Below are 54,878 nucleotides of genomic sequence, written 5' to 3' on the forward strand. Positions count from 1 at the left end.
TCATCCTTCTTTCTTTCCCATAGTGACTTATGTTTTATGCCATGTACTTTGATATTTTTTGTAGTTTTTAAAGGTTTTTTCATTATTATTATTATTATTATTATTAAGGAATTTTCTTTTATAATTTTGGTTGTCTATATTTATATGTGTTTGTTTAAAGCAAAACAATAAAATTATATAATAATTTAAAGAAAGAAATATATTTTAAAAAATTGTCTAGTAGCACCTTAGAGACCAACTAAGTTAGTTCTTGGTGTGAGCTTTCGTGTGCAAGCACACAGTGCTAATATACATTTTTTTATATATTTTTATATATTTCTACTGCATCAGGCCAACACGGCTACCCACCTGAATTAGATATATAGATAATGATGTAAAATTCTGCTTCCTGAAGGCTCCTGATGGTAAATTAGAGAAGCAGATCCTAGGTTGACGGTCAGAGAAAGAACAGAGGGCGACCAGGGCAAAACTGAAGCAAAGCGGCAAAACGATGCCTGACCTTTATTAAAGAAAAGACCTAGTACAAAAAAATCTCCAGGCTTTTATAGTTTACATCAGGGGAGGCAACCTAAGGCCCGTGGGCCGGATGGGGCCCAATCGCCTTCTAAATCCAGCCTGCGGATGGTCCGGGAATCAGCGTGTTTTTACATGAGTAGAATGTGTCCTTTTATTTAAAATGTATACAGTGGTACCTCGCAAGACGAAATTAATTCGTTCTGCGAGTTTTTTCGTCTTGCGATTTTTTCGTCTTGCGAAGCACGGATTTTGGAAAAGCTTCAAAAATCACCAAAGTCTTCAAAAACCTCAAAAAAAGGCTACCACACCGCGTGCTATGAGTTGCTCCTCGAAGTCAAGTCGCAACTGCACCCCCTGAATGCACGGTTTTAAGACAAAGGAAACAAACTTGCAAGACGTTTTCGTCTTGCGAAGCAACTCAAAAAATGAAAATCTCTTTCGTCTTGCGAGTTTTTCGTCTTACGAGGCATTCGTCTTGCGAGGTACCACTGTATCTGGGTTACTTGTGGGGCCTGCCTGGTGTTTTTACATGAGTAGAATGTATCCTTTTATTTAAAATGCATCTCTTGGCTATTTGTGGGGCAAAGGAATTTGTTCATTTCCCCCCCCCCTTCAAAATATAGTCCTGCCCACCAGACCAGCCCATGGCTGAAAATGGTTGCTGACCCCTGGGGTTTACATCAAAAGCTTTTCCCTCTCCTTCACCCCCCCCCTTCATAATCCCTTCCGAGCCTTCACAAGTGACAGGTAAGATGGTGTTACAAGTGCGTTGTTTTGTCACCTCAATATGTGCGAGAAGACTTGAGTGGTTGTTTCTTACATCAGGAAGTGAATGCGTTAATGGTTATATTTATTTGACAGGAACAGAGGTTATCAAGGCTGCTGCCTGGGGGGGGGGGTTATGTGAAGCATCCAGTGTTTCCTGACTTAACGCTATGCATAGCTTTGTAAGACAGGACCTTTAATAAAAGTAACTTTTGCATTCATGTGGCCGTGTGTTGTGTCTTTCATTCTAGCGTGGTCAGTTGCCCTTGGGCATTGCCGGCATAAGATAACATGTCTGGGCATGTCTTGGTCTCAGGCATTTTCTGCCCGGCTCAAACCCTTATTTCTTAGTTGCACCTTGAAAGCGATGTTGAATAACTCCTGGGCATGTGATGGTTGTGAAGACACAGTAGATGGCAGTAGTAACCTCGTGAAAATGAAACATTAACCGACGACCACACGTAGTTACAACTTGTCTATCTCAGAGTAGAGTGTGGATTTCATGCTCTTTATTCAGCTCATAGTAGTGAGGAATGAATGTTCCCCCCAAATACCTGCTTTATATACATTATTTACACAATGGGCTGCACGTGATTGGCTAATTCCGGGATTCTCCCGTGGGCCAATCAGGTTGCGGATTCACTTCCACCTGGAGCTGGATTCGGTGGCTCCTGCGGACCAGTCATACTGCTGCATTGTTCTAGGACCAATCAGACTACTGCATTCCAAGTCCTATTGTTCTAGGACCAATCAGACTGCTGCCTTGTGGATCCTATTCAACTCAGTACATAATGTCCCTCTCCTCTAAGTTCCAGTTCTGCCCGGGAGGTTGCATTCATAGTCCTCAAGGTACGCCAGCTGCCTACGTATGCGTTGCGGCCTGGGGTGTTCCCTGATCAGGGGTTACATAACATGATCCTACACATTTTTTGATGGAAACAAAAGCTATACAGTGGTGCCCCGCAAGACGAATGCCTCGCAAGGCGAAAAACCCGCTAGACGAAAGGGTTTTCCGTTTTTTGAGGCGTTTCGCAAGACAAATTTCCCTATGGGCTTGCTTCGCAAGACGAAAACGTCTTGCGAGTCTTGCCATTCCCCCCCCTTCCCCCCCTTTTTCTAAGCCGCTAATAGCGCTAATCCGCTAATAGGGATGCTTCACAAGATGAAAAAACCGCTAGACGAAGAGACTCGCGGAACGGATTATTTTCGTCTTGCGAGGCACCACTGTAATAATAATAATGATTAGGATGAGGATGACCTAGGGGAGATGGGGCTTCCCAACCTGGGGAGGTAGCCCATCTAGGCAAAGAAAAACTCTTGATATTAAAATTCTGCTGCATTGTGGCATATCTTTGGGAGAAGAAAAGGCTAAGGAGTGAACCCTACCCAAACCTGAGTCCTGAAGATGGTCGGATGGCACCTTGTACGCCTCCTTCCAGCAACTCCTACGGCTAAGCTAGCGCCAAATGTCTTGCTCTGCTTTCCCAGGCTGGGGGAGGGGGCAGGGCGGGTCTAGTCATCTGGGCAACCCAGGACCTCCATGCACAATGTCTAGGCTTGTGCCCCAGGGACGTCACTTCACTCCTGCCAACTCAGTGGTCTTAACTTCACCTCCAGAGGCACACTCCATTGTCTCTCGAGACAGATGGATGCCAGCAATAATCGGGGGACGCGTTCAAGCACAAGAATAACGTTGATCCATCAGGATGACCATTCTTTTGAAATGATAGCAAAGACATGGCACCAAAGAATAATAAAATACTGCATTTTTTGCTCTATAAGACTCACTTTTTCCCTCCTAAAAAGTAAGGAGAAACGTGTGTGTGTCTTATGGAGCGAATGCAGGCTGCGCAGCCATCCCAGAAGCCAGAACAGCAAGAGGGATTGCTGTTTTCACTGCGCAGCGATCCCTCTTGCTGTTCTGGCTTCTGAGATTCAGAATATTTTTTTTCTTGTTTTCCTCCTCCCAAAACTAGGTGCCTCTTGTGGTCGGGTGCGTCTTATAGAGCAAAAAATACGGTAAGTAACTAGATGTGTCCGCCCCATAATTTTCCTTAAATGAGCATAAATTGTACATGTAAGTAAACAAGAAGAGTGTTGTGTTCCAGGTGCCAATGCAACTTGTCTGGCCCAGAGTTTCCTGTGGGGGCACATGGCACAGCCAAGGGCATCTTGGCACAGGCAAAATAGCCAACCTGTGTGGAAAAATAGAACTGGGAGTGCCCAAGAAAAACATTGCTCTCCCTACATAACCAGGTACAAGCGCACTATCGGAAATAAACGTTTCTCTAGACTAGAGGGCCCATAAATCAAAAGCGTGTGTGTATAATTCATCCCTGGCTCACACCCACAAAAAGGGCCCAAATGCAGGTGGAATACAAAGGGCTTAAAGAATTTATTCCTGCCCAAGTATTTTGGCTATAGAATGAGCGTATAAATGTTACACACCCACCCACACCAATGCATTATCTCAGGTTCACACACCTTAAATGATGTGCCCAGTTTTCTGCATGGACTGCTAGTTATAGAAGCATTTTCAATGATCCACACACTTCATACTGCAACGTATTCTATTAGAAACCATTGACAAAGCCGTGCACATTTTGATTGTATGTTTTCAAATCATTTAATGTGAAAAAGACAAAAAGCAGTTTTCATAACTGCTTTGGCTGTACATCATATCTGGTGTACACAAACCCCACTCCCACTTCAAAATGTACTGAAATAAATTCATAGATAACACAAACTGCGGAAGTGTAGAGTCTGTGTGTGTGTGTGTGTGTGTGTGTGTGTGTACACATCTATCTATATTACTTAAACTGAAATCACTCTTTGAGATCACTTATGTGAGCAGAATAATCCTCAAGATAAGACTAAGGGGCCGTGCAACAGGTAGGGAGATCTGTGTGTTGTTTTTGCTACCTGTTCTGTAATTTTCTATACTGTAAGGTCTGCAAGGAAGACTTGCTGGAAAAGGTTCTTCGGTTTCAAGCCTACTGATGTATGACATCAAATGCAATTTTGCAAATGCAAAGATAGTCTAGCTCTTACTCTTGAACACTGATTAGTAACCCCACAGACAAATAAATAATAATAATGCTAGTACAAGACATGATCACATCCAGATTGTGAAAAACACTCATTGCATTCCACTGGAAGTTCATGACAGCCATTCTTTTTTTTTTTTATTTCTACCCATCTTCTATAGCTTTCTGAGCTCACGGTAGTTTGCCTTTTCCAAAAGTACTTAAAACAAAAAGATCAAAGCTTTTATTTGAAATATATACCTCTATTGCCACTATGGCAAAATAAACAAAAGCTTCAGCACGCCCCACTGTCACAAGGTGTATCTTTTCTTCCCACCTCCCACCGCCTTAAGAAATATTTGTTGTTAAAATAAATTAATCAGCCAGGTGTCAAATCAAATATTATAAACTATAACAAAATAGAATAAACTATCATCTGTATATTTGGGGAGACACATTTGTGTAGCATTAATTACATTTTAAGACTATTTTCCAAATATTTATGGAAAAATGTATTTGGTACTCATGTGCCTTTAGAAATACAAAACCACAGAAACTGTATGTTATAATGTCAGAAAATATTGATGTAACCAAGGATCTCACTTTAGGGACACAGTTTGAAGCCTTTGTGAACCTGGTGATTTTTTAAAAAGCTCTAACGGTGTTGAATGTGGATTTGACTTCTCTAGTAAAGCATGGAGGGGATTAAGGGGAAGAGAAGATGATAAGCAACAGCATTACCCTTCAAGTGCTACACAGATGAGGAAGCAGAAAATGGGCCATGATGTATACGCAGCACACTGCCATTTCATACAGACTATGGCCAGTTGTTTCTCTGCCTCCTAGTATATTTTGTACAGGACTATTTAAATGTGGCTGTCTAAACTGTTTTGTTAATCACTCATTTCAGGCGAAATGGAGTATGTACACTAACATGCTTTACAGAACTGCCACACCAAGTGGTGGCGGCGGGCGGGCAGCTTTTGCGGTTTTAAAGTAAGAGGTCACAACCCAACACAGAACTGAACACATTTAAACCCCATGAATTGGGCTTAAGCATGCCAAGGTCCATGTTGAGTTATGACCAGCGTTTGTGAAACCTTCAAAAGCTGATGGGGGGTTTAATACGCAACCAAGTAGCGCCAGTGGTCAGACAATAACACTGATGGCATAATTCAGTATCCTAGGGATGTAAATAGTGTGTTTAAACCTGGATCAGCCCTATTCCATAAGAATGCGGCAGGTGCATGGGCTGAATTTTTGAGCAATCAAAGTGGTGTGGGCAAAGACTGCTAAACCCTCTTGCCACTGCAGGCTTACTTTATCAGTCTGTGGTTAGTACTGCAAGTGAGCTTGGCTCAGAGTAAAATACTTGGGGGTGAGGAGCTTGCAGGGAGAAAAGTAGTGGCCAGAGAGGGATGCCTTCCATCGTATATTCTTTTTGCTGCCAAAATAGGACCCATCCATTTCTTCCTATGTGATTGAAGCAGATCAAGGTGTAAAAATACATGGTTCTGTCACCAGGTGTTCACTCTGACCCTAGGGGGCAGTTGAAGAATGTGGCAGTTGACAAGTTTCAGCTAAAAGCCCCACACTTGTATTTTCAATTCAGATCAACATATGGGGCTAAACTGTTCATACGAAGAATGAATTACCAAGCTTATTAAATAAAACCAGTACGAAAAAGCAAACTAGCCCTGACAATCGCTGCCTGGAACAGAATTGGTGTTGTTTCTGCTTTACAAGGAAAGACATAATTATTTTTTTAGAAGAACATAAAACCTAACTTTGCAAGAGCTCAGCTTCTCCTCACTATGACTCTATTCCAAAGCAACATTTCAAATGTGCTATCAGCATCAGAAGGGGAAAAAGAAAAGCTGTGTTATTGAAATGAACGTCAGCAGGATGAACTGGATTAGGGGCCAAGATGAAACAAAACAAAAGGAAAAGGAAATCAGTTTTAGGATGGTATAAATTGGCAGCTTCTTCAAATCTCAACTGCCACCTCCTTTAATGGTCAGTGTCTGTGATCAGGTTTTATGATTGCAGTTCTGGTCTTCCTGCAGTGCTTAATAAGTGTGTTTTCTTCAAAAAGAACCATCATTTCCAGCAAGCTTCTAGTCCTACTTAGGTATAGATAGCTATGAAAATGCTACATACAAGGAAATTGCAAGTGTGATTTGCTACGGAGCTCCTTAGTACATCTCACAAATTTCCACTGTTTTGTTTCTGAATTAAGGCTTCACCAAGTATATAGTACCATTTAAAAAATGGTGCCACACTCCTTTCATGTGGTCCTGCTATGCTGTAAACGGTATGCCTGCATCAGTTATTTTTGTGGGCAAAATAGTATCGAACTGGTGGTCCCGGCAAGTCTTCTTCACCATCTGCTTCTGGAGCAAATGATACTGTAAGGTCCACATACCTCTTATTTGCTGCTGGTTTCACAAGTTTTTGCATCCTACAAGAGAAAAATCAAGTATCAGCAGGGCATCATAAATGAACCAAGCTCTCCTGAAGTACCACAAACAAATTCAAATTGCAACCCATATGAGAGAACTTGTTAAAGATGCAACGAATCTGAATCTGGCAAGTCCTGCATTCCAAGACACCACAGGTCTAGAAGGGAGATGGCTAAAGTTGATTTTATGAACTGTGCGGCTGGGGGGGGGGGGGGGAGAGAATGGGGTTAATTAAGTTTTCGTTGCTTGCTTTGTCCTGCTTTTGTTATGTGTTTGGGCAAGGGATCCAACTGGGAAGGGCAAGACACTGTGATTCAGTATGCACAGAGGAGGAGATATGGCAATGGGATGTGACTAGCAAGATGAATAGAAGGTGGCTTAAATAATATTGGGCTACCCTCCTCTCTAGCCCTTCTCTCATCATGCCATAACTGCCATGCCAGCAATGCTCTCAATCTTAAAATAATACTGTTCAAAATACCAGGGTGGTGAATTGGAAAACCTCTGCCATTCAGAATCTGATCCTCAATGAACAAGCTGACAGAGCATGCATCGAACAAAATCTGGGAAGAATCATGCTATCTGTGAGCTAATATACTGCACACCCCCTTCAGCTTTACTATTTAGTTAATACTTAAAGGTAAAGGGACCCCTGACCATTAGGTCCAGTCGCGGATGACTCTGGGGTTGCGGTGCTCATCTCGCTTTACTGGCCGAGGGAGCCAGTGTACAGCTTCCAGGTCATGTGGCCAGCATGACTAAGCCGCTTCTGGCGAAGCAGAGCAGTGCACGGAAACGCCGTTTACCTTCCCGCCGGAGCGGTACCTATTTATCTACTTGCACTTTGACGTGCTTTCAAACTGCTAGGTTCGCAGGAGCAGGGACCGAGCAACGGGAGCTCACCCCGTCACAGGGATTCGAACTGCCAAACTTCTGATCGGCAAGCCCTAGGCTCTGTGGTTTAACCCACAGCGCCACCCGCGTCCCTAGTTAATACTTACGTCAGCTTTAATCTTTTGACATGTCCAGGCATTACAGGAACATACAGCATTTTAACTCCCTGAACCACCATAGTTGGCTCAATTCCGTATTTCTCCTGTAACACACCAACACAACAATATTTGGAACTATACTGTGCAGAAAGTGAACTGGTTAGAAATTTATGAGATATTACAGTTTATTAAAAAAAAACCAGACTGCACTTGAGGAAAAAAAAAAACCACTCTGTTACGCCAAATAAAATCAGGGGACCAGAAGACCCCCCCCCCCAAAAAAAAAACCCTTAAGGGAGAAAGAGAGAAGGACTTGTGTGAAAGAAGAGAGACTGAAAATAGTCCCAAAACAGTCAAAACTCACCAATACAACAACAAGCAAATACAAACGGAAAGAAGACACACGGCAGTAAAAAAGCAAGGCTAGAAATGAGGGAAGAGAAACAGAACCATCTGGACAGGAGGCAGACAGGGGACTGGGAATCTGAATTTTCTGCCTGTGGATGCTAAGTGGCAGTTCTTAATGAAGAACCAAAAATTACAGTAAAAAAATGAAGTAGACCTGACATGTTTCCCCACTCCATATGCTACAGAACATGAATCTCCATAGACAGAATGGATTACAACTTTTGTAAAGTAGTAAATTATATGGGCTGTACACCACACTGCACCAGGATGAAAAACAGCAACACTGTCTCCTCCATCTGTTTCTACTGCTTATTTATCTCAAATAGCTTACTTTGACAGCGTTTATGAAGTCCAAGAGTGTGAAATCATCTTTCCCATAAATAGTCCATCGATCCCAGATTGTAAAAGATATTCCATTTCTGTCAGAGAGCAAGAACGTAAAACACTTTATCCAAGACACTGTGCTGCAGCACATTTTTCAGTCATTTAGTATCAGTAATAACTAAAAAGTTGAACACAAGCTTCCCACCACAAAGCATAGCAAAAGAGGAAACAGGTCACTTTCCTATAAATTTCCACACTTGTGGGTGTCAAATTGACGCTGCCTGTATAGCCAGGAGGAGTCATTATCCCAGATGCACCACCTGCCAAAATCTGCTACTTGAATACACCCCCTTGCTGAATCCTTCATATGTGCTATTTACCTTATTTCAGTTTTTCTCACTTCAGCTGTTTCTGTGAAGACAATTATTGGAATGGCCAAGTTGAAAAAGCAGTTTTTGTATGCCTGAAAGGGGTAGCCACCCACAATTTTGATCAATTCCAAAGCAACCTAGGGAAGAAATGTAAGAATTGGAAAAACTTTGCAGTAGCTAACAAACACAGAACTAAAGAAGATGTAGCTGTTCTGATCTGTACAATATGCAACATGAACCAAAGTAGTCTGGAATCAGTCTGGAAGATCAGGAAAAAATCTCTGACTTTAAACCCAGCAGTGTGCCCCAGGCTGCTCTTTAATCCATTAACAGTTAGGAAGGAATATGTGATAACCAGGAAAAACTGCAGCAAATGTTTCCATTTTCCCACCCCATAAATTGCTTATATCACCTCTTTCCTACAGCTGACATGCTGACTCCATCAAAGGAAAATTAAGGCCAAGAATTAAAATGAGACTACCTTCTATTCCCATGACAAACTAACATTGCGAACAGGAAGAGAAGAGCCTTCTGCCTTGCAACATTTGGCCAATCCAGCAGAGAAGCTAGCAATCACAAAAAATGCGCCCTCACTCACCAAGCCAGACACAGCCGCTGTGGAAGTTGCAATGGCAGGGATAATCTTTCCGGCAATCCGTTTTGTTTTGAGTCGATCTGCTGGTTCAATGTTATACATTTTGGCTCGCAGATTTGAAGCTGCTGTTATGAAGTCTATGTGCCCGTTACTGTCATCATCCTTTTCAAAAGCAAGTTCCTTCATTTGTAAATCATCTGTTCGGAAACAAATTAATTCATTTAGGAATCTGTGGTCTTTTAGTTCACAGAATCATAGAAATACATTGTTAGTTCAGTGTTCAATGAAAGCCTTCTCCAACTTGCGAGTAGATTATATTAGCCCATTTTAGTACTGGGTTCAGGGAGGCTCAGCTGGCGCCACCATTAGATATGTTTGGCCTAAGTAATAGTTTATTTCATTTTGCAGTCTGGGTTCCTTTTTCTTATATTCCTTGGTCTCTTGTATTCCCACCTACCCTGCTTATCTGTTCAGGGTGTTATGAGTTTAATGTGCTCATGTTGATATTCTCTGCCTTGAGTGATTCTATTTGAGCTAATAGTTCTATCTGAGCTAAAAGGATCTGATATAAATATATTGATTGGAAATGTATTGTATTGTAACTTTTGAATTATAAAATAAATAAATAAATATCTAATAATTAATACTCACTTTTTGTAGCTTCATTGGCCAATATGGCAGTCTCCAACTGAAGTACAGCATTCCTTTCATCCTCACTGCTTATTGGAATGGGATCTGGTTTCCTCACGGTTTCATCTGTTTGTACAACCTGAGAACATCAAAAGTAAATAGAATAAATGTTAGTGTATGGATCCATTAAGGGGACGCAGGTGGCGCTGTGGGTTAAAGCCTCAGCGCCTAGGGCTTGCCGATCGAAAGGTCGGCGGTTCGAATCCCTGCGGCGGGGTGCGCTCCCGCTGCTCGGTCCCAGCGCCTGCCAACCTAGCAGTTCGAAAGCACCTCCGGGTGCAAGTAGATAAATAGGGACCGCTTACCAGCGGGAAGGTAAACGGCGTTTCCGTGTGCGGCTCTGGCTCGCCAGAGCAGCGATGTCACGCTGGCCACGTGACCCGGAAGTGTCTCCGGACAGCGCTGGCCCCTGGCCTCTTAAGTGATGGGCGCACAACCCCAGAGTCTGTCAAGACTGGCCCGTACGGGCAGGGGTACCTTTACCTTTACCTTATGGATCCATTTCTGTACAATATCTTGATTTATTGAAGCAGATTGAGTTATTCATCAATAAATAATGTTTTAGTCAAATAGAGAAAACCTATATTTTTTAGTTGCAATGTTATGTAAAATGATAATCTGAAGAAGTGTACGTGCACACAAAAGCTCATACCAAGAACAAACTTAGTGGGTGCTACTGGACATTTATTTATTTTTTTAAATGTAAAATGAGGGAACATTTTCAGCCTGGTGGCCTGGATCCTGAGGTCCCCCACTCCAGTAGCCACTTTGACAGGTGGGGCCACTTACCTGTCATCACCATGACACCAGATGACCCATTTTTCCTTTGCAATGTGGCTTGAACTCAAGAGGCACTGCAAAGGAACATCTCCCCAGCCAATTCAAGTGGGGCTTGGCAACATTGCTGATAATTTCAAGCCCTACTTGGACCAGCTACACTCCAGAGTTTCCAGTCAAAAAATCCCAGGTGTAGCTGATCCAAGCAAGCTTTAAGTCAATGCCAATTGGCTGGCTGGCACCAACTTCAAGCCTAAATTTCATCAGGGATCAACCACACCCCAGAGCTATGCTTTGCAATTTACAAAGCCCCAACTTCAAGCCTTTAAGGCTCATGATTCTTCCTTTGCAGCTATGTCAAAGGCTCTAGTCATATATCTGAGATCATGTGCTGGCATGAGGGAGGGGGAAAAGAGGTGAGCATTGCTTGGAGGAAAATGGCCTCATGGGCCAAACTGGGACCCTTACTGGGCCCAATCAGGTCCACAAACCAGAAGTGGCCCACAAATGTTCTAAAACACCGCATTTTGGAGGGATACTAAAGCAGCTTATTAACTCTGTCTAAAAATCAACAGTACAAACATAGATGGAACCTATGAGCCTACAATTAGAAACTTAAGGCAGAACTGCATGTGCACTTAAACAGAGTCTAATACTTTCTGTAAATGTGGGGTTTGGCACAAACTCTACCTATCCAGCATGTGTCTCCAACAATTTTTGGAAACATGCTTCCTAAGACTATACCACTGAAGGAGGGGCTTTGCGCTAAGAAAACCAGGTCTACACTAAAGAAATATACTTTACCTTTGTTGTCGGAAAGTTAGTTTTACAAATTCTTGCATCAATTTTAGTAAGCATTTAAGCGAAAAGCTGAAAATATTTGCATGCTAAATATTAGTACGGAAACACTTGTAGAAGAGGGACGGGGAGCTTGTGGCTATCCAGATGTTGCCAGACTACTACTCCGCTCATCTCTGACAATTGGGCATGCTGGCTAGGGCTGATGGGAGTTGGAGTCCAACAACATCTAAAGGGGCACAGCTTCCTCCCTCCTGCTTTAGAGTATTCCAAGCCCTGGCACAAATTACATCAGGCATAGGCAACCTCGGCCCTCCAGATGTTTTGGGACTACAACTCCCATGATCCCTAGCTAGCAGGACCAGTGGTCAGGGATGATGGGAACTGTAGTCCCAAAACATCTGGAGGGCCGAGGTTGCCTATGCCTGAATTACATGGTCATAATGTTTACAGCTGCCCTATAAAGGCAAGCCAGAAGCCAAGAGAGAGCAGTGAGTTAATGGCAACTGCTACAATACTGGAGAACTGGGAAGCAGCCAACAGAATATCATGCGTAGGATGAATAAATAATGAATCATCAAGAAAAGGGGAGGAGTGAAGAGGAACACTATTTAAATGAGCTTACTTTGTTAGAAGGCCGAAACTCTTGAATCCTCAGTCCAGAAATGATCTTTAAAATGGTTTCTTCTGACATATCCTGTGTTTTGTTAAAACAGCACCAGTTAGCATGAATGGGTGTAACCACGTCTGCTCTACTCTTCAACTTTAAGCCAAAACTAATTAAGAATCCACTTATCCCAATAAACATCGAAGGAACCTATAACTTATCAAGCGTGTGGCTCATGAACATTTCCTAGCAAACTTTTCTACAAAAGCAGAAACTTGTATACCTTGCACACATTCTAAATAAAACTCATATTCTTAAAAAAAAATGCATGTTAACAAATAAATACTAATGGACTAACAGATATTGCTTTCACACCAGACACATAAATATACACAAAGGGAGGTCAATTTTGCATTTATTTTAAGTTAGTTTGCAAGTGCATTATTAAAAATAGAGATGGGCCAGGATACAAATTTCAATAGTCCAGGCAACAAGATTAGATTTCAATGCATCTGCCAAAATACGTTGCAAGAAAGAATTCTATCAAAGTGAAATATCAGGAAGAATAATTCATAGAGAAGGGATATAGATCTCATAACTTATTCAAAGCATCTTTGGACATACTGAAGATTCCTGAAGGTAATTCAGTCACTGCCAGTAGCAGGAGTAATGCTTTGTCTAAAACTTGGATTTTGGAGTATATTTTTGTAACAAAAATGCTTCACTTATCAAAGGATTCTGAAAAATTAACACAGAGAGCCAAACAGTGCAAATTCCACACCCTCCAACTGAAGGCTTACCTTTTCTGTAAAAGGGATACAGTAAATAACTGCAAATAATTTTGCTGTACTCAGTATGAAGCTGTAGTGCCTGGAGGAAAAAGGAGATTGGGGTGGGTTTTTACTCCATTTTCCTGCATTCAGATATACTTCAAACCTAGCTAACAATGGGGGGTGGGGGTGGGAAGGAGAAGAAATTCACTGAACAGGTGAAGCAGAGGGGCTGAAAGAACAGGGGGCAAGGTTCCCTTTGAGAAAATGCTTACCTGCTAAGCGTGTTTGCTTTTAAATGGCAAAGATTCAGAATACACCTACTTCAGAGAAATTTCACATAACAAATCCCTTCAGACTACAACCATGAACATACACGTAGGAATTACCTGTAGTTTGTAATGTATAGCATACAGAAGTGTGAGGTCTAATTATGATGAATTCTTTTTCAAAAGTGAAGAGAAAGAGCTGGGAAAAGATGGGAGGTGCAGAATGATATGACTTAACAGAGGAGAATGCTGTTCAAGCTATAAGGAAGAGTCTGGCAGAAGTCACAAAGCTGGGAGCAAGAGGGAGGAAGAACTAAAGGAAATTGCCTGCTAAATATGCACATGAAAGATAAAAGTGACAAACAGAGGGAGCAGAACTGCATAGTTCAAAATAAGAGTGGCAGAGAACCTTCTTTAGGAACTTGACATTGCCAGGAAGTGCTAATGTTCCAGACCCAAAATGTAGACTGCTTGCACTTCCTCCCTCCTTCTAAATGAAGCAAAAGGAGGGATTACGAGCTGTAGGCCCTGGCACTGCTTCTGAAGGACACTACAGTGGTACCTCGGGTTACATACGCTTCAGGTTACATACACTTCAGATTACAGACTCCGTTAACCCAGAAATAGTGCTTCAGGTTAAGAACTTTGCTTCAGGATGAGAACAGAAATTGTGCTCCGGCGGCGCAGCAGCAGCAGGAGGCCCCATTAGCTAAAGTGGTGCTTCAGGTTAAGAACAGTTTCAGGTTAAGTACAGACCTCCAGAAAGAATTAAGTACTTAACCCGAGGTACCACTGTACAGAGATCCTTCAGAGCTCACTGTGGATCATACAGAGACTGGAAGCACAGTGAAGGTTTGCCAGTTTTCATATGGAGATGTTGGTTGTCGGAAAACAGAGAGGAAAGGGGTAATGTAAGACTTGGAAGTAGAAATGTGCAGTCAATATCTATTTTGCTCAGGAATTGATAATGTTAAATTCGAACTGTCGTTCTTAGTAGATGCTTACAGCAAATCCCCAAAATGCTGCCTCAAGTTGAACTGGAGTTTTGTGTGGAAAGTGCCAACAATAAAACTGGGGGGGGGGGAGCGCATAAACAAACATGCAAATGAGGCAACTCTCATGAAGATATCCGAAGTTTGATGTATGGCAAATACTCAAAGAAAAAACTGCTGTCGAAAGGAAACAAGTCACAAAGTTATGCATTATTTGATGTGGGTGGGTTTCAGATTAGAGGAGTCAACAGATTATTCTAAAGGCCATATAGGTTTTTAGGACATCTTCTTTGAAGAGATCGTCTAATAACACACCTTTTATATGAGTATCAATATGCCCACAAACAGATCAAGTAAAGTTCTTTGCCCCTTACAATAACAAAGTAGAGATTTACTCACAAAGGATCGTTGATATCAAACTGTATCGGGAAAGGTGGTCTCTTTGGTGACTGCCAAAATAAACCTGGTGGTTTGAAAGAAAGCATTTTGAATCGTAAAAGGATTGGTTAAAAATACATCAATCGTATCAAAATTAATTTAAACTTTTACTGTACTTACTGCCATCTTTTAATCGTGTGTCTATGGGAAATGAATGAAGTAACTGGAGTGCCTAGATGGGAAGAAATACTCTCAATGAAGTGAGATAACACACATCAACACATGTTTACATTACCGAAACCTTGCAATTCATTCTGCTGCTCTAAAGCCAACCTTGTTTTTTAACAGAAAGGTAGAAAGCATTCTCATTAGCTATTAAAATATTCAGTTCGAAAACACTTTCTGGCAAATTCGTCCCTATGCAAAATTGTTTTGAGTTCCGTATCTAAGAACTGAAGGAATTAAAGTATGTCTACCAAATGTAGCTCTATCGGAATGCCTTACTTGCCATAGAAGGGTAATTAAAGGCACTTCAAAGATAGACTACTTTGGCAAGACTTGGCTTCCATTCTTTTCCTTTATAAATGAGACAGAATATACTTTTATTCCACCCACAACACAATAATCTCTGTGGAGAGGATACTTGAATTGACAATGCATAAATAAACGTGAAGACAGGAGTGCCTGGCATGCTCTGGTCCATGGGGTCACGAAGAGTCGGACACGACTAAACGACTAAACAACAACAACAACAACAACAACAACAACAACAACAACAAAATAAACGTATTGCTTGTGTACTGTCTACTGCATATGAAACGTAGTAAGAACGTACCACTGGACAAGTTACTGTAGTTTATGTTGTTCTTGTATTTACATGAAAATCAATAAGAGTTATTTGGATTTTAAAAGAAAAGTATGTCTACCAATACAACTGACATCATTTCAATATAAAAGATAATCCAATGCTAGTGAAACCACTGAGGTCTTCCCCTCATGTTAAAAAGGTTTAGACAACAGCTCAATGAGCATTAAATGCACATTGCAAATTGACAATTTAAAGAAATCATAGCATCAGCCACCAGATTAAAACAGATCTCAAATGCTCACCTTATGATTAAAATATTTCTCAAACTTTAATCTTGCTAATTCAACACACTGGGGCCAACTTCTTGGCCTTCTACTAAGGCATTTAATAACTTGGAAAGAGCCTTCCAAACTCTCGCCAGACTTTATTCTCTAGGAAAGGGAAAATAAAGGTGGAAATGGGAGAACACGCATAAGTCAGCAAACACATTATTATTCATGAAGTATCACCCACGTCACAATTCATTTCCTGCTTCCATTTAGATGGAAACCAGTAAACTGGACCAATGTACTACAGGGTCAGCGAACATGGCACCCTCCAGATTTTTTCAGACTACAATTCCCATCATCCCTGATGACTGGCAATTCTCGCTGGGGCTGATGGGAGGTGTAGTCAAAAACACCCAGAAGGGAACATTTTGTCTACCCTGATCAACTAATACAATTTGAAATGCATATAATTTTTACTAACTGCTTCTGACAAACAGTGAAACATGCAGAGACTAAAACCAGCAGCTGTAAAATGGAAGTTCCTCAAATACATCTGCTACTGCTATTTAGAACACCTGCACAAAGCCCTTGAAATTATTCACAATAAGCTTAAACCGCAAATTCCGCCTCATTCGCTTTCCTTTCTAGGTAGAATTAAGTTGCTACTCCAGTCCAAACCTTTGTATACCCCACGCCTGGAACAGCATGAAAACATAGGGGTCTTAGTTAGATTTCACCACTGTATTAAAATCAGTCCGTATTACCTGCTACCTGCAATGCTCAGCACAGCAAAGTTACAAGGACACCCAGAGTAGCTTTACGCACAATATTCAACATAAAGTTAGCTATTACCTGTAACACCTCTTCTGCTGATGGATACGTTTGCCAAAACTTGTTAAACAGGGAAGGCTTGTGTGAAAAAGCGCTTTCAAACTAAAAGAAAAGGAGTTATGAAAAAATAGCATTGGATTTCCTTCCCATCTCCAACTGTGCTTTTTGGGGGGTGGGGTATGTTGGTGCCCTTACTGAAATGTGTAATTCTCCTTCATTTCAGTGCAAGAGAACTTCCCACTGAATTGTGCCCATAATCACAGATTTGTAGAGTTGGAAGAGACTACGAGGGTCATCTAGTCCAACCCCTGCAATATATCATGCAATAACAATAACAAACAACAACAAACTTGCCTTGTCTCTTGCCCACTGTATTGTGTGCTCAGTGGCAGCTGGGAAAGACTTTAAAGTACAAAATGGTATTTCTTCTTCAGGTGGATCTCGCTACATGTAAAAGAAAAGAAAAGACAAAAGATCAAAATATATCATATACACATCCAGCTGTTTTACCTCTTGCATTATTTATTTCTAATATCAGATCAATTTTTTTCTGTACTCCGGGGGTAGGAAACCTATGGTCTTCCAGATGTTGCTGGACTACAACTCCCAACATCCCTGCCTATTGCCACTGCTGGCTGGTGTTGATGGGAGTTGGAATCTATCAAGATTTGAAGGGCTCTGGTTCCCCACCTCTGCTATACATATTTGCCAGGGAACAAGTCCCAATGAATTCAACTGAACTTCCTTCCAAGCACTCATGTACAGTGGATCCTCGGGTTACATTAGCTTTGGGTAACATAACTCCGGTTGCGAAAACGACAAACCCAGAATTGTATACTTCTGGGTTTCGCTGCACACGCATGCGCACAAGTGCTCTATCGCACCATGCACGCAGAAATGGCGCCTCTAGATGCGGACTTTTGGGGGTACGTATGGACCCTCGGAACGAATTAAGTTCGTATCTGGAGGGTCCACTATATAGGTTTGTGCTTTTGGTATCGATTACTAACAGGCTACTATTTTTTTCTTTACAAATGAATATTTATTTTGAGATATACATATATCCATACATCCAGTATGGGCTTGTTACAAGGCCAAGAAGGTTTCCAAAAATATTGACCTCACAGAAGCAGATTGCCATAAAAGCCCCAGTAAAAAATACCACTCTATACAATTAATTGAGCTCTTAATATAACTTTTTACCTCTTGGCATATATACACTTTATTGACTGGCATCCACAAAGCCATGCAGTCAGTTATGCATGCCCATGGACACTTTGGACTTGTGCCCCCCCCCCCCCCCGGCACATAGCAAACCACTTTTGAAACTGAGGGGCCTTTCAAAAGCAGTATGTGGTGCTGCATTGGGGTTTGGAATTCAAAGTTTAAAAAAGTGGGGGGGGGGGGAGAAAGAGAGAGATCACAATGGGCATGGCAAAGTTGCTGACTGCACTTAGAGCCAGCTCTGTGATTTGACAATGCATCTACAAGAATGTTCCAAAGGATCACACACTTTATGGAAGAGTAAGGAAGAGATATGGATTCATCAAGCTAAGTACCGTACTTTTCTGTCTGTAAGACGCCCCTATGTATAATGTATTTTGGGGGGTTCAATTTTAAGAAAATGGGGGGGGGAGAGATGGCACAGAGTTGTTGAGCTTTTCTTGGGGGGGGTGCCCACAGTTGTTGAGCAATTGGGGGGGGGGATTCTGAACCAAATATCACTCACCCAACTTGCAAATGCTAACAATCGCTAGATCCTGCTCGTGGATGCAACCAATCGCCCATCCCCCCGTTTGCACTACCCATGTATAAGGCGACACCCCCCCCTTTTCCCTTTATTTTGGAGTAAAGAACCCCTCATCTAATACACAGAAAAGTACGTACATTGTTTTTGTAGATGGAGCACTTACATGACTGTTGTACGATTCTGTTAGGTGAGGCACAATGACTTCTGTATGCCCTTTGGTCCCCATCGTTCCGGAATCTAAGAGAGGGCGCAAGCTTGCCAGACAGCGACTACATAGAAGAAGAAAATAAGTGAAGAAAATGAACACATCAGGGTAGATGCCAGAGTGCAGGGGGGAGACAAAAACCATGGTATGACTTCCTAGCTTTGGTTTAATTGGTTTAAAACAAGGGATTTCAGTTGTTGCAGGAATCAACTAGTGGCATATCATTTATCTGCTGGCTTTCCAATTAAAAATAATGCTTGGCAAGTTTAAAACCATTTATATCATCAACAATAAATTAAGAATTACTGATAAATCCAATATAGATTTGGTGAATCAGAAAAATATCTTCAACTTGGCAAGTCAACCCGGGTCAAAAAAGGAAGGTCTTCATAAGGCCAAAGAAAGGCAAGAATGTGGTTTGAGGAAGCATATCATTAATGGAATGCATTATCTCCACGTAATAGGCAAGTATATTAATACCTAAGGCACACAATTCCTGTACCTGAGCAAGATTTTGAAACGTATTTCAGATAGTGATCTAAAGCACCAAAACTCTAGATGGAGAAACAGCTCTATGGAACAGGGCCTAGCCATATCACACCCAGTGCCTACATTTTAACGCAACTGAGAACAGTACGGTAACTAAGAACTTCAAAATTCCGGAAATGCCCTGTGATCAGGATCTGCTTTGCTTCTTTTTTTCTCAATCTTTATGCCTCTGTGGTTTGCAGAAGATAAGCCTTCCTAGGAAGAATTCTACAGCTTAGAAACAGCCACAAGGAAGGCTCTCTATTGCCACACTTCCTCTAACAACATGGAGAAACACCTCTTCGGTAGGTCTTACTGAGCACATACACTCATATGGGAGGAAGCAGCCCTTTAAGTATCTTGAGCCTAAGCTGCTGAGTGTCAGTACCACTATACAGCAACATTAGAGAAAAGGGACAAAAGTTGCCAATGCAAATGTAACACAGTGTTTATCTGCCCATCTGCCCTTGGTTGCTTCATAGCACCAACGGAAGAGGCAGGGGGCCAATCTGGATCAGAGCACAAGGGAGAGCAAAGAAGTTAAAGGCTTGGACTCCAATCCAGATTGGGAGCTAGTGGAATTTATTTATTTTATTAAATTTATATACTGCTGTCAGGGAACTGCCAGCAGCTCAGAGGTGAGAGGTGGAAGGGCAGTTGTGTTATAGGGAACCTCCTGAAATCTTGCGAAGCATTTCCGCCTCTAGTGGCAAGGAGGAAAGCCCCGCCTCTAGGGGAGAGGAGGTGCAGCAACCAGGGGATGCTAGGGAGAGCCTCAAAACCAAGCCTGAGCAAACCGGAGAGGAGGGAAGTACCCCTTTGTCAGCGCCCATTCTGCGCAGTAGGTTTCAGCGCAGGGAGGGGTGGAGAAGGCTGGAGGTCACGCGACTGTTATGGTGGGGGAGGTACAAAGACCGACCACTCCCAGATTCTGCTAGCGATTGAACCAGACATGAACTTACGACGCTCTTCACTGTAAATAGTTTGCACTAAGAATAAAGCCTGGAAAAGACAGGTTGGAGTCTTGCCTGTTTGTTCTCGGGCAACCACACCAACACCTGACAACTGCCATTCATCCGAGGACCACAGGGCTGTTTACAGTATAGAAGTAGTCCCAAATTGTGCTGGCTATCTTCTCTATAAAAACAAGCCCCACCTATTCACGCAGTTGCTATGCGAATGGTGTTGCATCAAGTTTGGACCTCAGATTTATAAACTGCTAGACCATACACAGTCTGACCAAATAGTGTAGTGTAGGAGCAAGCCTTGGGCTTGCTACCAGATGTATACATTTTAATGTGTCACAAACCCAATGCATTGATAAGCATGCCCCTCCCATTCGAGTCCATAACACTTTAGATACATTTGCAACTACACATTGTTGGGTCATTAATCAAGTTAACATTCCCAATCAGAAATTCCAGTAAAACTAGTAGAACAATAACCCGTTGTAGTAGTAAAAGTTGCTTCAAATAGAGCTATTGAGGCATTTTCTCACAAAAAAGACATACTGTGCTCACCATTTCACAATGGTGGCAGATATATAAAATTAAATACTAAACTAATTTTTAAAAAAACCAGTAGGTTAAAAACATGGCTTGAAGTACCGTATTTTTCGCTCTATAAGATGCACCAGACCATAACACACACCTAGTTTTTGGAGGAGGAAAACAAGGAAAAAAATATATTCTGAATCTCAGAAGCCAGAACAACAAGAGGGATTGCTGTGCAGCGAAAGCAGCGATCCCTCTTGCTGTTCTGGCTTCTGGGATAGCTGTGCAGCCTGCATTTGCTCCATAAGACGCACACACATTTCCCCTTACTTTTTAGGAGGGAAAAAGTGAGTCTTATAGAGCAAAAAATATGGTAGATTTGATGCAACTGGTTTTGAATTATCCACAGCTGTGCCAAGAAAGCACAGGGAAAACTGCTGCGAAGGGTGGCAAGGACAGAAATGCTATGAAGGGTGGGAAAGGGTACAAACTGAACTCTCAGATCATGCACCTACCTGTCAATGTATCTCCTTGCTTCCACATTGTCTAGCGCAGTAACAACTACATCTTGCGCAGTGTAGAAATCATCACTGTACACGTTCTCAGTAGCCGGGCAAACTTTGTTCAGATATGGGTCTATCTTGATCTGAGGATTGATGTTACGTGTTGCTGTTGCTGCTGTACAACTTTTGGGCTTCTAACCAAAATTAAAATATTCATCAACTTTGGTTAATATTCTTGCTGGGAAAAGGCAATTGCGATGCACAACAAAAGCTTCCAAATCACTGATAACATACTCAAAAGAATCACCGCTTTAGTGAAATGAGGTATGAAATAATGAGCTGAATAGACACGTAACGCTGGCTCTTGAGCAAAGAAAATGAATAAAACATTCTGTTTTGCCACGTTGAACTCTTTAATTCTGGAAAGAACAACTGACAGCAAAAATTAATCAAAGTTCTCTATTGAGGCCGATACAAAACATTTCCTAAAATAAAATACGGTAGAACTTCGGAAGCCGAACGCCTGTAAACTCGAACATTTCGGCTCCCGAGCGACTGAAAACTGGAAGTGATTTTTCCAGTTTTTGAATGATTTTTGAAAGCATGAAAGTCTGGGGCAGCTTCCAACTGGCTGCAGCCAATCAGAAGCCGCGCCTTGGAAGTCGAACAGACTTCTAGAATGGATTCCGTTTGACTTCCAAGGTACGACTGTATTTTGTAACTGGAAAACTCAGAGACCATTTATAGAGCATGTGGATACATCTAGTCACCACACCTCCCACAGTTCTGCTCTCCTGCCTTCATCATAGCTCGTGATTATCACCCAACCCAGTTAACCCTTCCTTAACCCATGGAAATCTGGATTCTTGTGCATGCTGCTACTAATTTAATACTGCTGTTTCTATTTTGGTGTTCTTTCCCTATTTCTGTCTTTATTGTTATTCCACTGATGTGGTTGTTAGCTGCACTGAGAATTCTTTTTAGGAATGGAAAGATGAAACATGCTATTATTTATTAAACAGCAGCAGGATACTGGCAATCTGGACCAGCAATGCCTCTCTATAGTATCTCTATTTCCCAACCATTCTACCCAAAATTCTTTTAACTGGCGTTACCATGGTTAAACCTAAAACATTATTTTTAATAATAATAATAATAATAATAATAATAATAATAATTTTGAGCCTTATTTACAAAAGAAACTCAAGATGGTCAACAGATTAAATACTTTTATTATATGTTTAAGCTAACTTATTACAAAGAACACATATAACGTTTGCAATTTTTGGAACAACAAATTCAATGATAATAGCCAATCTTAAGCTCCTTTCAACCCACTGCAACATTATTTATGTTCTTTATTGCTTTATTTTGTTTATTAATAAAATAATAAACAATCATTAAAATAAATACAACATAAGCAAGTAAAAAAGTTAATCAGTCAAACTTCTACATGCAAGGTGTGTGCTCTGCCTTTTGAGCTATGCATACAGCCCTGATGTTAATCACATCTTCAGCAACAAAATCAATTTATTTAGTCCTAGGGAAATATATGAAGATTCACCTCCATAACTTTAAAACAGCTCTTAAAATAGAAAGTTGATTCCACAACCACACTTGACTTTTTCAAAAAATATGCACAAATTGCTTTTTCTCACCAACAGCTCCAACTTACCTGTATATGGTGTGGACGGAACAGAAATTGCCTATTTAAATTGGATTTTTCTATTAAGTCAGGATCTGTAATTGTAACCTATAGCAGGTCGGACAAATAGGTGAAATTACAAGTTATGGTTAATATAAATCTTTGATTGTTTCTAGTTTGAATCAGTCCTGAAAGCCCTCAATTTGGTTACCCCCCCCAATGATTATTAAGAGAGAATTTCCCCTCTACCCTAAAAAATGCATGTCATCTTATATTGAGTAGTCATTCCTGTCCAGAAACAGATTCAAAATCATAGCTCTTTCCAATTAACAGGAATACAAAATGGAATGAATTCAGGTTTAATTTTACAACTAATAAATTATCGCCTAAAAATGTCACATAGCGATTGACCAACTAACCTACAGATGTATCAAAATTGCACTCCCTAGAATTCTGATAAACACATATTCCAATACACTGTGATTTCTGGAAGTTCAAAAAGAAACCAAAACATGGAAATGTGAGATTACAGAACCCAAATGTGTAGTTGTAACAAAGCCATTACATGGAGAAATTGGCAGGACAGAGATTCCCCTCCAAGTTCTATCACACCCAAGGCATAATAGATCTGATCTTACTAAGATCATAAAATAATTTTTAAACAACTTGCAAACAGAGTAAAAGAAACTGAAATTAGTATGGAAAACCAAACCTACCATGCCCCTTTCTCGTCCAGTGCCAACACCAAGAAGTGCAAAATTTTTCAACATTTCACAGCCTATCGCACCACAACCAACCTGCAAAGTAATATATGTATAAATTTCCAATCCTTACACAGATTATAAATTTCGATCCTTCAGAGAGCTAAACTTTTAGTTGAACTTCTTGTTTGATAAAACTAGAATACACAAAATTCTGGGGGGGGAATCCCTAAACTGTTATGCCAAGGACATATTGACATGCTATCATACCTATTGACTGGAAATTTAGATAGCCTTTCAATTGTGAAATGAAAGATTGAAGATACCATAAAGAGAAGATTATACCTAACTAAAGTATCTGAAGTTAAATACTGGACTGAAACGCATCAAAAGATGCAGAATTCCAGCTCCTACTATAAAAGGCATCGCTATGAGCCATCCGGGTATTTTGCATGTTTTAACCCACCACTATATGTTCTAAACTTCCAGGAAAAGGTAGTTTCAAAGTTCCAACTAATTCACAGAACAGTAATTTCTAAAATACTTGTCCACTGGGTTTTCTTACTGCAATATAATACAGACTACTATCCAACAAAGGCAATAGGGTCAGTGCTGTTAACCAGGCTGGTGGTTCAAGCCCACCCAGGGACAGCTGAGGGCAGGATTCCTGCATTGCACAGAGATGGACTAGATGACCCTTGGGGTCCCTCTTCCAACTCTACAATTCTGTGACATAATGTCAGACTTATCCTGCAAGCCATGCTTACCAAGAAAACATTCAGACGGTGCAGCTTCTGACACAAGGAGTCTCCAATGCAGGCTCTCAAGGCGTCGTACCTGTCCCCTCTGTTGCAGACAGATGTGGGAAAGAAGTGAAGATAACACTGACAGATTCTATCAAACATATTTTGCTGCACTGTGAAAAATATGAGCAAGCCAGGACTGAACTGATATTACCCTTGCTGGTACCTTTTCCCGGGAAAATCAGAGGCTTACTATGTCAGGTTCCTATTGGAAGACTGGACAAACGCTAGAACATTAGCAGTGGTGAAGTTTTTATCGGTGGTTGCAAGAACCAGTTGCAAGATCCCTATCTTTAAATCTGAACAAAATGCTTGTTCAACCTGGAGGTAGGCTGTCTGAATTGTGCATTGCTTTGTAACAATTTGTTGGGTCTCTGGACCGTAATAAAGATTGTATTGTATTGTATATCAAGCTGGCTTTAAATAAAATTAAATTAATTAACATTGATAGAAAGAGACAAAAATGTTTCAGAATTGCTTCACTTGTGTATGTCAGTGCAAAGGAACAAAGATGTTCATATTTTCCTAGCATACTCTCCTCCTTCCAATATCACAAAATAAGCATTTCTAAAAAGCATTAAACAACAACAACAAACAATAATAAGAATAATAATACAATTTATATACCACTATATACCACCCTTTATCAAAAGATCTCAGGGTAGTGTACAACATTAGAAACACATTACAAAACATCAATGATAAAACATAATAAAACCAAAATAAAAAGCATACTGACAGACAGCCTAATAAGAAAATAATAGTAACAGTCCCTCTCCCTCACACATTGACAGGCTGTAGATTATTTAATAGCCATTAGCTTGGGTAAAGAGGGATGTCTTTGCTAGTGCCTGATGTAATGATGGTGCCAGACGAGCCTCTCTGGGGAGAGCATTCCACAATTGGGGAGCCACCACAGAAAAGGCCCGTTCTCTTGTTGCCACCCTCCAAACCTCTCTGGAAGGGGGGAACATAGAGAAGGGCCTCAGATGGCAAGCACAGGGTCTGGGTTGGTTTGCATGGGGACAGGCTGTCCTTAAGGTATTGAGGTCCAGAGCTGTGTACATACACAGCTGTCAGTTGAAGGCAACACTTTAAGCATCTGAAAACTTATGCCACATAAGTCTTATCAGTATTTCAGGTGCCATATTCTCATTGTTTTGTGTTTTGTTTTGTTTTGCTCTAAAACATGGGTAGGCAAACTAAGGCCCGGGTGCCGAATCCAGCCCAATCACCTTCTAAATCCGGCCTGCAGATGGTTTGGGAATCAGCATGTTTTTACATGAGTAGAATGTGTCCTTTTATTTAAAATGAATCTCTGGGTTATTTGTGGGTTATTTGTGGGTCTGAGGGACAGTGGACTGGCCCCCTGCTGAAAATGTTTGCTGACCCCTGCAGTCAGGAAGAGCCAAAGCTCAGCTGCACAGCACGTGATTTGCATGAATAAGGTCCCACATTCAATGCCTAGCATCTCCAGGTAGGTCAGTGTAAGACTCCTGCCCGAAACTCCGAAGGGCCAGGGCCAGTCAATGCAGAACGTACTGAGCTACATAGATCAATCGTCTGCCTTGATATGCTCCTCTGGAATCGGATAACCTCATCTTCTCTGAGCAGAAATCCTGCTTCAATGGGTTAGGACAGAGAAGAGGAGCATTTTCATTCTGAGCATCACATTCCCTCCTAGGTGGGCAGGGCTAGAGGCAAAAGCAGGCTGCGCAACTGATGTACTCTTGCCTTCCCATCCCGTAAAGCCAAAGGCATTACCATAATTCAAAGACACATTCCAGCCAGGCAAAAGCATTCAGAGAGGGCAGGGGAGAGGATCCTTGAGAGATATGACTTGGGGAGAGTATTGAGGGCTGCACAGAGGGCCCTAGCTCTGAGGTTCCCAACCACTGGGTGAAAAAAGTACACACACGTACATGTTTTATGTAAGTTCATTTAAATATGCATGCCTTCAGACACAACAACAGCATTCGTGTGGTTACCATATTTTTCGCCCCATAGGGCGCACCAGCCCATAGGGTGCACCTAGTTTTTTGGGGGGGAAATAAAGAAAAAAAATTATTTCCCCCCCCCCAGGTGTGGGGCTGGGGGAAGCCCGAGCTTCCCCCGACCCCAGCCCCCAGAACAGGCTGCTATCCGCAAGCCGTGGGAGAGCTGCGCGAAGCCGGAAGCCTGGGGCGTGCTGAGCTCAGCGCGCCCCAAGTTTCTGGGTGCAGGCAAGCTCTCCGCTAGCCGTGGGAGAGCTGCGCGAAGTCGTGCAGCTCTCCCACGGCTTGCAGAAAGCTTCCTGAAGCTTGGCGAGCGAGAGGGATCAGTGCGCACCGACCCCTCTCGCTCTCCAGGCTTCAGCAAAAGCCTGCATTCGCCCCATAGGACGCACACACATTTCCCCTTCATTTTTGGAGGGGGAAAAGTGTGTCCTATAGGGCGAAAAATACGGTATCTTGGGATTGGGACCAGGAGGATCCAAATTCGCCGGATGACCTTGAGCAGTCACAATTTCTATCCAACTAAACAGGTTTGTTATGAAGGTAAAAATTGGTGGGAAGGGGAGATAATTTACGCTACTCTGAGTTGCTTGGAAGAAAGGTGGAACATAAATGTTGAAGAAGTAAACAAATTAATTGATTAAGGAACAGAGAGAGCATGAGCAGCTTGATTGTGCCATTTTTTTACCTTGGAAGGAATTCTTCATGGCTCACTTTTTCTAGAAATGTGACTAATTCAAATGCATCAGTATACAGCTGGAGAAGGAGGGGGGGAAAACAAGATTCAGCATGTCTTAAAATGTTTAAACTACACTAAAAATAATAATATCTATTTTATTACAGCATACAACCTGGGGGGGGGGGGGGCAAAATCTGAACAAGATATTAGACTGGTGTGATAGAACTCTAGACTGCACCACTTCAGACGGCTGGTGGCGTACTGCATTAATTACGGCTCCCCCAACATAAGAAGTTCCCTTCATGTGGCACACTAGCACAACAGCAAAATGGTTGCTTGATCTTTCTCCACAATGTTTAGTATAAGCAGGGAGTAGTTTGGTTTTTTTTTAAGAAGGGAAAGCCTACAGAAATGAATGTCATACTTAAAAAGAGTCTGAAATGATATACTGCAATGCTTTCTTACCTCCCTCTACCAACTCTTTTATCTTTCGCACATAAATCGGTTCTTGCTTACTTCAAAACAAAACTGATGTGTGCAACAAGCAATATATATCTATGGGATGATTTGCCAGCAGACTAGTACTATGTTTCATAATTTACTATTTCTCAGTTTAATATTGTTTTATTAGTAGCCTTTGGTACTGTGAATTTAAACATCCAGAAAATACAGTGGAAATAACCTTAATACAGTGGACGGGTTGCAAATGTCATCTGTGCGGGATGCACGTTCACAACCCGCAGTGTTCGCAACCCGCATCTGTGCATGCACAGGTTGCGATTTGGTCTTCTGCGCATGCGCAAAGCACGATTTAGCGCTTCTGCACATGCGTGATCGCTGAAACCTGGAAGTAACTCGTTCTGGTACTTCCGGGTTTCGGCAGTCCACAACTCGAAAAAACACAACCTGAAGTGGCTGTAACCCGAAGTATGACTGTACTCTCATCTGTAGTAATTCCTTATAGTAATGCATCCTATCTTATAGTGGGAACACTCCAATAAGGCAACACAGCAGGAATGATTGGTGAGAAGGGCTGCTGCCATGAACCGGTTCGGGGGCAGCTCATGGGCCAGTTAAATGACCCACATGGGCTGCTTGTGGTCCTTAGGTTGCTGACCCCTGCTCTAGACCATGGTGGAGTATAATGAATGAACACTGTACTCAGGTGTCAACTCCCCCCCCCCCCTTGGGGCTTAATTCATTACTTCCTGGCAAACTATACGAACAATCCTGAAGTCTCACTCAAACCGAAAGGTTGCCAGTTTGGACATAATAGTAAACTATGGCTTGCTTAAATCTGAAATACAGAATTAAGGCCTGGATGCAAGAAAGGGAGAGTAACGCTCATGCACAAGTGTCATTTGCTATTCTCCACCATCTTTGATGGTTCATTTGAACACAAGCAATATTATGCTCACAGAATGCTCTTGTCCCTAAATTTATGTAACCTAATCCAAAACAAAGAAAACTGACCCACTGTTGCAGGGGAGAAAATTTTCCTGTCACTGCTTTCAAGACTTCTTGACTGGCAACACCACCGAGTGCTGCTGTAAGAGGTGCCAAAGATCCCTGAGCCATCCTTGATAGCCATTTCACCATGTCTTCGTTAACTTGAGGCTACAATTTAAAAACAAAGTAAGAACATGTCTGTATACAAATAGCGTTGAATTCTTTAAAATTAGTGGGTTGCTGACTTGGTAAATTGGTGCACAGTAAACATGGGAAGTAAAGCACATTAGAGGTAAGAGCTGTTTCTCAATTAAAATTCAGTTCTCAGCTTCTGTCCCTTTGATTAGGGCAATCACAAACTGGTAACTGAGCTTCTCACTGCATGAGGTAGCCATGGCAGACCTAGAAAACAAAAATTATCCTCCAACATGGCCTGTTAGCCTGGAATACATTTTTGCATGAAGAATGTTGGAACAAGAGCTCCTTGAAAGCAAGAAACAGCTAACAGGAAAACATCAGCGAAGCTACATTTTTGTTTACATAACCCTCACTGGATTACAATCTTTCTATTCTTTCAAACTGTTGCTCAAAATTTGTCTTCAAAAGCTTGGGCAATTTCAACTTAGGTAAAGGGACCCCTGACCATTATTAGGTCCAGTCGCGGATGACTTTGGAGTTGCAGCGTTCATCTCGCTTTATTGGCCGAGGAAGCCGGCGTACAGCTGGTCATGTGGCCAGCATGACTAAGCCGCTTCTGGCGAACCAGAGCAGCGCACAGAAACACCGTTTACCTTCCCGCCGGAGGGGTACCTATTTATCTACTTGCACTTTGACGTGCTTTCGAACTGCTAGGTTGGCAGGAGCTGGGACCGAGCAACGGGAGCTCACCTCGTCGCGGGGATTCAAACTGCCAACCTTCTGATCGGCAAGCCCTAGGTTCTGTGGTTTAACCCACAGCACCACCCACGTCCCTTACTGATGTAAAAACAGTGCATACAGAAAAGTAGTAGAAAAGCAAAAGGAACCAGGAAAAGTGTGGAAGGGAAGTCATATGGTATATGTATACATGCTGTATTTGGGATGAAGTTGTAAGTGAGACAGGGGAGGGGAGGGGGGGGTTAAATATGCTCTGTTCCTCTTTTTGAAAATGCAAATAAAAAAAGAATTGACTAAACCTTTATGTAGACTATACATTAAAATCCGAAAATTTAATAGAGCTGTTTCACATCATAGTGTCACATAGTGAGGATAACAACACAATCCCAACAATTGTGCCCATTTTTAAATGAGAAGCCACATAACCTCACAGGGCTGTTCTGAGGATAAAATAAGGAGAATAGTTGCTCATTCATTCATAATATGTATGTGTGTGTTAGTAGTAAGATGAGTGTGTAAGAGATTAAGAGTTTGAGTCATGCATAAGTTTCATTGGTCAATATTAACATTTCCTATATAGTGAGGGGGGGAGATAAAAATAAAAAAGTAAAAGACAGATTTAGATGGCATGTCCCTCTTTTGAAATACAAATTCTCAACAGAATGCTCACTAAGTTAGCTAAGCTGAAGCAACCATGGAAACCTGTGTAATACTTTTGGAGGAGCTGAGCGATGGTCTTAATTACATTTCTGCAGTTTCCATGCATGTCAGCTTTTGACTGATGCAAAAGAAGGTACTATAATGCATCACAAAGATGCTCAGGTGATAAAGATATAAATGTAAAACATACAAGAGAGCCAGCAGAGACCAACTACAGCAGAAAACTGAAGCTGATGAGGGATCTCACAAAGTTCAGTTCAACATTTAAATGCACCATGCATACTACAATCACAGGTGAGTATGCTAGATAGCACAAAATTACTCACTTTGCCTTCCAATGTTTTACTTATGGACACTGCCATCTTCAGCATCTCTTCGGCATCCTGAAGGCACCTGAAACCCAAACAAAAAGCATAGCATCTCTGCTCCATGCAGCACCTCTTATATCTGCTACCAGAGCTGGGGCCACCTAATGAGAATGTCCTGGCCTATGTGAGAATGGCATTTAGTTGATTCAACAGCCAGGAGATTCAGCTGCATTTATTGGAACATTGGAAAACAAATGAAGGGGGGACTTGCATACATTTTTCCCTTGCTCTAGTGACTGTTGTATCACTGACTATTTTATTGTGTTTTAAATATATTGCAAGGTGCCTTGAGAACTTCAGTTAGTAGGCGGGGTATAAATTCTCCTAAATAAATACATAAAATAGAAGAAATCACAAGGTGGTTTTAGCCAACCCCCCACTCCGCTTTAATATCTTTTTAATCCCACCCCCAAACACATACAGCATTGTGGACAATAGTTCCAATTCATGGCCGTGAAGCAGTGGAGAGTCTTAAATGTTATATGAATACATCATAGTCTATCCTCAACTAGACAACAGTTGAAGTTTCTTGTAAAACCGACATAACAAATTGATTCTCTGCCCATGACTCTCCCAAGTAGCAGGGATAAGAAAATCATGGTCACAATTCTGCACACATTTAGGCGGATTAAATCCCACAGAAGCCCAAGTGATTTGTAAAGAGCTGAACTGTGCAAGGGATTGCAACTCAGTTAATTAAATAACCTGATGAGTTACAGTTTAAACTGCTATCTCTCCACCTCTAACTATATTAACAGTGTACCCAACAACCCAAACTTTGTGCAGCTGTGGTACAGATACGTTACCCAATTGTCGGCATACGAGCAAAACTCTCTTGAAACTGATTCAACGCAAGCATGGCAATGTGAATTTGCAGAGGGGCCTGAAAGGAGGAGAAAATAGTGGATGATCAGTAATATGCAGAGCAATCACATAAGAAGAAGTCCGTATACTCCAAGGCAAAACTTTCCAAACTGTGTCATGACACAATAGTGTGTCGGCTGCAGTGTGTAGGTGTGTCGCATTAATGCTCCCCACGCTCCTCCCAGGGATAGAAAGGGGTTAGTTTAACTTCCACTTTGCTAGTAAAACTCACGAAATGATGCATGTCTAAAAAGCATGTTACCAGCATGAAAAGTTTGGAAAGTTCTGCTCTAAGGACTAGCTAGCTACATTAGCTTGTTACAGCAAGAACAAGAGCCACTAAGGCCTTAAGGGAAAAACAAATGCAGTATACAATATTTAAAAAACAAAGTGTCATATTAAAAACAAAACAAAGCAAAACCAACCTCAGGCTTGCTGAAATCTGCAACAAGGCATGTTGGGTTAATCAACTGCTTCTCCAGCTGTTGCTAAAAGTTAAAAAAAAAAATCAATTTGCACACACTTTAGAACAGAAGAAAGCAAAGTACATGCAAGCATTTTTAAAATTTCCTAAACCTTCCCAGGATTAGCTTGCAAACTTTAGCAGGATGTAACTGTAGATACAATTCAAAAAATAAACCAGAAATGGGAGTCATCATAGCTCGCTAGGAACACATTAAATGGGAAAGACTGTTGGGGAGAGGAAAACATACCTCTGCACCACAGATACAAATTTCACTAGGAGCAAGGGATGGGTTTAGCCTCCATCACAATGAATGCACCCTTTTACTCTCTGCTATGTAAGTGAATAGGTGCCGTGGTACAGGAAAATGTAAAGCACAAAACTTGTAGAAAACATTGCAGTGGGGGGGAAAGGAGTTTGGAACACATCCTGTTCCAAGTTACAAGGCTTAAATGTGCAACTTAAAAATGTGTGATCTGATGTACAGACCCTTTGCAACGCAAGTGAGAAGACCAGGAACTGTACCTAACCTTGTGTTGTGCTCTACAGGTACTCTGAGGCAAAGGCTAAGAAAAGATGTGTAGACTGCTTCCTTGAATCTAGGGGCTTCAAACACCTCCAATGGTGTTTGAATCAAGGGAGAAGAACTGTCCCTGAACTTATACCTCCAATGTACTGCAAACCCCTTTGAAGTACAGCACAACCACCAGAAGAAATGAGAGACGTTCACCATAGCAAGGAGGTGGGGGTGGTAGGTGAATTTATGTATCCCTGATTTTATGTTCTGACATTTTAACATAAGCTTGCCCTTTTGAGATCAAGTTATACAGGTGCCTCATGTGGAGAAGGGCTAAATAATATTTTTATTCAAAAAGTCAGATCTCTGGCCTGAGCACCAAGCTTAAATGATTTCTAGAGGTGAAAACAGATGTGATCACTGCTGACTGTTGTCTTTATGCGGGGTACTTACAAAATGGAATATCTTAGGTGTCTTTATTTGGATAGCTATGCCACCATGTAAGTAAGGTTCCATATTCACCGTATTCCCAATGCTAAAAGAATAAGGTGATACCACTGTAAGAGAGGAGAAAGTGTAAATCACTGTTAACAAGATAGTTAAATGAAGCAGAACTACAGAAAGAGCAGAAAAACACTTTTGACTTTATACAGGATCTGCAAACCTAAATGACTTTCAAAGAGTTAGCACTAAACATGTACAATTCTCTTAGGCGGTGGACTCTCCTTCATTAGAAGCTTTTAAGGAGAGGTTGGCTAGCCATCTGTCATGGATGCTTTAATTGAGATTTCTGCATTAGAGGGGGTTGAACTAGATGACCCTCAGGGTGCCTTCCAAATCTACAATTCTATGATTATGCAAAACAAGCACATTTCCACAATGTACAGTGGTACCTCGGGTTACATACGCTTCAGGTTACGTACAGACTCTGCTAACCCAGAAATAATAGTGCTTCAGGTTAAGAACTTTGCTTCAGGATGAGAACAGAAATCGTGCTCCGGCGGCACGGCGGCAGCAGGAGGCCCCATTAGCTAAAGTGGTGCTTCAGGTTATTTACAGTTTCAGGTTATGAACGTACCTCCGGAATGAATTACCGTATTTTTCGCCCTATTGGACGCACCAGCCCATAGGACGCACCTAGTTTTCGGGGGGGGGGGGAGAAATCAAGGAAAAAATATGATTCCCCCCCCCCCCCGCAGCTCTGGGAGCAGTGGACAGGCTGCACACAACCTGTGTGCTACTCCAAGACCTTCTCCCTGCTTTTGCAGGAGGTGGCGGAATTCCCCCAATTCTACGCGACTCCTACGGGCTTTTCGACCAGGAGGGAAAAGGGACTGAAACGGCCAGTCAGTCCCTTCTCCCTCCTCGGGGAAAAGCCCCCAAGAGTGGCACACTCTTCAAAGGGTGCGCAGCTCCTGCGGGCTTTTCAACGAGGTGGGGGAATTCCCCCACCTTCTAGAAAAGCCCGCAGAAGCCGCGGAGCCCCTTTAAAGAGTGCACGGCTTTTGCCTGCTTTTGTGGGAGGTGGGGGAATTCCCCCATCTCCCGCAAAAGCCCACAGGAGGGTTGGAGAGTAGCGGGAAGGCATCGCGCGCCTTCCCGCTGCCCCCCATCCTCTGGGGCTGGCGATGGAGGAGGCGCTGCTTTCCCCCACCGCCAGCCTCAAAGAGCAGACTCTCCTGGCTTCAGCGGAAGCAACGCAAAGCCTCTGGAGCGCAGGCTTCGGAGGCTTCACGTTGCTATCGCTGAAGCCAAGGAGCCTGCATTCGCCCCATAAGACGCACACACATTTCCCCTTCATTTTTGGAGGGGGAAAAGTGTGTCTTATAGGGGGAAAATACGGTAAGTACTTAACCCGAGGTACCACTGTATTTAACTCCTGTTAGTCATGGGGAGAAGCTTAAGCAAGTTGCTGAAGTTCTGCCCTCTATTTAAAAGCCCGAGTTCAAGATTTGACGCAGGCATTTCTACAGAGAGTTTCACGCCATGTCTCCCAACTATGGAGCAATGCTGAACAACAATGTTGTGAACTGGCAGCAACAGAGTTAAGGCAGCGCACACAGCAGAACAACATGAAAGGAAAATGCATTTCTATCAGTTTGGAAAACAGTGGCTTCGCACAAGCAGCAAAGCTATACAAAACATGGCTTACCAGTTATTTGATGTGTGGATCCATTTAAACACTGCATTCCATTAACTTCCCGGAAAGTTACAAACTGTCCCGTTTCAAGCTTATGAGGGTTATTATCAAGGCAAGTGACAATACCAGGATTGGACTGAAATTGTAACACAACAAAAATTAGTAGGGGGAAGAACCGATTGCTAGACGTTGCCACACAAACATTCTCTTGGCTCATACAAATACACAGATTGAAAATCATTGCAACTGCAGCATAGATACTGCCAAAAATTCACTTGTGTGGCAGAATCTAAACTGGCAATAGCATTGTTTTTCATTTTCAAAAAGTTTCACTCTTTTAAGTTACATATTTAAAAGGACAAATATTCTCCTTTCTTCAATCCATAAAGATGCAACAACCTCGGACACCCAAACCTGAAACAGTTCTTTATTATACATAAAACTAAAGGTGATGTGGACATCTATGACCAGATGCCCACTACCTGTATTTCCGAATAAATGACCAGAAGCCAAAGGTGTACTGTTATTTTTCAAATACAATAGACAGTACCTATTTAAATGCCTGTATAGTTTCTGAGCTGAACCCACCCAAAAAGTATATTCTTAGCAGTGTAGATGAAGCCCTGGGTTTGAGTCATAGCGTACATAGTTCTGGGGTATCAAGAAAGGGAGTCACAGAACTGGTAGGGACAGTCACTTCTGGCACCAAGAAAAGGGTATGTGTTTTCTCTGTTGATGATACAACAAAATAAAATCACAGTAATGATTTGCCTCATATACCCTTTTCACTTGCCCAATTCATGCACTTGAGAAAAGCGGTAATTGTGTCTATGCTGCCAGAGTAGCATGTGCTACAGTTGCAAGTTCTGTAACACATAATTCACAATTCATGAATTATTGCAGCTACACTTGGGTAGTTCCTATAGTTATGTTATACGCAAGCTAATGGCACATTGATGGCATACTTTTTTAAGTTTAAAAACTTTGGGGCTAATTAGACCCCACCACACTAGCTTCCTCAGAATATACTGGACTCTCAAACTGGACTGATATAGTAAAGCTTGCTATCGTTCTCACCTGAGATATGTTCGAAATGAAGATTTCTTTTGGCTCTTCACCTGTGGTGTCCAGGACTTCAAATTCATCACCAAAGTCACAAAACAGACGTGCCCATATCCCGTATACATCTGCACTTATAAACTATACGAAAGACAAGTAAGTTAAATAAATTTCACAATCTTGATTCAAAGCAAAGAGATAAAATGTAAGATGATTTCCCCCGAATCATTCGTCCTTCCCAAACATTGGTTTGACTGCATTATGTATACAATTTCCTGTAGGGAAAGCTCCACCTCATAAAGGTACTAAAGTACCGTATTTTTCACCCTATAGGACACACCGGCCCATAGGACGCATCTAGATTTTGGGGGGGGGGATAAAGGGGAAAAAAATTATCCCCCCCCCCCAGGCGCGGGGCTGGGGCGGGGGAAGCCCGAGCTTCCCCCGACCCCAGAACGGGTCCCAGAGCGCAGCTTCGGCATCACTCTGGGAGCTTGCCGGGCTGGGGGGATAGCTTCCTGAAGCCTGGAGAGCGAGAGGGGTCGGTGCGCACCGACCCCTCTCGCTCTCCAGGCTTCAGCGAAAGCCTGCATTCACCCCAAAGGACGCACACACATTTCCCCTTCATTTTTGGAGGGGAAAAAGTGTGTCCTATAGGGCGAAAAATACGGTATATATTTGAGGACATATAATCAAGATCTCTTCCTTGCATTTGCATGAGGTGTGAAAATTTTATCTGCTTCCTCTTCCAAGAGTCAAAAAGTTACCAACCCTTTCTTTCATTGACTAAAAAGCAATTTTTTGCTTATCCTGACTGGATCAGTTTTTGATTACAAGGAGAAAAAATGGACAATTCAAAAGTAAAGGTTGCCTTTGTCTGGAAAACTTCCAGTTGTTGTGAATTTACCATGGCGTATAACTTTCTGCTTCTCCTTGCCTCTTTACCTCAGAATAACAGAGCTCTCTCTATTTTTACAAAAAGATTACATAAGATTTGAAGAAGCCTGGTAGCCATTACATCTGCTAGATAGAGTCAAATGAAGGATAACATGCCTAAACAAGCTTGTCGTTTCTAAATTATGTATTTTGCTATTTTATGTTTTCTTCCCTTAATTTTAAATGCCATATAAATCCCAATTTCCTTAAATAAATTTATTTTTAAGTGAATGATGTGCCTTGTGGGTTTATTCTCCACCAGCCCATTATTCTGCTCTGTCCAGCATATTACCTGGTGTGGTCCCCAAAAACCATGGGGTTTCTTTTTGTATAAGGATTTTAATACAGCATTCCAGCCACTTGATAAAAGGTGGCTGGTTCATGGTGAAGGAGATTATCCTTTAGGTACCAAGGTCCTCAGCCACTTAGGAGCTCTATAAAAGTTTAAATCAGCACTTTGAACTGTGCCCAAAAACTGACTGGGAGTTAGTATAGTTATTTTAAAACTGATGAGATTTGCTGACTGGGCATATGAGCATTCTAGCTTATTTATTTTGCACTAACTGTAGCTTCCAACAATAGCAGACACACATACAGCAAACTGCAGCAATTTAAACAAGATGCTCCCATAGCACGGATTAACTGTGGACAGAAACTCTCTGTCCAGGAGGGATTGGAGCTGGCAGATTAGGCTTAGGTGTGTTGAAAGGAAGTTTCTGCCACCAAAGCCACTTGGGTCTCCAAAGACAAGCCTGATCTTTCAGAGGGAATGTAACCCTAATCAGAACAGGATCAAATCACATCCCAGGTCAAACAAACCACCCACAAATTACCACTATATTGCCTGGGAGCTTTAGCTTATATGAGCTCCCAACCAACTGAATACCAAACCCAGCAATTCAGCGAGTTGGTCCAGAACAATACCATGGTCAGTGGTATGTGTAATGGGGTATGGGGTTGCTTGTGCGTAAGTCGCAAACTGCTCCGAGCTGAGTAGTTTGGTTAAAACTTTCCCCAGGCTGGACAGTCAGTACACCGTGACTGTCTCAATCACTGGCAGAATCCGTCAGTGGGCGTTTCCTGAATTTCTTCCAACATAGAAGTTCTTTCACACCCAATCGCCACCTGCCTTCTCTGCGCGAAACCTTTCTGCGCAGAGTGGGCGTCCCCAGAGGAGGTCCCGTGCTCTCCCCACTGGTCTCGCTGGAACAGTCCTGGAGCCTTCTCTCTGAAGTTCCCTCAGACTCCCCTTTCTCCCTGGCGTCACGTCTATTTCCTTCCCCAGCGGAGGCTTCCTTTCTCTCCTTGCTGGTTCCCTCTCCAGCATCCTTTTGGAGCCTCACCACCCCCCTTGGTTCCGATGGCAGTTTCCTGACAGTATGGAATGCTGCTGAGGGGATCCAAGAGAATCAACAGGGTCACACTGCCTACTTCTATGTCAACACAATGGAACCTGTTTCTTACTGAACTTCAGCCTGAAACTGGATTAAAATAAATTAATGTGAGCAATATCATTCAGAAATGTCTGGAGCTGTGTGACCTCTAAGTGCCCGGCACCTGGATTCCATATACTCAACATACATGCAGCTGGAAACTCCTCATATACCTTCATTTTGTTCTCACTACTCAGCTCTACTGTACTCTAAAGGGTTCCAACCTCTAGGAGGAAACTAATAACTTAGTTCTTCATGGGCATTTGGCACAGGCATATCCAGGAACAGAACAAGGAACAGCAAGTTATAAAAGTGTCTGCATGGAAATAATTTAGCCTTGTAACAGATATGGAGAAGTTCTCAGAAGTAATGGGCACGGCCATTTTTGGTCAATATATTACATTCTCACTGCTTTGCATTACCTTAATAGGTGGGTGTTGCGCACGGCAAAAGTCATTTATCTTCTTCTGCAGTGACAGCTTCATCTCAGTTACTATGACACACTTTTGAAAGAAAAATCCCAGAGATAAATTCTAAGTTATCAAAGGCAATGAACTTACTAGTCAAATATTCAAGTTTCTTCAAATGGTAAGTTATATAGCAGGCTTCATCAACACCAGGTCTCCAGATGTTTTTGAGACTACAATTCCCATCATCTCTGACCACTGGTCCTGCTAGCTAGGGATCATGGGAGTTGTAGGCCAAAAACATTTGGACGGCCAAGGTTGAGGAAGCCTGTTATATAGCCACAGCCACAAGGATTTCCACATTTCTGACACTGAACTATGAGCCATCAGAACAAGCATTCCAGCTTCTCTTAGCCTTGGTATCTCTCTCCCACCTGGACAGGTGCTTCGCTTATTCTACTCAACCAAGGTGCAGCTACAGGACTTGAGGGAAGGGTTAGTATCTCAGTTTGTGCCCATGCAAAAGCTACAAAAATTCCTCTTGCCTCTAAATGCCTTCAGACTACCCCATGAAGTGAAAGAATTATTCCACTCATCCACCACCACCTGCAAGTCCTCTGCAAGATGGAGATGGGGTGGGTTCTCTTGTTTCTACCTTTAAGTATCTTCAAATCCCTCCCAACAAAGTGAGATAGTGAACCCACCCCTTTCTCAAGTATTTTGTATTTGCAAAGGGACTCTGGGAACGTTAAGGAAAGTCAGGAGTAGTCATAAAATAATGATTGCCTACCACAAACAGCCAAAATTTGCAGACCCCTGAAAAGAGGACAGATGTTTCAAATACATGCCACATACCTGGTACTGTCTGAGGAAAGAGATGTCTGTAACTTCATTTAAAGGGGCAGTTGATGACATCACCTGGACATATGGGTTCAGCTCTGCAATGTGATGAAGGGATGCCTCACCTCTGAAATACATTTTTCAGTTGCATTATCAATAGGTTATACTTTTAAGTTCAACCTTTCAAATATGGCACCAAACATTACCAGAGCACCTGCTAACATAAATGTTCAAGTTAGCCATGATTAGTACACCAACTTTCTGGACGGTTGAAAAGTACCAATCATCCAAATTAGGAAAACATCCCTACCTGGTTGAGTTATTACCTACCAGACAACCAGTTATTTATAAAACTGTGTGAACTCTGTCTGTCTGACTGTATGTATGTATGTAACTTCGATCACATGATTTTGAAAACTCTAATGATTTAGAGTTCAGCATTATCTACTGAAGAAAATGTTTCAATGAGGAAATGATTTTACCAAGGGGCAACCAAAGTGGGGTGCTCCACAGGTTCTTGGACTATAACTCCCATCATCATTGGCCAAGCTGATCTACCGTATTTTTCACTCTATAGGACGCACTTTTCCCCCTCCAAAAATGAAGGGGAAATGTGTGTGCGTCCTATGGAGCGAATGCAGGCTCCTTGGCTTCGCAGCGACGCGCCTGACCTGGAAGCCGGAGGAGGAACAGAAGGGTCTCCTTCTGTTCCTTCTCCAGCTTCGCTGAAGGGCGCTGCACAGAGAGAGAGAACTGCACAGCGCCCCTTGAGTGACGCGCCTGTCATGCGAAGCCGGAGGAGGAACAGAAGGGACTCCTTCTGTTCCTCCTCCCGCTTTGCAGCGACGCGCCTGTCCAGAGAAGCTGGAGGAGGAACAGAAGGGACTCCTTCTGTTCCTCCTCCTGCTTCGCAGCGACGCCCGAGGAAGAACAGAGGGGTCTATTTCTGTTCCTTCTCCAGCTTCGCTGAAGGGCGCTGCACCTTCTCCCTCTCTGCGCAGCGCCTCTCCTGTGAAGGAGAGGCGCTACACAGAGAGAGAGAAGGCGCAGCACCCCTTGAGCGACGCGCCTGTCATGCGAAGCCGGAGGAGGAACAGAAGGGTCTCCTTCTGTTCCTTCTCCAGCTTTGCTGAAGGGGCAGTGCCCCTTCAGCGATGCACCTGTCCTGGCTTCTGCCTTAGCCCTGCGCAGCCTCTTCGGGCAGGGGGAGCCTTCATCCCGCTGCCCTGAAGAGGCTTGGCGTGGTTATCCCAGAAGCCAGAACAGCCACACGGTATCCCAGAAGCCAGATCCCTCTTGCTGTTCTGGCTTCTGGGATTCAGAATAATTTTTTCTTGTTTTCCTCCTCCCAAAACTAGGTGCACCCTATGGAGCGAAAAATACGGTAACTTAGCCAACATCAGCTGGTTAAGCAAAGGTTTTACTTAAGTCACCTGTGCTTCTGATTCAACTGTTAACTACAAAGGTTAAATGTGCAACTGTGATCTGTCACCGACCATCATTTTAATTGCAGATTTCACACAGAACTTAGCTTTGTTGAAGTCAAATTTGTCCCTCTGAAAAATATTTCACACTCTAATTTAGGTATAAATGCATTATCTACTGAAGAAAATGTTTCACTGAGGAAATATTGTAGTTATGTGTGCTGTAAAGTTTTCCACTGCTGTATTTTCCCACAGAAAGTTTTTTTCCCCACAGAAATGCAGTGAATCTTAACAGAGGACAATATCCTTGAAGGATACAACTCTCAATCTATGAAAGCCTGAAATGCCCTGTCACACTTTTGTTGTTGTTAACCAACTATTTGCAACATTGATGCCACTAGAGAAAGAACACAAGGCTGAAACAACATCCATCAACTGGAAATATTATTTACCATATATAGTGGTGATCACATATTTAAGCATATCATTCTGTCAAACAATGTTTATAATACAAATAATTTTATCATAGTATTGTGGGTTTTTTAAAAGTACTAGATTATATGTAAAAGTAAATTGATTAAAGCATTTTGTATCATATTGCTTTCCTTTGATATTGCTTTCAACTGAAAAAGGGATCCATATTAGTTACAAACTACTAATGTAAAATAGCAGAACTAAAAAATCAGTAGCTACTGTTTATCTTTGGCTCCCACATATCATCTATTCAGCACAGATAATGGTGTGGATTTACTCCTTCACACAAAAGAATACAACAATTCTGCAGGATAATTGTACTCATTCTTTTAAAAAAAATCCATGAAAGATAAATGCAATTCCAGCTTCTCTGTTGCAAAAAGCTAACAGGAATCAATCCATTTTTTCTGAAAACACAGACTCTGAAAGTGACTAATAATAATAATAATAATAATAATAATAATAATAATGTACTTAAAACTGGTACAAAGTCAGACAAAAACCTTTAAAAGCTCACAGTATTTGTGAAGAATTGTACACACACCTGTTTCTTAAATTTAGAACATCATCTTCACGAACAAAAAAGTTTGTCCCTAAATCCCATGTCTTGCATTCCTTGGTATCATGGATGGTAAGAGCCTTCGGAAAGGATAAGGGATACAAGATTAAAATATATTCAAAGTGGCAATTATGTAAGGTTTTGTACACTGTGATTACGAGTCATGTGAATTTATCAAGCTTATAGCATAGGGCCAACCTAGACATTTCATTTGTTTTACAGTGAAGGGACACTGTTATCCAGCAACAAAAAATAATTTGCAAAAGTACGTAGTGAAGCACCATCGGAGGGAGGATTCATTCAGCACCACAAAGGACACTGAAATGCAGTGACCAAATTTAAAATGCAGAAATCCTAAATGAAGACTTCTGGTGCTGAGGAATATTGAGAAGATATTACTGAATTCCACAGAAGTTTTGGAAGAGCAAACACTTCCCACTGTCCCCAGACAGGACCATTTTCTTCTGTTCTGGACTGTCCTTGCTCTTCACATCTCCGATTGTGTTTTTTACCCATGACAGCACATATAGGTAAAAGGACCCCTGACCATTAGGTCCAGTGGTGACCGACTCTGGGGTTGCGGCGCTCATCTCGCTTTATTGGCCGAGGGAGCCGGCTTACAGCTTCTGGGTCATGTGGCCAGCATGACTAAGCTGCTTTTGGCAAACCAGAGCAGCACATGGAAACGCCGTTTACCTTCCCGCTGGAGTGGTACCTATTTATCTACTTGCACTTTGAGGTGCTTTCGAACTGCTAGGTTGGCAGGAGCAGGGACCGAGCAACGGGAGCTCACCCCGTCACTGGGATTCAAACTGCCAACCTTCTGATCGGCAAGCCCTAGGCTCTGTGGTTTAACCCACAGCGCCACCCATGTCCCATGCCAGCACATATACAAAAAGTAGCTTATGGACAAGTCCTAAATGCTTAAAAAGATCCCGTATGCTGCAGGTATTGATTTTTTAAAATAATATTTGAGGTCCTTTACCAGAGTTTTAGTTGCCATCTAATAGAACCAAAATGCCTAAAAACAGTCAATGTATTTCAGTTCTTTTTAAAGCAGAACTATCAAGATGGAATTCTTTAAGTCAATGGAAAACAAAAACCCATAATGCCTCTTGGAGAGCAGAGAACAGCCCTATCCTCTAGCATGCCAGTGCTTAGATGGTGGCACATGCACAGCTACTCTTCCCACAGAAAACATGCAGTATTTCATCTTAGACACTCCAGCACTACAGTCAAATCTGTTGGCATGCCACATTTAGGAAACTTGTGTTAATAACATTTCACTCGGGAAATGGTAATGACTGAAATCTACGAAAGTATCATCAGTTATTTGAGGAAACATTATAATTTTAAAACAAAATTTACTTAGAAAAAAATCAATCTCCTTACCTTTATTCCTGCAAGAACTATGTTCTTAGCTGAAAAAGATGAATATTATAAAGTTAATTTATTAGATTAATTTTCATCAAGCCTCTTTGGCCATAGTTCAGTTTTTTAACTGCTCCATGATCTTCGAAAAACAGTAATTCCTTCTCAATCCCATCCCTATGAATTACACAACTGTTAAAAGAGAAGCTACAGAAATTCTATGCAAATCCACTTTCATTATAATCTGTAACAAAGATATCAGCCATATAAACAAATCCAGAAGTCAACACAACATTCATTAAAGACTTAAAACTTAGTACAACATAAATTTATGCACATTTTAACATACAACAGGGAGAAAAATGGTGTTTCTTAAATTACCTATCTCCACTCCAAGCCCACCCATTCCACTCAGGAACACATGGGACTGAGCCATCTTCTGCATTGCTGTGTCTCCAAGAACATACCTCTGCCGGCTATGTGCAATTAAGAAAAGAAAAAAGGAGTAAATAGCCATAAAATAACTATTCATTGGCATGATCCCTTCTACAAATGGGACTACTTAACGAAGAGGATCCAAGTGGACATCAGGAAATCACTATGAAATAGCAAAATTTGGATATTGCCTATTATCTGCAGGGTACAGAGTTTCAACACAAAATAAGCATTACCACTGGTACTTTCAACATACAGTATACAACAAATGTATACTGCAGTAACATGATTTTCAGAACATTTGCCTTTCTTTTGTATTCTTACTCATGAGCACTAAGCCAAAGGCTATAATCCTGCATGCAGATGAAATGGAATTCAAGCAGTCTGTGTGGAGGACTACAGCAAAAGTAATCTATGATGCTGGCCAAGAACATTGCCATTTTCAATTTCCAAGCTAGGCCATTGTTTCGGCACATGACGATAAAGACATTCTATCTAAAGAAAATGCCACTTAAGTCAAGTACAGAAAATAACTAAGGGCTTTCCTTAAACATAGTTTTAGATGAGATTATGCATTGTTCTTTAAACACAGTACAAAAGACTTGCCTGAGATTTGACAGTTATCATATAATCAGCACCTATTTCCCAAACGCTATTTGAATTTGCTCTTCAGTCACTGCAACAAAGGCTTTTCAGTTATGCCAATATAGACTATTCAACTGTATGTAAAATAGCAAGTTGGCAATAGCTAAACCCCTTTAAAGATCAATAATCACGGCAGCTATGCTGTGCTCCATACATCAGGAACCACTAGTATTTGAACTTTAGTGAAAACAAGCCAAATCCATCATTAGTACTATTATGAATCTACTATGCCTCACTATGTTGCTAAATTACTTACCTGTATAATAATAATAATAATAATAATAATAATAATAATAATAATATATTTGTACCCCGCCCATCTGGCTGGGCTTCCCCAGCCACTCTGGGCGGCTTCCAAAAAAATATTAAAATCCTCTAATACATCAAACATTAAAAGCTTCCCTAAATAGGGCTGCCTTCAGATGTCTTCTAAAAGTCTGATAGTTGTTGTTCTCTTTGACATCTGGTGGGAGGGCGTTCCACAGGGAGGGCGCCACTACCGAGAAGGCCCTCTGCCTGGTTCCCTGTAACTTGGCTTCTTGCAGTGAGGGAACTGCCAGAAGGCCCTCAGCGCTGGATCTCAGTGTCCGGGCAGAACGATGGGGGTGGAGACGCTCCTTTAGGTATACTGGACCGAGGCCATTTAGGGCTTTAAAGGTCAAAGCAAGCCAAATCCATCATTAGTACTATTATGAATCTACTATGCCTCACTATGTTGCTAAATTACTTACCTGTACAAAGCATCATCAATTTCCATAGAATCTGCTGCCATTCTGATATATTTGCTTGGACTAGAAGTAGAAAAGATAGGTGTGATCACCAACAAAAAAGCAACACAGTTCATTCACTTTTGTTTTCCCAACTGAGCTAATACATGAAAAGATATGTACAGAAATAAGAATTTTAATAATACTGGACTATACAACAACAGGGGTGATATGGTCGCTGCCCTTAAAGGAGGGAGTATAACCCATACTAGACAAACAAGAGGCCCAAATGTTAGAAATTTAGAAATGGGAATGGAGCACAGTGAGACAATGGCTACCATGCAGTATCTGCCAAATGTAAGGAACTAGCAAGAGCACCCTTTCCTTGTTGATCGTTTCTAGCAAAACAGAAAAAAATCATCAAGTTTTTAGAAACCTTTCTTTTAAGGGACTAAAAAATAAACAGATTTTAAATCGTTAAGCACCTGCAAGTCTCCTAGGTTCGCTTCAAAAGATAATCCTTTTAATAAGTACTTATTAGAATCCAATATTGTATGTCTGCTAAAATCAGTGTTTTAAGAAATGTGGATGCATTTCAACCTTGTATATGCTGTTGAAACATATTGGGGGGGGGGTGAGAAAGAGAACTGAGACTGGCCCAAGTCAGTGTGCATTCCTCTGTAAACACATATTGGGAAAAGTGAAAACATTGCAGGTCTTGCTAGCATATACTTTGAAGGCCTTTAGCGCATATCAACTGCTACTTATGTCCTTTTTCAGGCAGTTTTTGAGTTCTGAGGGGCTGCACAGAAGAAACAGCTCCACTTCCTGTTTCAATCAAAGGTTGGTTTTAAGAAGCACTAGTCATTCTTCCTGCCATAAAGCATAGAAATAGAGACATAAGCCTTATATTTTTGGACAATGGAGTCTTGCAGGGGTGAAACTCTAATAAACACCGATTGGATCTTTAGATGAGATGGACATTTTCTCTCCATTCCAAACAAGAGAGAATTTATCTCTGTGACCCATTCAAGTCTGCGTTGAAACAAGACAGTATTTGTTTAACCAAAAATGAAATATTAAGTTGCAAAGCTAATGGCATCCAAGAGCTGTTGCATGGCCTGGTCAATGCTCTGTACTACGTTTTGAATGAACTGGGGGTGGGGTGAATCTTCTTTTGAAATAAGTGAGTACTCTCAGTTCTAAAAATATTTTATTCTTGGACATGTATCCTGGTAGATAATTATGATTATTGTTTTATTATCATTCTACCTCATGGATTTAGCAGAACTGGGGACAGGTCTCCTACTATTTCCATTTCTTACTGTTTCTTTGTAGGCTATTTGATCGTGGCCCAGTCCTGCAGAAATTCTGAGAAACCCTATGCTATTATTTTCATTTATTTTATTTGAAGTACCACAAGCCAGGATCAGATCTTATTCCTTTGACCCACAGCTGTCTTTGGGGATCTTTTGAATGGTTGGTTCCCTGTTCGAAGTTAAGTGTTACCTATATTTAATATTGATTTCATAAATAATTTTGATTTCATTTGACTCGTGGTTATGTTTCAAGTTACTGATGCTGCTCTTACTATTTTTTTATTATAGAATATATGCAAATATTCCTAGACACTCCCCATTAGATTATTATAGTTAAACAAGATGAGCCTTGCTAGTTCAAGCCAAAGGTCCATGGAGTCCAGCATTCAATTTTCCACAGTAACCAACCCTACACCTTACAGAAGTTAACAAGTGGGGTATGAAGACATTAGCCATCCTCTACTACTGCTCCGTAAGGCCATCCCCTACTGCTGCTCTGAATGAGGGACACGGGTGGCGCTGTGGGTTAAACAACAGAGCCTAGGACTTGCCGATCAGAAGGTTGGCAGTTCGAATCCCCGCGACAGGGTGAGCTCCCATTGCTCGGTCCCTGCTCCTGCCAACCTAGCAGTTCGAAAGCACATCAAAGTGCAAGCAGATAAATAGGTACCGCTCCGGCGGGAAGGTAAACGGCGTTTCTGTGCGCTGCTCTGGTTCGCCAGAAGCTGCTTAGTCATGCTGGCCACATGACCCGGAAGCTGTACGCTGGCTACCTCAGCCAATAAAGCGAGATGAGCGCCGCAACCTCCGAGTTGGCTACAGCTGGACCTAATGGTCAGGGGTCCCTTTACCTTTACCTTACTGCTGCTCCCCAGCAGCTCACACTGTCACTCTTTGATCTTGGAGATTCTGCATAGCCCCTGTTGAGACTTATTGTCCATGAACTTGTCCAGTGCCTGAGAAGCTGCCTAGGCACCTGGCCATCACTATGAAACACATCCTAGTCACTTTTGGGTCTGGCATGCTGGCGAACTGATAGTCATATACGGCCCAATAGTCCAGGAGGCCATGATGCTGATGATTCCTGAAATAGTAGCCTGATACTTACTTAACACAATTGTAAGGAGCCCTAGCACGATTTTTTACCTTGAAAGGGGCAATATAAACACGCTGATTCCCGGACCGTCCACGGGCCAGATTGACAAGGCGATTGGGCTGCATCCGGCCCCCGGGCCTACCGTTGCCTACCCCACAAGGTCTGAGGGACAGTGGACCGGCCCCCTGGTGAAAAAGTTTGCTGATCCCTGGCCTAGCCCCTCCATTTCGGTCACTGTCTTGTACATATGCCCATGGAAATAATAACAGAAAAGCAAACCTGGAGCAACAACTCAGGCACAGATACAGCAGCCTTACCTGCCTCCAAATTTCACAGTTCTGTCGCAAGGTGCACACAGTCTTTGATGCAGAGAGAGAGAGAAAAAGAGAAAGTCTCAACAACAGAGTGGTACACACTCTGCACATCCAGTTATTCTTACTTCTTGTCTTCCAGAAACAATGAAGCGTTTGGGGTGGGGTTTTTTTTTTTAGCTCCTTAAGGACAAACACATGTATTAATGGAAGTTGAAACATAGCATGGGCGCAGCCGAGGGGGCAGGGAAGCAGCTGCCCCCCATCAAGTAAATCAATAAAAATACTTAACTGAGGTTTGGGGGGCCCCCAACATGAAGCCTGTCCCGTGACATAAATCCTGGCTATGCCCATAAAACATGGCATGGAATTATTATTATTATTAGGGAGGGTAATTATGAAAGTTGAATGTGGCATAAAATTTTGAATTCTAGTGGTATTGTAATTATGGAAGCTGATACTTAATTTGAAAGGGGGTGGGGTGTAATTCTAGAAGCTGAAACCTGGCATTGAATTTTGGATATTTTTTGGGAGGGGGCACGTAATTCTAGAAGCTGAAACCTGGCATTGAATTTTGGGGTTTTTTGGAGAGGGGGCACGTAATTCTAGAAGCTGAAACCTGGCATTGAATTTTGGGTTTTTTTGGAGAGGGGGCACGTAATTCTAGAAGCTGAAACCTGGCATTGAATTTTGGGTTTTTTTGGAGAGGGGGCACGTAATTCTAGAAGCTGAAACCTGGCATTGAATTTTGGGGTTTTTTTGGAGAGGGGGCACGTAATTCTAGAAGCTGAAACCTGGCATTGAATTTTGGGTTTTTTTGGAGAGGGGGCACGTAATTCTAGAAGCTGAAACCTGGCATTGAATTTTGGGTTTTTTGGAGAGGGGGCACGTAATTCTAGAAGCTGAAACCTGGCATTGAATTTTGGGGTTTTTTTGGAGAGGGGGCACGTAATTCTAAAAGCTGAAACCTGGCATTGAATTTTGGATCTTTTCAGAGAGGTGGCACATAATTCCAGAAGCTGAAACCTGGCATTGAATTTTGCATCTTTTTGGCGGGGGGGGGGGGGAGGAAGGGGTAATTATTCTAGAAACTGAAACCTGGCCCTGAATTCTGGATTTGAGGAGGGGATGCAACTATAAAAGCTGAAGCTTTGGGGGGGGAGTTTTTGGGGGGGAGGAGGCTGTAATCACAGAAACTGAAACCTGGAGGTGTATTTTAATTTTTTTTTTTTGGGGGGGGGTGGTTTGCTAACCGAGTCATGGGCTGCCCCTTTCCCCACCACCCGAATTCACGTCGAACCCAAAAATAAAAATTGCCATGTGCCATGTCACGCCACGGCTTCTCTAATTCCTTCCGTCCCAGGTTCAGGCTGGGGGGGGGCTAAGGCCTGTGAAGACGACCCCCCCCATATCATATCATCCCCTCCTGGGTCGGACAGGTCCCCTCGCCCCGGCTGCCCCCTCCAGCCCAGCCTCGGCCAAGCGCAGGCCCGGCCGGCCTCCCTGGCCGCAGAGGCCTCGGCGGGTTCCTCACCCGACACCCTCCTCCTCCTCGCCGGCGGCGGCAGCGGCGACGGCTGCCTCTCCGCCCCGTCACGCGGCCCTGAGGGGAAGCGGCGGGGAAGGCGGGCCGGGCTCTGAGGGAAAAGGAGGAAGCGTCGGCGGCGTCCGCGCAGCTCCGAAGCCGGCGAGGCCTCGCTCCGCCCCGCGGCGCCCTTCCCGGGTGCAGGGAGGCCGGGTCCGCGGCGCCTCGCAGGCCAATCCGGGAGCCGGCGCCAACACTCCGCCTCCTGACAGGGCCGAGGCCTCCCTTCTCGCCGCCTCAGGCAAGGTAGGCCGGCGCTGGGCCAGGCGCTGCGTGTTTTCAACGACGCGTGACTGACGCGAACGTGTGAAGGAAGCAGCGCGCGAAAGGCGGGAAGCGCCCCGTCGGATTGGTAGGGCGGCGGCAACTGCTCTCAACTTCCTCCCGACTTTTTGCGTGGCTGGTTTTAATTTGTTTCTAGTCCTCATGATTGCACGATGAAATTCTCCGAAGCAGTAAGGCATGGGTAGGCGAACTAAGACCCGGGGGCCGGATCCGGCCCAATCGCCTTCTCAATACGGCCCGCGGACGGTCCGAGGATCAGCGTGTTTTTTACATGAGTGGAATGTGTCTTTTTATTTAAAATGCATCTCTGGGTTATTTGTGGGGCCTGCCTGGTGTTTCTACATGAGTAGAATGTGTGCTTTTATTTAAAATGTTGTTTGTGGGACGTAGGAATTCTTTCATTTTTTAGTATTGGAAGACACAAGAGTTACCCACGCTGGAGGAATGGCAGGCGAAAGTGATCGACTTTATGGGACTGGCAGAAATGACCGGCAAAATCCGGTTTAAAATATATCTTAAGAGCTACTATAAAATTGAGGAGTGCTAAAATGCTGAGGGAGAGGAAGACGTAGAATTGCAGCGGTAAATTGTGTTTAGTTTAGGGTGAAATTGAAAAGGAGAATGAATTTATATTTGATTGGCTAAGAAGGGTTGCTGAACAATTGTTAAAATAAAGGATGCAAAAAGGGGAAGGCATGGGGAAGTCCGGGAAAAGAGGTTTATGGAAATAAGGTAAAGAAATTATGATTTTTTTGTGTTTGTTTTTATGTTGTTTTTGTGTTTGTTAAAAATTGGAAATTAATAAAAAATTTATTAAAAAAAAAAAGGAATTCTTTCATTTTTTTTCTTTTTCAGAATATAGTCCGGCCCCCCACAAGGTCTGAGGGACAGTGGACCGGCCCCCTGCAGAAAAAGTTTGCTGATCCTTGTAGTAGGGTCTCAGACCGCCCCCCCCCCCGCACCACACTTTCAGAATGAAAATTTCCCATGCCAAATTTTCTTATTGATAAGAAATACATGGGAAGGAAAATAATAATAATAATAATAATAATAATAATAATAATAATAATAATAATATATTTATACCCCGCCCATCTGGCTGAGTGTAGGAAAGTTTTGCTTCTGTAGGAAAGCTTCTGCTTCTGTACAAACCGTTCTAGGTTGAGACATTTTCTCATCACCCCAGAATGTTCAAGTTCACACTTAGTTCATACAAACATGGCATTCTGACCTGTTCTTAATGCATAGTTGATCACATCTATGGAACGTGATTGATATGTTCTTTTAAGTCTTACATTATCAATCATTAAGTATTTGTTTTAGGTCTTGTTCTATTAATCACCAGTTATAATTTAATTAGGAGGTTTTCATGCCTGTCTAGTTCTGTGTTCCCTTTCTCAGCCTTTAATCTATTAGTGATTAATACCTATATGTATCCTTTGCTTTGTACTTGTATTAACCAATCAGCACCAAGCATATATGTGGCATGTATCCTCTGCCTTGTATTTGTGTTAACCAATCAGCAACAAGCACATATGTGGCAATGCTGTATTATTCAATAAAAGGGACTCCCCGAGACATGCTCGGCAGATGCCTCCCATATGACACCTGCTACTCGTCTGTCGTTTATTCCAACCCAACAGCTGAGTTTCCCCAGCTACTCTGGGCGGCTCCCAATCGAGTGTTAAAAACAATACAGCATTAAATATTAAAAACTTCCCTAAGCAGGGCTGCCTTCAAATGTATTTTAAAGATACGATAGGGACTTCCGGGTTGGCGCCATCGCCGAATGGCGGATTCCCTCCGAGCTCCGGAGGGAATCTGCTCGACAGGGGTCGGGTCCTGCTGCGCCGGTGACGTGGGGACCCTCAAAAACCACGGGCGCGGAAGCCCGTGGACCTGGTGACTCGGCGGGCACCGTTTGCGCCCTCCCCGATCCACGAAGGAGCCTTTTTAAAGGCTGTGGAGCGGGGGACGGGGAGCGGCGCGGTGCTGAGAGTCTTCTGCTTCCCCTGCCGAGCGAAGCCGCATGCCATTCGACGGAGAGCGCTAACTTCTTCTTTGGAAAAATTTGGACTAAATCTAAAAACAACAACCCGTGAGTAATTTGGAAATTGGATTAAAAAAATTTTTTTCTTGGATTTGGCACGAGCGGGGGAGGTGCAAAAAGGAAGTCCGTCTCCCCCCTATTGTATGCAATTTAAAGCAAGGATTTTGACTACTAAGGTCGAAAGAAGAGTCTTTTTTTTATCTGATAAAAGTTATTAATTCCACGGATTGACAGTATAAGTAATTGTGCTGGAGGAGAAGAGTTATTTTTTGAGTTAAAGTGCCACTCATCTCGAGACCGGGAGCGATCTGCGAGAGGAGCCTGCAGAGGAGACATAGAAGATTTTGACAGCTGTCAAACTAGCTGTCAAAGTCGGAAAAAATAGAGTACTTTGTTTCCAATGTCTTTGCTGGTTACATTTGGTACAATATAGTTAACTGTTGGAAATAAAGAAGAATTGAAACAAACTAACTTGGCTTTTGGGTTGGAAGTGAAAGGAATACTGAATAACCAGAATCCCTCTAGTGGGGGCTCAGGGACATTACAAAAATGGAAATAGGTCAAAAAATACTAGCTGGCCTGGATGAGGTTAGGTTTCTCGTGAGAAAGTTGTGTAAGCTACAAGAACAAGGTCATGTTTTGTCTGCAAGGGCCACAACTTTGAAGCCAACAGTAAAGGAATCTACTGAGCTGGAAAAGGATTTGATGTACAAAATCCAGGCAGCTGAACAGGGGAAAAAAATTGAGCAGGAGGAGCAGGAAGGCGGGGCTGTAATGTTGCAGAAGGCAAAGGAGAGCCGGAGGCCTGTCAAGATGGACATAAAAGAAAGTAAGAACCGGATGACAAAAACTGGGTTTGAATTGGAAAATGAGGAATGGAAGGATCTCCTTTTGTGGAGATCTGAAGACCTATGCTTTACAAATCTGATCAAGGTCGAAGATGGAACCTTTTGACTATTTGGACTTAGAAGGATTGAGAATCAAGATTTGAGCTCAACTTTTAAATATGGAGATCCGGCTGGAAGGAACATGGACATTATAGGGATAGTGCCCCTCCGAGACTTGGTGTTTAATATAAAAGACTTTCAAAGAAATCGGCAGAGAGGGACTGAGAGAGATTTAAGGGCCTCAGATGTGAGGCTTCCGGGCTGATAACAGATGGACTAACGGACAATGGCTTAGGGATTGAAACCGGGGAAGGGAGGGTGGGGTTTGGAAACCCAAAGGTGTACTAAAATATTCTGATTTTTTTTTCTTTCTATGTTGCCACTAGTATTGAAATGGGGAATTCGTGGAAGGAGAACTGGGCCAACCTTAGAAAAAGTTTTTAAGTATAATGATTGATGTATATATGTTAAAAGTTGATATATAAAGTGATTTCAATATAATAACAAACTAAGGTTAAAAATTTCGGGAGAAGAACTTGTTGAACAAATTTTTGGTCAGGGAATACAAGAAGGGGAGGCAAGGGGAAGCTCTGGAAAAAAGGTACTGAAAACATGGATTGTAAATGTTGAATTTTTCTTTTTTTTGTTTTATTTTATTTTTGGTTTATGCAATATCTGAAATTCTAATAAATATTATTTTTTAAAAAATAAAGATAAGATAGCTGCTTATTTCCTTCACATCTGAAGGGCGTGGGCCACCACCAAGAAGGCCCTCTGCCTGTTCTCTGTAACTTGGCTTCTTGCAGTGAAGGAACCGCCAGAAGGCCCTCAGTGCTGGACCTCAGTGCCCGGGGAGAATGATGGGGGTGGAGACGCTCCTTCAGGTATACTGGGCCAAAGCCATTTAGGGCTTTAAAGGTCAACACCAACACTTTCAATTGTGCTCGGAAACGTACTGGGAGCCAATGTAGGTCTTTCAAGACCGGTGTTATGTGGTCTCGGTGGCTGCTCCCAGTCACCAGTCTGGCTGCCGCATTCTGAATTAATTTCAGTTTCCTGGTCACCTTCAAAGGTAGTCCCACATAGAGCGCATTGCAGTAGTCCAAGCGGGAGATAACTAGAGCATGCACCACTCTGGCGAGACAGTCCACAGGCAGGTAGGGTCTCAGCCTGTGTACCAGATGGAGCTGGTAGACAGCTGCCCTGGACACATAATTGACCTGCGCCTCCATGGACAGCTGTGGGTCCAAAATTACTCCCAGGCTGTGCACCTGGTCCTCCAGGGACACAGTTACCCCATTCAGGACCAGGGAATCCCCCACACCCACCCGCCTCCTGTCCCCCCAAAACAGTACTTCTGTCTTGTCAGGATTCAACCTCAAAAAAGAAACAACCAGCAGTGCTTGATGTGTAGCAAAGGGCAAGACTGCTTTGTAATAGGATCATGGAGCATCCAGAAAATATAAAGCAATGCAGGTGCATAATAACATGAATCACCCCCCCCCCCAAAAAAATATAATGATGAAGAGACTCTTACGTGTGTACCCTGTGTATTTATACAAACTCGGGGAGGGGTGTGAGTTTGCTTTTGCCGGCTAAACTCATTTAACGTAGTTTTCGCTCTATAAGACGCACCAGACCACAAGACGCACCTAGTTTTTGGAGGAGGAAAACAAGAAAAAAAGTATTCTGAATCTCAGAAGCCAGAACAGCAAGAGGGATCACTGCGCAGTGAAAGCAGCAACCCCTCGTGCTGTTCTGGCTTCTGGGATAGCTGCATAGCCTGCATTCGCTCCATAAGACGCACACACATTTCCCCTTACTTTTTAGGAGCGAAAAAGTGAGTCTTATAGAGCAAAAAATACGGTATATAAGGTCTCATTTGAGACAAACTCTCATCTCACCGACACGAACCTTGCTCTTTTCTGATCTTTTTGTCAGAGTTGAAAATCCATGTTCTCAACAAAATGTTGTGCAGAACTGTGGAAGAATTGTCTATGTGGTCTTGCTCTCGTTTTGAAAAGAGATTTGTTATTATTATTATCTATTAAATTTGTATACCACCCTTCATATTAATCCACATATATGGATATATGAAAAATAATAATTTGATACGATGCTACACCAAAAAGTTTAAATGTTTCTTTGATCATCCTTGAATCTTCCTGCTGCACTTGCCACCTAAACTTAAAAGTGCTAAACAGATTGAAACTGCCTCACATTTCTAAGCATCTGGGTAAAAAGGTAAAGGTAAAGGTACCCCTGCCCGTACGGGCCAGTCTTGACAGACTCTGGGGTTGTGCGCCCATCTCACTTAAGAGGCCAGGGGCCAGCGCTGTCCAGAGACACTTCCGGGTCACGTGGCCAGCGTGACATCGCTGCTCTGGCGAGCCAGAGCCGCACACGGAAACGCCGTTTACCTTCCCGCTGGTAAGCGGTCCCTATTTATCTACTTGCACCCAGAGGTGCTTTCGAACTGCTAGGTTGGCAAGCATCTGGGTAGGCTTGCCTAAACAAGAATGTTTTTAGCAGGTGTCAAAAAGAGTACAGTGAAGGCGCCTGCTTTATCTCAATTGTCTGGGAGTCCCAAAGTTTAACGATTGAAGCGGTTAAGTGGGCACATGTGCAGTAAGACGATATCATGGGTAAATCAAGTAATTAAGGTTTTCTGAACTAATAGAAACACATTGAACTTGGCCCAGTAGCTAATAACAACCACAGCCACAACTCAGTTGCCAGGGGCAATGCAGCGCTGTAGCTTTATGGGTT

At 42.4% G+C, this 54,878-nt stretch overlaps 1 protein-coding gene across 1 annotated transcript; it reads right to left on the reverse strand.

The window, feature by feature from the left end:
- Positions 1 to 3,882: 3,882 nt before the first annotated feature.
- UBA6 (ubiquitin like modifier activating enzyme 6) lies at positions 3,883 to 48,965 on the reverse strand. The gene is made up of 34 exons (XM_079949360.1): positions 48,837 to 48,965; positions 47,309 to 47,350; positions 44,601 to 44,660; positions 43,171 to 43,265; positions 42,811 to 42,839; positions 41,404 to 41,498; positions 38,977 to 39,088; positions 38,137 to 38,217; positions 35,364 to 35,486; positions 34,299 to 34,422; positions 32,600 to 32,703; positions 31,592 to 31,654; positions 31,109 to 31,185; positions 30,261 to 30,327; positions 28,423 to 28,566; positions 26,959 to 27,026; positions 24,241 to 24,319; positions 23,489 to 23,569; positions 22,803 to 22,880; positions 21,140 to 21,321; positions 18,562 to 18,667; positions 17,003 to 17,092; positions 16,670 to 16,750; positions 15,851 to 15,979; positions 14,921 to 14,972; positions 14,762 to 14,825; positions 13,132 to 13,201; positions 12,350 to 12,421; positions 10,111 to 10,228; positions 9,463 to 9,656; positions 8,874 to 9,001; positions 8,501 to 8,588; positions 7,771 to 7,865; positions 3,883 to 6,768 (listed from the first exon to the last, which is right to left on the reverse strand). The coding sequence occupies exons 3-34, from the start codon at positions 44,639 to 44,641 to the stop codon at positions 6,633 to 6,635; spliced, it is 3,066 nt and encodes a 1,021-aa protein (XP_079805486.1). The 5' UTR covers positions 44,642 to 44,660; positions 47,309 to 47,350; positions 48,837 to 48,965; the 3' UTR covers positions 3,883 to 6,632.
- Positions 48,966 to 54,878: the final 5,913 nt, after the last annotated feature.

This window comes from Podarcis cretensis (assembly GCF_951804945.1).
Source record: "Podarcis cretensis genome assembly, chromosome: 13".
Taxonomy (NCBI): Eukaryota; Metazoa; Chordata; class Lepidosauria; order Squamata; family Lacertidae; genus Podarcis; species Podarcis cretensis.

What these genes read in the sequence shown, in the direction of transcription:
- UBA6 (XM_079949360.1), bottom strand. Translation starts at nt 44,641, where the DNA reads ATGGCAGCAGATTCTATGGAAATTGATGATGCTTTGTACAG. An exon ending in GTTCTAAATTTAAGAAACAG is followed by an intron (nt 39,089 to 41,403) that starts GTGTGTGTACAA and finishes AATGTATTTCAG; the next exon opens with AGGTGAGGCATCCCTTCATC. An exon ending in AGAAATATTTTAATCATAAG is followed by an intron (nt 14,973 to 15,850) that starts GTGAGCATTTGA and finishes CTTCCCATCTAG; the next exon opens with GCACTCCAGTTACTTCATTC.